General features: G+C 42.9%; 1 protein-coding gene across 6 annotated transcripts; it reads right to left on the minus strand.

Annotated features, from left to right (window-relative positions):
• Window positions 1-28796: 28796 nt before the first annotated feature.
• MARCO (macrophage receptor with collagenous structure) lies at window positions 28797-58641 on the minus strand. 6 transcript variants are annotated; one of them, XM_083490487.1, is made up of 18 exons: window positions 58501-58641; window positions 54754-55093; window positions 53617-53718; window positions 48113-48337; window positions 47192-47236; window positions 46088-46120; window positions 45381-45434; window positions 44578-44622; window positions 42573-42680; window positions 39662-39769; window positions 38842-38877; window positions 37435-37527; window positions 37296-37349; window positions 36028-36072; window positions 34604-34711; window positions 34083-34127; window positions 32574-32747; window positions 28797-31370 (listed from the first exon to the last, which is right to left on the minus strand). In XM_083490487.1, exons 2-18 carry the CDS (start codon window positions 54851-54853, stop codon window positions 31240-31242), a joined length of 1506 nt encoding a protein of 501 aa, XP_083346613.1. In that variant the 5' UTR covers window positions 54854-55093; window positions 58501-58641; the 3' UTR covers window positions 28797-31239. The 6 variants fall into 6 exon arrangements, with proteins under 6 accessions (XP_083346613.1, XP_083346612.1, XP_083346611.1 ...); XM_083490486.1 differs by having other exon boundaries at window positions 32574-32743; window positions 34079-34127; XM_083490485.1 differs by having other exon boundaries at window positions 28797-31373; window positions 58501-58636.
• Window positions 58642-72089: the final 13448 nt, after the last annotated feature.

The raw sequence follows: 72089 nt of genomic DNA on the forward strand, positions 1-72089 counted from the left end.
TCTTGACCTAAAGCAAACTGCAGCAGTGGGAGTGCACATCATTCTACTAAGTGTCTTGCTCCCTGGTCTTTTTTGTTGTTCCAGGTGGTGGGGGAAGGTTCTTGCCTGCAAAGTTTTGCTTAGCCAGTTGGTAATCCCATTCCATGAATACCTAATAGGGGAAAAACAAATGAGGCTCACTTTCTGCCAGCCGTGCTGGAGTTGCTCATTCTGTTGCCAACCCAGGGAACCCTGTCCAAAATACTTGGCAGATTATTATTTCTCCTGTAGATTAAGAATGGGCAGTAGTATTTCATAAATGAAGGGTATACCAGGTCAGGGAGGGAAAAAGAAGAAGAACCTATCCCTTCCCTTGCCCCAAACTTTTATTCATATGTATGACCAAGCCCATTAATTTTGAAGTTCAGTATGTGTTGTGACTCCACTTTCTCCTCCGCCCTGTTCCCCAATCTTCTCTCTGTGTGTCTCTCATTTTGCTTAGGTCTTCCTTTTCTTTAGAAAGGTGCAGCAGGTCAGAGCGTGCTCTGGAAATCCTCCTGTCACTATTTTCAGAGGGAGACTGTGGCCTCCAATAGTGCCATGGGTGTCAATGGGCAGATAGAACACTGATCAACAGCAGAAAGCATGACCCCCTGACATCGTGGAAGAAGCAGGAGGGAGTGAGTGGAGAGGTATTAGAAAGCATGAGCTGCTCATTTAGCCCTGGCAAAATTTGGGAATGGAAAGAATCCTCTGGTCTCACCTATCTCAGAAGTGCTGTTGTTGGACTTGGTTGCAAGTTGCTTTGGGCTGCCTTGGGCAAGATTAACTAATTTAATTAACAACAACAACAACAATAACCTTTGAGTATGTGTAAGCTATCCTCCCCCCTCAAAAAAATAAGAAACAAATGATGATAGTTTGGCACGATGGTACTTAATCAACAAACACCTTTGATCAGATCCCTAAACCCTTAAAAGGGGAAAGTGGGCAGAGCAATGGATGTGACTTTTTCCTTTGTACCATAAGCTCCATGTCAGCCACACAAAGGCAGAGGGTTCAATACACTACACAGACGCCTCTCTCCATCATCTGTCCAGGCAAGCAAGAGATATCACAGTTCAAGGATGCATTCCAGCCAGATAAAAGCACTTGAGGAGCTGGCAGAACAGGGATGGTGAGGCTGAGGCTTGAGGAGAGTACCAGGGGCCAGATAAGGTTCTCCACCTGAGGTTCTCCACCCCTAAAGGGTGTTAAAGCAACACATGGTCCGCCACCTTTCTGCAAACTGCAATGCTTGTGCAAGCAACTCTGAAGAGGCAACTACGCATTCACTAGGCTGTTAAATGGATTCTTCTGGGGGCGTTCAGAGCAAAATAAAGCCCTGGAGAAGTGAATATAAGGAGCTAAGCCACCCGCAGCAATGAGGAGCAAAGGGTCCTGTTGGTTATTAGGGTGGCTGAGCTTCACTCCTTCACCAGTGGAGAGAACACAAGGTGCCCTTCTCAGTGGCTGCTGCTCAGCTTGTGGATCTCACTTGCCTCAAACGAAACACCTCACACAACACATGGTCAAATGAGGGAATTTGCTCCCCCCCCCAAACATGGAGTGATAGCCACCAGTTTAGATGGCTTTAAAAGAGGATTAGACACATTCATGGAAGATAATGCTACCAGTGGCTGCTATGTTCTATCACCACTGTCAGAGGTGATATGTCTCTGAATACCAGTTGCTGGGATTCACCGGTCTGGAGAGTGCTGTTGTCCTCATGTCCTATTTGTGGGCTTCCCATGTGCATCTGGTTGGCTACCACGTTGACAGAGAGTGCTAGATTAGATGATCCAGCAGGGCTCTTCCTATGTTCTTGTGTTATGCCTGCCTTTCAAAACTGCTTTATTTAGCCTAGCTTTCGAAGGCCAAGGATCAGTCAAGGTGTATGAGTTAATATTCATTACTGTACTTTTAATTGGCCATTTAATATGTGTTCTTAAATTATATTTACCGGAACGCCTGGGACAAGGCATGCTTGAAGTATAAAGTAATTAAAACAATTATATAATTACTCTTACCATCAGTTGTCTGTGAAATAGGGAAAGTTGCTACATTTCTGCTGAGCGGTGCCAGGACAGCCAGCCACGCCCTCTGAAAAATGATGGTTATTATAATATATTAGCCATTACACACAGAGGCTGCAGAGGAGAGTTGCGTTTGTAGTCTCAAATACACTGAATACAGCTGCTTCACAACTTTGACAAAAATCCAGAGATTTTAAATGTTAAATGTTAAATGAGGAACAGGATTAGTGCAATAAATATAGGGTGGTTGTTGACTAAATTTTAGTCAGAGTAGATCCACTGAAACTAATGAATATGACTAAGTTACATTCATGAATTTCAACAGGTCTACTCTGAGTAAAATTTAGTTGAATACCACCTGTAGAGCTGGGCTCTGTTGGATTCACATGGCTTCTGATTTTTTAAGGCTTTTTGGGGACACATTGCTACCAATCGTACAAACTGACAAGGAGCCTACATCGTGTCATTCTAATAGCATGATGGGTGGCGTGATACCTTTGCTGCACAAACTTACATTAGAGCATGGATGCTTTTGAGCACTTAGGTGTAGAATGGAAAGGTTGGTTTCATTACAAATAAAGGCACTACAACTATTTTGGGCTTATTTTGGTTATTTTTTAAAAGGTAAAGAACCCCTGTCAGTTAAGTGCAGTCGCAAACGACTCTGGGGTTGCGGCGCTCATCTCGCTTTGCAGGCCAAGGGAGCCGGCGTTTGTCTGCAGACAGTTTTTCCAGGTCATGTGGCCAGCATGACTAAGCTTCTTCTGGTGCAACAGAACACCAAAACCAGAGCAGCACACGGAAACGCTGTTTACCTTCCCGCTGGAGCGGTACCTATTTATCTACTTGTACTTTGACGTGCTTTCAAACTGCTAGGTTGGCAGAGCTGGGACCAAGCAACGGGAGCTCACCCCATTGCGGGGATTCGAACTGCCAACCTTCTGATCAGCAAGCCCTAGGCTCAGTGGTTTAGACCTCAGCGCCACCTGTGCCCCTGGTTATTTTTAGAGGGGGGAAAAAAAGCTTCCTATCTATTTTAAAACAGTATGAACAATTTTCAGAATTTTGGCAAAAAGATTCAAGATCAGTTTGGTCAAGCAAATCTTATTTTTTTGCTTATTCTTAATTCTCTCTCTCTCCCCCCCCCCTTTTATTATTTTACTGGGTTTTATAAACAAGAATAATGTTATACAAATAAGTATACCAAGTTTCCTCATGTCACTCGTATATCACAAAAATAGCATAATAAATGTGGAAAAATATCTACAACATATGTATCATTATTAAGCTTGGGGCTCTTTGCGCAGCCTAAGGATGTGCAGCTCTGAAATCGGTTGCATACCCAACATAACCCCAAAAGGATGACCAAGGTCATGTGAGACATAAGTAGAAAATATAAAGGAGCTTGGGGCATTGTTAGTTTGCAGAGTGTCTTCCAAAATATCAGCACAGAACAGAATTTTAGTAAATCTAAGTGATCATGCCATAACTTCGTGTCAATTAGAAGCTGTTTCTCAGTTCATTAAGCCGCGGCTTCCACTGAAGGCCAGAGGGACCTTCACAGCAACAGCAGATCAGATCATCAAAGGGGTAAACAGATAATAAAAGCCTGTTGTACAGTAGTAACAACAGCCATGAGTCTTGTGTCATCTTAAAGACTGCGGACCAAACTACTGTTACATCAGCTCCATATCTGCATCTTTAAGTGCAAGGTGTCTTTTTTTCATCATCATCATCAACAACAAATTGCTAGGTGGCTGGATAACAACAACAACAACAACAACAATAATAATAATTTATAACCTGCTCATCTGGCTGGGTTTCCCCAGCCACTCTGGGTGGCTTACAGTACATATAAAATATAGGAAAATATCAAACATTAAATACTTCCTGATACAGGACTGCCTTCAGATGTCTTCCACAAGTTGTGTAGTTCTTTATCTCCTTGACATCTGATGGGAGGGCATTCCACAGGGAGAGAGAACGCCCTCTGGCCGGTTCCTTGTAACTTCACTTCTCACAGTGAGGAAACTGCCATAGGCAGACCTCAGTGGCTGGGCTGAATGATGGGGGTGGAGACTAGGGTTGCCATACTGTACTTCAAAAAGTAAAAATCCGGACACAAAACCCTACACTTCTGACATGGGTTGCCATATGCCTGGGTTTCCTCTGGACATTTCAGCCAATTTGCGCAAAATCCACCCAGACACTATTTTTGGCAGACGAATCCCAGCTATGTCTAGGAAATCCCAGACGTATGGCAGCCCTAGTGGAGATGCTCCTTCAGGTACACTGGGCCAAGACCATTTGGGGCTTCAAAGGATGAATTGGGGACCTAGCATGGAGACCAGTTAGGGAGGCCTTAACCCTTCGTTCCCTGCTAAGAGTCTGATTTAAATTGCATCCGCAGCTGGTAACTTGCATGTGTGTGTGGGGGGGACCCTCCCATTTGCTTCCTATGCAAATTGCTGGTTCAGGGGTCCAGCCTGAAGTCACATCCTTACCATACATTTAAAGCACCTGACTTCCCCCAAAGAACCCTGGGAGCTGTAGGAGCTGTAGTTCACAGAGCTATACTTCACCATCCCCATCGTTCAGCCCAGCCACTGAGGTCCTCTTCCTCGGGGCCTATGGCAGTTTCCTCACTGCGAGAAGTTACAGGGGACCGGGCAGAGGGCCTTCTCCCTCCCTGTGGAATGCCCTCCCATCAGATGTCAAGGAGATAAAATACTACAGAACTTTTGGAAGATACCTTAAGGCAGCCCTGTATCAGTAGGAGCTGTACTTCACAGAGCTACAATTCTCAGCACCTTTAACAAGCTATGGATCTGGGGATTCTTTGGGGGAAGTCAGGTGCTTTAAATAGCCTTTAAATACAGTGGTACCTCTGGTTACGTACTTAATTCGTTCCAGAGGTCTGTTCTTAACCTGAAACTGTTCTTAACCTGAAGCACCACTTTAGCTAATGGGGCCTCCTGCTGCTGCCGCGCCACTGCTGCGCGATTTCTGTTCTCATCCTGTAGCAAAGTTCTTAACCCGAAGTACTATTTCTGGGTTAGCGGAGTCTGTAACCTGAAGTGTATGTAACCTGAAGCGTATGTAACCCGAGGTACCACTGTATGTGGTAGATGTAATCATAAGGAAGATGAGAGAGAAAAGCAAAGGATAGTGTCATATAAACGTCATGCAAGTAACTCCTGCTTAAATACTCTTTTCTGCACTACTACTTGTAGGAGTCCGGTCCACTTTCACAACCTCTTTTATAGATGGCCCCCCTTTCGATGTTAATGTGATTGCATTTGGGTGTCCTCCTGCTCATTCTGCTAAGGACAAGAGCTCCAAACTCGAAGCAGAACGGGGAGGGGGCAGTAGAATGAATGATTAGGTTCTGTTCATGCTCTTTGTATCCGGTGCTAATTTCCCACAAGGACAGGAAAGCTCTGCATGGAACTATTTTACTTTTGCAGCAGCTGGTCTCTTATCTGCCTTGGAGCAATCAGTCAGCTACTTAACACTTACTGGCAAAACACTTTCCAAGGCAAATCCTGATTTTCTTTGTTAACATGGAGAGAGGTTTGCCTTCCAAAGTGGCTTTGCGGTGCCTTCGGAATGCATATACACACCTGATACCTGCTTTCAGTCGCTTGACAATGGGAAAAAACAATCCAGCCGATTAGAAACTGCTGTCGTCTGTCTGTCTCCTTCTCCCCTGCCCCAAACTTCCAACACAGTTAAACTGCACTGCTCTGGCAAAAGGGTTGGATCCAGACTAGGGGTGCCATATTTCAGAAAGTGAAAATCCGGGCACAAAAGTTGTTGAGCTTTTTTTAGGCAGAGTTGTTGAACTTGCTTTTGGGGAAGCGGGGAGAGGCAAAATCCACTTCCAATATGGGTTGCCCTATGTCCAGATTTTCCCTGACGTTTCAGCAATTTTCATCCATATGGCTACCCTAATCCAGACCACAGACCATGTCATGTTTACATAAGGCAGAGCCACTATGCTGCCTTCCCTGCAGATGGGTCACTATTGCCTACCAGGAGGAAGAGAAGGAGGTGCAATGCAGAGGGGAGGTGAAAATGGTGAAAATAGCTATTCTGTGTGATAGATAACTATGGCTAAGGGCTCAGTCTGTTCTGGTGCAGATTTATTGCAAATGGTCTGGAAACTCCCATGCAAAACTTCTATGCATAGGTGGTCACCAATTTCTGTGCTGTAATGCAGATGTTTGAATTATGGTGCTGGAGGAGACTCTTGAGAGTTCCATGGACTGCAAGAAGATCAAACCTCTCCATTTTTAAGGGAATCAGCCCTGAGTGCTCACTGGAAGGACAGGTCCTGAAGCTGAGGCTCCAGTACTTTGGCCACCTCATGAGAAGAGAAAACTCCCTGGAAAGGACCCTGATGTTGGGAAAGATGGAGGGCAGAAGGAGAAGGGGACGACAGAGAATGAGATGGTTGGACAGTGTTCTCGAAGCTACCAGCATGAGTTTGACCAAAATGCGGGAGGCAGTGGAAGACAGAAATGCCTGGCGTGCTCTGGTCCATGGGGTCACGAAGAGTCGGACACGACTAAACGACTAAACAACAACAAATGCAGATGTTTTATGATATTTTAAAGTACTGCTTTGTTTTACTGGTTTTACTGTAAACCACTTTTGAGATTCTGAATGAAAAGTGACATGGAAATGTTGAAACAAACTTCTGGCAAATGTACCCTTCCTGCCAGGCTCAGACACTCCACATCCAGAAGCAAATTTGATATGCCAATGAGAAATTGGCTGACAAATGTGTGCTTGCTTATTCTTTACTATATAGCAGCCACAATCCAGATCAGGACTATGGTGTGGGGGAAAAGAGGAGGCAACACTTTGCGTCTGCTTTGATTCAGATCTGGTTTGGCCTCTCCTCACCCAGTTGCTATGTGTTTGCACCATACATTTAAAGCACCCCCCGCAATCATGGGAACTGTAACCTGCTCCTCACAGCACTACAATTCCCAGCATCCTCAACAAAGTACAGTTTCCAGGATACTTGGGGGAGGGGATGTGCTTGAAATGTGCTTTAAACAAAACCAAGCCCTCATGAGTCCAAATTCGTGTTTCATTTCCATCCAGGGTGGTCTTTAGCTTCCTGATGTTTATGGTCTTGCTATCAGAAGCAGCAGAAAACTGCACAGATATTAAGTGACTGGATCTTTCAACCACTTGCCTGTTTTTTTCCTGGGAAACTTATATTTTTTTTACTACCCCCAGCTCTCTCTCTCTCTCCCCCCGTACTTTCTTGTTGAAACAACTACGAAGTCAGTGGCATCAATAATTAAATAACAGCTGAGCATCAGGGGAGGGAAAGTGACAAACCTGACAGACCCGTCACAAGTTATTTTGACAAGTCTGTAGACTGGAAAGATTGCAAATGAGGGGACGAGCCCCCTCATTACACCTCCCACATTTAACATGCTTATCTTTAAACATAACGCAGCGTGGAGATCATCCATTTTCACCCCCACACTTTTGATGCCACAGCAATAGTTCCAGCACCGATACTTAATGGCTGACGTCTTGGCATGGTTGATGAATAACCTTTTTGGCCACTGCAGCATCACATACTCTCATCAAAGTAAAATTTGTCCCTATTAATCAAATATAAGTGCTCTTTGCTGAAATCCTCATTTGTATTGCATAGATTTCCAACATTCATCTCAGATGCTGTGCACAACTGCTAACCTTTCAGGTGAGTCTGCTGGGAGTGCCCTGCTCATTTGTATACTGGGGCTGTCTCGCAAAAGGGCAACCAAACATCATTTACCCAGAGGCGAGCTAAAAGTGGCTTGCTAGCCTGACAGCGTTTAGCTTCAAAAAATGAGACATTAATTAACACTCGTTCATTGATTATTATCGATTAGCTTTTGTTTTTGCTTTTGTTTCTAAAAGTTTGGAGTAGGCATATTCTGTTCGTTGTTATTCTCTCTCTCCTTTCTCTCTCAGGAATGTCTTTATTAATTGGGAAGAAACCTTTGTGACTGCAAATACCTAACTAGATGCTGCATTCAAAATCACAGGGCGCAGCCTAGAACAAACATGGTGTACGTCCAGATAGATTTGTAAAATTAGGTAAACCGGAAGCTGCCTTAGACTACGTCAGACTGTTGGTCCACCTGACTCAGTATTCTCTGCACTGACCGGCAGAAGCTCTCCGGGGTTTCAGGCAGCATGACCTGGAAATAGCCAGCGATTGAACCCGGGACCTTCTGCATGCAAAGCAGATACTCCACCACTGAGCTAGAGCCCTTCATTCCATTTACTGACCGCTGGTATAGTGAAGTGGCTAAGGGACTGAGACTGCAGTTCTGAGACTGACCTCAGATATTATGATCTCTGAGATGAGGGACAAGATGGCATCTTTCCCCACTCTGAAGTCCACATATAAAAGCTGACCAGACCAGCAGGTGGATCTTACTTCAACACTGGCAACAAGACAATACCATACCCTCCAATACATCGTGACAAAAAGGCAGGACTCTGAAAAAGCCACTCTGAAAAATTGTGCAAGATCATGGTGCCCAAAATGGCCTCCATGCTCTCACGAGACAAAAAAAGGATGGCCTAGTTTTACCAGGACGGTTGAGGGGTGTACAATGTTTTCCACTGCACCTCAGGGTGGTAAAGGAGCTTAAGGAGTGTAGGCCAGGACACATGGTACATACTTTGTTCTCCAACACCACACTACCATTCCCTGGCCATCCTCATCTGCTCCCTGAGGCAGCTGCTACACTTTGCCTTATGGTTGAGCCAGGTCAGCTTACATATATGGGAATAAACCCCCTTGAAAAGAGTGGAACCTCTGAATTTATAGACTAATTAAACTCGGTAGTTCTGGAAAGGTGAGTATGCCTTATAGTTGGATTTTAGTGAAAACATAGCAGACACTAAATTTCGTACCCCTCCATTCAACAAACCAAAATATATCATGAAAACCTTCCAAAACATATGTGCTGGGTCAAACTTTAGTGTGTCTGCAGGGAAGATTCCTTCCTACTCAGCTATACAGCTGCAAATATAATTTTTAAGTGCTTTTAAGTGCATTGTACTAATGTGACACTAGACGGCAAAGGTGAGCTAATGGCAAATTCCATATATATATATAAATGTTTTTTTAAAAGCGTTTTCACAGAGTTTTTTTTATATGTGTGTAGATTCAGCCCTAGTAAAGCAGCCATTTAAATGGATCTCAGTGTGCTCTGTTGAACTGTCCTGATAAGGCATGCAGCTGATAAACTTCGCAAAGCCTTCTCAGTTCAAATGCAGTGAGAGATACAGGACAATGCAGTCTTTTATGCTTCAGCCCTCTACCCAGTCTCTGGAAGTAAAAGGTAAAGGGACCCCTGACGGTTAGGTCCAGTCGCGGACGACTCTGGGGTTGCGGCGCTCATCTCGCTTTATTGGCCAAGGGAGCCGGCGTACAGCTTCAAGGTCATGTGGCCAGCATGATTAAGTCACTTCTGGCAAACCAGAGCAGCACACGGAACCACCGTTTACCTTCCCGCCAGAGCAGTACCTATTTATCTACTTGCACTGGTGTGCTTTCGAACTGCTAGGTTGGCAGGAGCAGGGACTGAGCAACGGAAGCTCACCCCATCGTGGGGATTCGAATTGCTAACCTTCTGATCGGGAAGCCCTAGGCTCTGTGGTTTAACCCACAGCGCCACCCGCATCCCACAGCGCCAGCCGCATCTGGAAGTAAGCCTCATTTAATTCAGTGGGACTTACTTCTGAATAAGGCATGTATGGATTTGCATTGCAGATAGGTCAAATTCAAGCTGATCTGGCAGTGCCTGTGTGCCACCCTTCAGCAGAAAAGTTCTATAAAAAAAGACATCAGAACATAAAATTGGGGGGGGGGGATAACTAATTAAAATAGCAAAGCATAAGAGGCTGGCAGGAAAAAATAAACTCTACTCACAGCCTGTGAAAACTTGCACAGTTTTCTGATCCATTTGCTCACGACAGTCCACCTGTGGATTCTCATTTTCTCTCCTCAGCCTATCACCTATGCAGCTGGTTTCCAGAGGAGCCATCCTCTCCTTCAGAGACTCCAACATCTCTCCTCCTCCTTCCAGACAGCAGATGAGACAGGGGGTTGTAACTGCCAGAAAGGCTAGGCTCTCAACATTCTTCTGCATAACATCTCGGCAGCCAGAGACTTTGTTCATCTCTGAATACACAACCATTTCCATGAAGGTCAGTGTGAGAAGAAACCCCGAAATTCAGTCATAGTTGCCTGAAAGGTCCTGCTTCAGATAGATTTTCCTCCCCTCTCCATGTGGGAATTCTTATCACACACTTTGCAGCATCATCAGCCTTCAGTAGGAGCAGACAGTGGCTTGAATCCCACAAGGGAACCCTATTTGTGAAAACAATTGCCAATACATTCTTTCAACAATGACTAATGTAAGTATCATCCAATCTAAGAGGGGCTTTCGATCATCAGCCAGTGAGTCTTTTTGCACAAACTACCACTGAAACAAAGTAGACAAGTGTTAGACACATTTAGCTGCTGCCTTGGTGTGAACATTTCTCACACTTTGGGTGTTTCCAAGCTGTCACTAATTTTGGGTGGGATTCATAGAATTATAAAATTGTAGTGTTGGAAGGGACCACTAGGATCACCTAGTCCAACCAGAGCCACAGAGCTTTTAGGATTCATGTCTAACCAGTGGGTGTATTCTGCTGGATCTGAGATGTGGGGTGTTAAAGCAAAGCAGACTTCTCTGATCTGTGGAAGAGATAGAGAACTGGGGGCTGGCCTTCCTCCTCAAGTAAAGCTCACCAGTAAGTCAAGCAAAATGATCCAATAACTTTAAACACAATGTAGCCCCAATGCTGAAAATGATTGTCCTTAGCACTTCCCCTGTTTTCATGTCTCTGCTAAAAAGGCAAGGGAGCCCCCTCTGAATTCTTCTGTTGGTAGCTTCCTTATGAAGGCTCCTAGGACAAGTGGAAACAGCTACCGTATTTTGCGCCCCATAGGACGCTCCGGCCCATAGGACGCACCCAGTTTTTTTTTTTGGGGGGGGGGGAAATAAAGAATTTTTTTTTATTTCCCCGCCAGGTGCGGGGCTGGAAGAACCAGGTTGGGGAACAGTGGGAAGGCACGCTCTGCCTCCCCGCTGTCCCCCGAGCTTGTGGGGCTGGCGATGGGGAGAAGTGCGCTGATCCCGGGACTGCAGGCAGCTCTGCGCCGCCATCCGGAGTGGGGCGGGACTTAGCGCCCCACTCCCGATGGCTGCGCAGAGCTGCGCTGATCCCGGGATTGCAGGCAGCTCTGCGCAACCCTCGGAGCCGGTCTCCCGAGGGTTGCGCAGAGCTTCCTGAAGCCTGGAGAGCGAGAGGGGTCGGTGCGCACTGACCCCTCTCGCTCTCCAGGCTTCAGTGAAAGCCTGCATTCGCCCCATAGGACGCACACACATTTCCCCTTCATTTTTGGAGGGGAAAAAGTGCGTCCTATAGGGCGAAAAATACGGTATCTGGTGACGGCAAACCCAGAGCCCCTCATCCCTCACTGTTCTTCTTTTGTGAGGCAGAACTGAAGCCTTGCTTTCCACAGTGTGTGTGTATGGGGCGGGGCAGGGGGTACACATACAGAATGAAGAAAAATGAATGACGGCGAAAGGCTGTAGCTCAGTGATAGAGCATCTGCCTTGCATGCAGAACGTCACAGGTTCAATCCCTAGCTACTCAGGCAGGGCTGGGAGAGAACTCTTCTTGAAACCCTGGAGGCCCATTGACAGTACTAAGCAAGGCAGACCAGTGGCCTGACTCAGCATAAGGGAGCTTCCTATGTTCCTGTGCAGCAGTGGGCAGCATAGTTTCTATGCAGCAACCCTTCTGCCTTGACCCTTATGAATGGTTAAAGCAACAGCCGTACTCTGCCATTCTGAAACTGGCAGCTGCAGACTGTAAAAGAGGACTAACATATTCATGGATACTTCAGGTGTCAAGAAGTCTCCAACCAAGACATGGGATTCTGCTTGCAGTAGCTGAAGGAGAAAGGCTGGTGTTTGCTCAAAAGTGCTGGCTTTTACCCATAGCATCCCATGGTGGCCTTATTTGTGATTCACATACTAAAGGGTTTTAGTTGATTTTGCCACAGAAGAAGAAGAAGAGTTTGGATTTGATATCCCGCCTTTCACTCCCTTTTTTTTAAGGAGTCTCAAAGCGGCTAACATTCTCCTTTCCCTTCCTCCCCCACAACAAACACTCTGTGAGGTGAGTGGGGCTGAGAGACTTCACAGAAGTGTGACTGGCCGAAGGTCACCCAGCAGCTGCATGTGGAGGAGCGGAGACGCGAACCCGGTTCCCCAGATTATGAGACTACCGCTCTTAACCACTACACCACACTGGCTCTCTCACAGCACAAGCATCTGGGCTTACGTGCCATTTACTTGTTAGTCGGGTTGTTAAGATTGCATCATGTGCCTTTTTTCCCATGGTCATGTCAGATTCCTGTGAAATCTTCCACATGTACCAAGGTTATTTTCCAACATTGATATCTGAATTGTTAGTGTCTCTGGTTTATTCTTTTAAAGCAACGCAACGTGGCTTGAATGTGAATTCTGCAATGGTAACAAAATTACTTGCTGCAAATGCATCCAATCACAGTCTGTGCTGCATTAGGAATGCTGCTGAGTCTGCAGAAATGAGATCTCCCACAACTTATGGGCCAGTTCCTTCAGAACAAGAGGGTGCTTGGCTGTCCACGGCAAGAAGTACTGAAGTTAAACTCTGCTTGTCTGTCTTTCAACTCAGTCGGAAGCATGTTTACTCACAAGTAAGTCCCACCACTTCCAAGGATGGTGCTTTGGGCCCCTCTCCATTTGGGTTCTCCAGTGCCTGGCGGTGGATGGCAAATAGGAAAGACAGCACTCACTGAGCACTGTTCTGCCATTCCTGTATTTCTGCGAGTTTAATGATACATTTCCTATCCTGAGATTTCCAAAGGTCTCTGGACTGAAACCTGTGAGATACAGATATTATACGGATGATAATAATGCTACCATTGAAGCAAGATCTGAGTGCCAAGCCACAGGTATTTTGAAACCATCTAATCAAATGAAAACTAACGATCTCTTCTGAGCAAACAGAGAGAATGTTTTGGAATGCCAAATGACCTGTTTGTTTTCTTTAAAAAAAACAAACTCACGGAAAGAAGTTTGCTTTATCATCTGCTACATTTGAGTGGGAGATTTATAACAAACCTCTGCAGTATGATATGATATGGACTACAAATGGGATTATTCACAACCATTTTTTCCCATTTGTAACTGTTGTCTGAAGCTCCTGAAGGTCATACATTAAACGGGCCGCCTGTGTCTGTCCTCCTTGAAAAAGAGCAAAGGGGGGGGGATGCATTACCTTCTGGTGCAGCTGGTTATGCAGGGAAACAATAAATGGGAGAAGTGTTGGGTTGTCCTAAATGGTACAAATTGAATCGCGCTGACATTTTACAGAGCGGCAAATTGCTTATCTTATTCAAGTGCCTGATTTGTTTGCTTCTTGATGAGTTTTGCACCGTCCTTTGAAAGCAAAAGATAAATCTGGAGGAGGCCACTGAGGCTTGCATTTGAAAACAGAAAAGGGGCAGGGAAGGAATCAGTGGATGTATTTCAAAGCATCGGCATTCAAACGGGCTGGGGAGAAGTTTCCTATGAGACCCTAATTTTGTGTGATTTCGGCTTGCGTCATGCAATAGCAGTTCAGAGCAGGAAGACATGACTATAAACCAACAGCCGTGTTTCCTGTCTACACCCACAAATGACTATTTGCCTTCCAGGGATCTTTGTACGATCTGCCACCCCTCCAGTACCTTCCTGCAGGCAATGGCTTGAAACATCTTGAATGACAAACTGCAGGCATTCTTGTTTTCCAGTACTGAAAAATGGAGGTGACGTGCCTTCATGACTCTTTCCTTCAGTTTTGCAAACCTGAGGCTATGCTTGCTCTACTTTGGGGATGCTGCTGAGCTTCTGAAACTCTGGTGGGGAGAACAGGGTGGTGGAGCACGAAAGGAAGCCCCTTGCAAGTCGAGCCCCAGCTGGTCTCATCAAGGCTCAAAGGAGCAGTCCTTTAAGTGATGCTTGATAGGCAGAAGGAAGGCTGATGGAGAGATCTATCTGCTCCAGTGCTCCATTCAAAGTAGACCCATTGTGTGTAGTGGAGGACATGCACAGTAGATTTCACTCTAAGACTGCAGTTCTATGCATATTCCCTTGGGAGCAATGCACACTGAACCCCATAGCAGTTGCTTCTGAACTGCATTGAAATGGGCTGCATGAGGTTTTTTTTCTTGATATAGAGTATAGCCCTCAATCCCTGCACCCTATATTTAGACCTATGGACTTCAATTAGTTGTCAGGGACTGGCAGGCCTTCGAATAGTCTGTGGCAGAGGCAGGGGATCAGGGGAGTGACCCAAGAGAGGGGATCAGCAATTTATGGGGTTTGATGCCACCCGCGAGGCAGGAGCCATGGCAGGGGGAGGAAGGAGAGTCAAGGCAGTCTGAGATGAAGAAAGGTGCAGCAGGTGTGGTAGAAAAGGAGGCTGGTCAGCTGAGAGACAGGTCAGGATGGGTGCGCAACCTGTCAAGGGAGGGTATATAAGCCTGTTGCTCCCTGTTGCTGCAACTGCTCTGCAGAGCCTAGACCTGGGGACAGATGCCCAGAGGCTAGAGGCATGTGTGCATGTGTATCCAATGTGGATGCACTGGGTGGCCTTTGGCCAGTTTCTGCCTCTGTTCCCAGTATGTGAACTGGGAGTACGTACCACACTGCACTTTAATAGTTTTCAGGTCATCAGGGGTAGGCAGCATGATGTATTCCATGATGAACTGCAGCTCCCATCATCACTGACCACTGGCCATTCTAGCTATGGCTGGTGACAGATGGGATGCAGTAACATCTGGAGGGCACCAAGTTGCCCACTTCCAAGCATTTAGTAGTTCTCATGCATGGATATGTATATAGATTTAGCACACATTAATCTAGAATTAACGTGCAGCATGTGCCAAAAGCAATGTGGATTTAGGTAAGCTTGCCATTTTAGAACACTTTTCTGTTTTGATAGAGCTCTCAGTTTCATTCCAAATTCCATTGTGGGCAGAATTTAGTGTCAACTTCCTCATAAATTAACTTGTAATTCAGGAACTGTGTAGTTTTTCACCTGCAACCTGCGAGAACTACCAGATTTTATGAAAATGTGCAGCCCAATTCTATGTGTGTCTCCTTGGATGTAAGAAACCTGCTGAGTTCCGTGGGACTTACTCTCAGTTGCAGTTTTATTCCTAGGACTCAAGAGGCCATTGGGAAGACTGTTTCTTGACCCCACTGGACGCCAACCTACTGTACAAATCATCTAACAGCTATTAAAAAATGTAAATATTCTCCTTGTGCCACTGAGGTTTCATGAAGTCATGAATTATGAATTGTGAAGTCATGAATTATGAAGACAAGAACTGCCAATTAGCCAGTGCAAATTATGCATTGTGAATTAGCAAGATGCAGTAGTGAAGATCTCCAGTGTGAATCCTTTGAATGCAATCACATCTGACTCCCATGTAATGCATTCCTATATACATGTGCTCTGAACTTGAAGTATATTTTTATCGTAAACTGCTGAGAGATTTTCATTATGTGGTTGCCCCTGTACCACGGAGCAGCATTCATGTGGAGATACAGCAGGTCTTGCTATCTGTACTTTTCGGAAACAGTTGAAGGCATTTTCATTTTGAAAAGCTTTTTTCCAGCTGCATGAAAAGGTTTATCTCCCTTAGATGTTCATTTTGGATTGTTTTTAAACCCTGTGCCATTTCTAGAAAAAGAGATGCTGGAACTCACCATGAATGCTTCCCTTGTTCTCTTACAACGGCAATGGCGCCCACCTGAGAGGTGCCAGAACTGATTTAAGGTGATTTCCAGCTGAAAGAAAGAGAGAGCCCTGTTGAAACCTATCTTCCATTACTTTTTGTACATTATTTTTAGCTGTTTTGTCTGGTATGCTTGAAAATCCCATTGACACACATGTAAAAGGTGATTCAATATATAACACATTGGGTGGGATTCAACGTGACATTAATAAAATGGGTCTGTCACTGAAAGCATTTCTGACTGACAGACGACACAAACTCTCCTTCATGATACCTGCAAACGTTTCTGGAGGTTCCCCTGCCCCCACCCCAGAGCTGATGTTGGTGTGTGTTCCCGGGGCTTATGGGCGGAGGGTGGGCGAAAGTCTTGTTGCACTAGGTATAGCATTGAAGCCTAAGGCTATAATCTTATATCCAGTTTCTTGGGAGTAGGTCCCATCGACTTCTTCTGAAGAGAAACATTGTGACGTTAGAGGTGAGAACCTGACCTGGCTAACGTGTAGTGATTTCACTTCAGGCCATCACTGTTTCCTGTCCTTGCAATATACCTGCAGAACCCCCCCCCCCCCTGAAAAGATGGGTTGTCCTAAACATCTCAGTCAGTTTCTTTCCATTAAATAAACATGACTTTGGAGATTCTTCTGGTGGCTTCCCTACATGGATATTTGCAGAGCTCTGTGTGTTGACCCAATAAAAATGAAGTTTTATTGATTTTTCCTTCTTCCGCGCATTGTATCTATTTCTGTCGGGTCATGCGTGCCACACAATGGTAGACCATCAATGACAGCCAGGGATGTGATGCCATGTGGCACCAAATGTCTGGAAGCAACTTAGTGAAAATGTAGGAAGTGTTATTTTTACATATTCTAATGCAAACGGTGGAAAGTCATTGAGCCTTGCAGGCCCATCAGAAGAATAGTTGTGAGCCTAAAAGGAAGGGGGGGGGGAACTGAGTTCTAATACATGGGTACAGATCCTCTCAGCTGCATCCCAAATAATGGACAACAATAACAATTTTCCTTGTTATGTAACAAAATGCAGAGTTGTTCTGCCACATCTCTCTCCTGATCCCCTTCTCTCCCTCCTCCCTCCCTCCAAGACCTCATGTAAGTTGATATTTCATATTTATAGTTCCACTGAAATAAACAACATCCTCCAGCCTTTGACTGGGTCCTCCCTCAGCCTCGCTGCAGGAGCCTATCTTTGTGTATTACAGAGGAAGTTTCAGAGTACTTTGTGGAAGATGAACCGTTTATAGCTATGCCCAGAAAACCTGCCGTTCCTGTGATCCTGACCAACTTAAATGATTGATCCTTACCACACGATAGTATAATTGGGGCTGAGCAGCGAAGGTTCTTGTCTTTAGAGAGAATGTGTGTAATATGAACTGGAATGTGGTCCACAATGGGTGGGCACAGAAACTTGACTCTTCCCAGGGAACAAAACATGCTGCTTGTTGTTCTGAATAGGCTAGCCCAGGGCTTGTTTTAGTTACACGTAGCTTGACTTGTTTGCATGAATCATGCGGAAGTATTGCGCTGCAGACATCTATTGATCTTTCAGGGCAAGCAATTATGACTGAGGACCAGTTCTGAAAAAAAAAAATTGTGGGCCATGACTTGTTTTAGTTACAGCCTTATTTACCCATCATTAGGGATGGAAGGATCTGTCATTTTTGGTTCTCTCAGTTTATCATTTTCTGAAAGTTAAATTCAGTTCTCCAGATTTCTGCAGTGATTTACATTAAAAATAAAAATAAAAGCCTCGTGAAAATTTATTAGCATTTCTGCCAATAAACACATTTTTCTGTGCAGTTCTGACCAACATACTTTTTTTTTGTAAGCAATTTTTCCTAAAGCTAAGAATGTTCATATGTCATTTTCATAGATAATGCTTATGCACACTTTTGCCGAATATTGACATTTTTGTAAACACTCTTTGGTTGGAGAATTGCATTGTGAAATTTGAATTAGTGCATATTTTCAGGGATGACTGTGATTCTGTTGTCATATTATTTTGGAAAGTGCAAATTTGATAGATTTCCTTTTAAATGTGAACTGAATTAAATTACTCCCCCACCTCTACCCATTTTACATATCCATCCATAACAAAAAATCCATCTCTGGTCATGCACAGCAACTAAATGGCCCTGGGTCAAAATCATTATCTGCATTAAAAGGCTAGTCTGGCCAGTTCTCTGGGACCCATTTGAACATTCCATTGCAGATGTTGATATGCATTCATACAGAGAGCTGTTTTATTTACTTATTTACTTATTTACTCTGTCCTTTCCTCCCAAAAGAGTCCATGGAAGGAAGCACAACAAAAGTGATAAAACAATGCAATAAAAATGCAATATAATTTTTTTAAAAAAAACATTCAAGACAATGAATTGTAGCTGAGGGATCTCCTACAAAGTCTCAGCACCCTTAACGAACTACAGTTCCCAGGATTCTTAGGGGGAAGCCCTGATTGGCACCATAAGAGGACTTTAAATGTATAATGTGAATGTGACTTTAATGCCCCCAGTCTCAAACTTCTTGTTCAGAGGCAACTGTACCACATCCAGATTGCACATTTCCCACAATCCACCACAGAGATGTTGTTGTTGTTGTTTAGTTGTTTAGTCGTGTCCGACTCTTCATGACCCCATGGACCAGAGCACGCCAGGCACTTCTGTCTTCCACTGCCTCCTGCAGTTTGGTTAGACTCATGCTGGTAGCTTCGAGAACACTATCCAACCATCTCGTCCTCTGTCGTCCCCTTCTCCTTGTGCCCTCCATCTTTCCCAACATCAGGGTCTTCTCTTCTCCAGGGACGCGGACTTAGAAAAAATAGTGGGGGGGCCCGGGAAAGCTCATGAATAATAAATAAGCTCATGAATATGCAAATAAAGTGGCTCCGGCCCTAAATCGGGCAAGCCACGCCCCCCAGCCAGCTGATTGGCTGGCTGGGAGGTGTGGCCAGTCGGGATTCCCCTGTTCTCGCGGGATTTCCGGCAGTGCCTTGGCTGGGATTCCCTTGGCCGGGGCTCTCCGATTAGGGCGCGCGGCTGGCTGGCTGGCGAAGGAGCAGGTGGGGAGGAGGCGGGGGACGGCGGCGGCGCTCTGGTGGAAGGGCGCCCGCCCGAGATTATTGGGGGGGCTGAGCCCCCCAAAAATTTTTTTTGAGGGGGCTCGAGCCCCCTCAAGCCCCATGGAGTCGGCGCCTATGCTCTTCTCATGAGGTGGCCAAAGTATTGGAGCCTCAGCTTGAGGATCTGTCCTTCCAGTGAGCACTCAGGGCTGATTTCCTTAAGAATGGATAGGTTTGATCTTCTTGCAGTCCATGGGACTCTCAAGAGTCTCCTCCAGCACCATAATTCAAAAGCATCAATTCCTTAGGTTTTTTTTATGTTGAGCTTCAGACCATAACCACAGAGATAGGGATGTTTAAAAACCTTATAAGCATTATAAAATACTCCCAGAAATGTTGCTGGGGACAATTCCCTACCCCAAGCTAAATTCTAATGCATGTGAGGGTAGTGCATGTTTTGGTGTCAGAGGAAGGGCACTTAAGTCTGCTTCCACAGAACAGATTTTATGTGGAATACTCTATTCCCATATTTATCCTAATACTTTCCATTGGCCCAAACAAAGCACAGCAAACTCAGGAGTCAGCAGGGGGATTTCTTGGGACTTTTTCTTTCCCATGTTCTTTTGGGTGTCCCATATTCTGCAGGTCAGATTTTTTTTGGGGGGGGGGGAGAGCAAGTTTACACCATTGTAGTAGCTGGGACAACCCCCCTTCCCAACCCATGCCTCCCTCCAAGATTCAGCTGTCATTTAGGGTGTGGGTTTTTTTTAAAGGCTGGAGTATTTATATGTATAAAAAAAAGAAAATATGCTAATCGTCTTCCAACAGCTCATTAGCATATTGACTAAGAGGAGCTTTTTACAAGAAGGCGGCAGTAAGCCAAGCAAGGTTACAACTTAAAAGTAAGGAAGTTTTTTTTTAAAAAAAAATAACATGCGAAAAAATAATCGTAAGACTGTCAGAGCAATTGCTGCCCCGATGCATTTGATCAGCACTTCTGGTTTTGTATTGCATGTGACCAAATGGTTGATGACGAATGCCAGGTAAATGGGATCTGCAGGTGTTGGGCAGAGCTTTTGTGTCTCGAGGTCCTGGCACCCAAACGGTGTCCTTCAAACTGGGACAGAAAGTTGATGCTCTTTGCTACTCTTGTCCTTTCTCAGTTTTGCGTGAAAGTTCTGCTGCCCTGCTTTTTCCCTCCCTTCCCTTTCTCTAGTGACAACACCTCAAAAAGTCAAATACACTTTATAGTTCTGGCCTTTAGTTAATCGCATTTGATGCCTGGTAATTAACGGGAGCATTTTCTTCTTACGTTGGGACATGTACTGCTAAAATTCATTTACCAGCTACAAAGGAGAGGGAGAGCTGTTTGTGTTTTTTTCATCTGAACTAGCATTAACCCAAGGCTCAGAAAAGAGAGAGGCAGTCATTGAATCACAATGATTATTGGGGGCTCAGATCTAAATAATCTCCGTGCACTTGGATGCATATTTCCTTTTGAGCCATAGCCAAAAGTTATTCGAGTTGCTTACAAAAACTCTTTCTTCATCTTACACCGAATCCCTTAGCAAATCCTCAAATATCTTTGCAAATCTCAAAGATATTAAGGCATTTAACTCCCTCCCCCTACCTCCTCCCATTCAGACCTTTGATGCCTGGTGTGACTAGAATGATTTTAGAGTTGTAACTCATAGCCTGAATAAGAAATTAAGGGAAGCACTTTGCAAAAAGATAAAAAAGGGAGGGGGGAAGAAGCTAGTACAATATCTAATTACTTATAGATTTTAAGTCAAATTTGAACAAGATAAATATTTAAATAAAAGGTACAATCATTTAGAGTTTCTGCTAGCCACCCCCACCCCCCAGCCAGGGTACATTTCTGAATTCAGTAGATAGCCAAGTAAATGAATTTATTAGGATTACACATGATTTACATCAGTCTATCTAAAAGAAGTCTGGTGTGCCGGTTCTATAGGAAGTTCCAGTTGTGTAATATGGTTGTGTTATGTAGCTCTCCAAGCTATACTTATTGTTGATAGAAATCCCTGGATTGTGAGCTACTGTGATATGATGTGTAGCTGCTTGAGTGATTTACATAAATCTTCTAGTATGTGCGGCTGTTTGTCACATGCATTTCAACATGACGACTGCGGCATTCAGTGGTGGTTTGCATATGTGAATGAACTATCTCAAATCAATACCAGCCAGATCTTTTATACCAATTCACCTCCCCTCACACACATTAGACTCATGTTACCTATACCATATTTTGATTTTCAGTAGGCTCATTTTACATACACCACAGTCTGAAGCTATCTCATTTCAGTAAACCTAAGTTAAGACTAACCACAGTTTGTCCAAGTTCAGACATAACACCAAACCACTGTTAGCTAAAAATGAAAGCATGTTATATCCTTATGACTGCACTTGAGAAGAAGGGAGGAGACAGTTGACAAACCCAGGGCTCATTCATGTAATGCTAAGCTATAGTTTAGCATTATATCCTAATAAAGTAAAGGTAAAGGTAAAGGTACCCCTGCCCATACGGGCCAGTCGTGTCCAACTCTAGGGTTGCGTGCTCATCTTGCTCAAGAGGCTGTGAGCCGGCGCCGTCCGAAGACAATTCCGGGTCACATGGCCAGCGTGACGAAGCTGCTCTGGCGAGCCAGCACCAGCGCAGCACACGGAAACGCCGTTTACCTTCCCGCTATAAAGCGGTTCCTATTTATCACTTAGGGGTGCTTTTGAACTGCTAGGTGGGCAGGAGCTGGGACCGAACGACGGGAGCTCACCCCGCCGTGGGGATTCGAACCGCCGACCATGCGATCAGCAAGTCCTAGGCACTGAGGTTTTACCCACAGCGCCACCCGCGTCCCGATATATCCTAATAAAACCTCTCACTATTTTTACATGGGTGCTCTTTTAAAAGGTCTTATATTTAAGATGTGATCTTGGTTGATTTACTTCATGTAAAATTCATCTTCTTTAATTTGCTAATAAGTTCTTGGAAGAACATCAGCTTAATAAATTAATAAGACGGTCTTTTGAAAGGAGTAACGACTGAGCTTTATATCTTTTCTAATATGAGTTACCAGCAACATTGGTAACTAACCTAAGCATGGGGGATGAAACTAACCAGTTTCTTTCATTTGATGGAGAGATTCTGGTCCAGGTGGGTAGGGGCAGGATTGGGGAAGAAATTGTAGCAACAGTAACACAGATCCATTGTAATGAAGACAGAGAAAAGTGCTGTTATGGCATGTCACTTGAGTAAGCTGAAATATTTTCCTGGAGACAGATAACAATGGGACAAGTGGTGTCAACAGAAAAGTGCACTATGTCCATCAGCTACAACCTGATGTGTACCTTCACCATTGAAATAATTTGTATCTAAATCTAATCCTGATGCTGAATCTCCAGGGCATTTCCCAGAATGCCTTTGGTGGCACTGAAAAACCACCAGTCCCTTATCCATGGGGCTGACAGATGCCCTTGTTTCTAAACGGACTGCTTATAAGCAAAAACAGAAATGCAGTTCCAGGTGTTGGCATGAAATCCAACCCTGTGAAGAAATGGGTTTACCCCATTTACTTTTTTAAAAGTAGGACCTTGGTATTTGAATTTCAATACTATAATGATCAGCCTTTAAGCTGGAAGCAACACCACAGATCATGCAGCTTGACCATTTTCCACGTGGGAGAAAACTTACGCTCTTGTTTCTCTAGTCCAATAGCAGCAATGAGACAATCATAAAACTATTGTTTACTCACTTGGGAAGCTGTTTTGCACCGAGTCAGACCCTCAGTCCACCTAGCTCAAGATTGTCAGTATTGAATGACAGTGGCTGTTGCAGGATCCTAAGGCAGGAGGCCTAGACTGGAGATGGTGGTGTGTGTATGTGTGTGTGTGTAAACCTGGGACCTTTTTCATGCAAAGTGTGTGCTCTGCCTTTGAGCTAAGATCCCTGGCCTTCAACATATCCTGTCAGTGATCCCCTTCACATACTAGAATAATGCAGTGCTGTGAATGCACTATAAAAAGACCCGTGTGAAGGTATGCATTTTTCTTTTGCTTTTTACAGAAAATTAATTGAACCAGGCCACCTCACACATCAACTAATAATAAGTCTGCATTGGAAGGAACAAACTGTGAATCCACTGAACCTGATGATGATGATGGTGATGATTTTATGTTATTTGTACCCTGCCCATCTGACTGGGTTGCCCCAGCCACTCTGCATGGCGTCCCACAAATATAAAAGCATAATAAACCATCAAACATCAAAAGCTTTCCTATACAGCGCTGCCTTCCGATGTCTTCTAAAAGTTGTATATTGTAGTTACTTATGTCCTTCACATCTGATGGAAATAGAGTGGACAGCTAGCTAAGCGCAAAATGGAACTGTCCCAACAAGATGGGAAAGTCTTAAAAAGGTCAACTGCTCTATGTTGTCCAGAAACCCCTACTACCCCCTTTTGCCTTCACCCCAACAGGTGCCTGCCCAGCCTTTCCTTAGTGCAGATGTGAAGAACATTTGGTCCGTAATTCCTGGTCATTGGCCATGCATGCTGGACCTGATTAGAGCTGTAGTGCAGCAACATCTGGAGGGCCCAAATTTCCTACACCTGCTGTAACACCTCTTATTTGTAGCTTTCTTTAGGTGATTGCTAAGATTGCTGAACTTCGTGGTCTACAAAACCAGGCATCTGGGAGATAAAGGGTAGCTTGTCCAACACTTTCTCATATAATATTGAGGGGAGAGACAGAGGACAAAGTCGACATTATGGGAAATCATTTTCTCTCCCTAAAACGCCAACAACTTAGTCCTTCTTTGTAATCAATCGGCCCATGTTCTCAAAAAGCTTAGCCTCACATCATTAAAAAAAAGGATCAAGGATGGAGAAGGGAAAACAGCTGGAAATAATAACCATTCCTAAGGGCAAATATTCATTTTTAATTACTGGTATCCCTTTTATCCATGACAATGTAATTGCATTCTGTTTAACTAAATCTTAATTGGGGCTGCGAAGTAATGATAAGCATAGCTGTACAATTCTTTACTAGCTATCTTATACATACAATCATTCATCCTATCTACTATGTAGAGAGAGGACACAATGGTGCACATCAGAGTAACAGCCGCAGCAATATGGTGTGATTTTAAGGGAATCCAGTCCATGTTTTATGTGTTCCTGTACACCAGAGTCTGGAGCAGTTCCAGTCCAGGTTTTACACACAGCTCAGGGGCCCAGTGTAGAGACTAGGCTTTGATACAGCCAATGAGATAGAACATAAGACGATCCTGCTGGATCAGGCCAAAGGCCCATCTAGTCCAGCATCCAGTAGCCAACAAGGTGCCCCAATGGGAAGCCTGCAAACAGAATCTAAGCACAACAGCAATCTCTCCACTTGGATTTTATTACCATTTTTCCTGTGGTGGTCCTGCACCTGGAAATTGATGCTGCCACTGAGGCCAGGACCTCAGTAAGCCACATAGGTGGTGGTGGGGCGTGGCCAGGGGAGGAGGGATATTCCTGTTTTGCCTCAGGCAGTGAAAACCTGGTCCAACCCGGTTCCCAGTCCTGCCTGGAAGTGCTAGGAATTGGACCTGGGACCTTTTGCCAAGCAGATGCCCTCCTGCCAAATGGTCCTCACGTCTGTTCTACACTGACAGCAACGGAACGCAAATTTTCCACTATCTCTACCATGCAATTTGTAGCAACGTCCTAAAAACTTTTTGAAGCCCTGATTGGATTGTGGAGATGAGGAGCCTGATGATCAGTCACAAAGATGTACAGTACAATAAACATGAAATGCCTTCGGTTACAAGAGGACAATGTTTCCTGCTTTTGCCAAAGTCTTCTCTTAGTCCCTGGGCAACTTCAGATATTTCTGTGCCACAATGGATGATGGGAATGTCAGGATTTTCAGGAGAGTGGGCCATGCAAAGAAGACATCAGGGCCCCCTACCCTCCTTCAGGATCATCTACCTCCACTTGTCCTATGAGGAAGATCCAGGTGAATAGTTACAGTTTACTATTATCGTTATTTTCGTCAGTGTATCCTTATGTTACTTGTAAGCTGCCTTGGACAGAGGCAGTGGAAAGAAGGAATTTCACGTTGCACTCTGGCAGACCTAGAAAAATCGGAGTACTACATCCCCCCCTTTTCTCAGATTCAGGTAGGAATTGGGGAGAAATTCGATTCAGTTTGCATTTAGAGACGAACCTCTGAAATTCAGGCAAATTATGTTCCTTTTTAACCAGGCCTTTGGTTGCTTTGCTTTGACTGACACCCTATGCCTTTTTAAAATAGGTATGTGTGGGGTTTTTTTTTGGGGGGGGGTTATTGGGTTGTTGTTTTTATTTTGATTATAAATTTTGTGGTTTTATATTCTGACATTGTTCTGTGCACGCCCTGAGACCTTCGGGCATAGGGTGGTATATAAATAAATAAATAAAATAAATATATAAAAAGCAAATTAAAACACAGTCATCCTTTGAAAGTTGCACCTCTCTGAATTCTGCCATGCAGTACTCCAGACAAGGAATGTGTAAAAAATTATAATGTACGTACTAGGGTAAGGTATGCACAGAAATGCACTTACTGGTGAAAATAACATATGAAATACATTATATCGGGGTGATCATTTTGCAAGAATGTGCATAATATGCAGAAGTGCATACCAAAATGTGCACATTAAGAAAAAGTTGCACGAAATTGCAAAGTGGTGTGGAAATGTGGTGAACAGCACCTATGACTGGATAAAGGAGAAACTGGGAGAAATTTGAATTGATGGATTCACCCATTGCTAGATACAGAGTTAAAGAGGGAGGGAGCAGCAATCAGATCCTTCTCAGATGCATAGCCAATTTGCTTCTAATGGATAGTTGTCAGGCACAGCCATGCAAATTCTGAAGGTGAAAAGAGGCAAGATTTTTCTCTTTTTTTAAAAAAAAAATGAGCGATCTTTTTTCTTTTGAAGATTTGAAGCAATGAAATCTAAACATTGCTAAAATGACTGGAAATTATCAAGTAGCTTATCTGCCTAGGCACACACCTGGACTAAGACGGTTTATATCTCAACGCAATGTCCTAGACTCACTGATTACTTTTGTCAGTCACTCCTTGCTATATTTCTCTCGTGACACTGGACTACATCTTTATTCTAAATGGGGATGAGGACCTTGAGCTCCACCTAGCGCTGGGAAGGAGCAATTTGTCAAAAGATCCGAAAGGAGACGAAACACCTAGAAGCAACAAGGTTGTCTGTTTCTATTGTGGATTGTGTTGTCTTTCGTCACACAATAAGAAAAAAGTTGATTCACTGTAAGGGTTTCAGCTGATAAATCAATTAAGTCTATATGCATTTGCATGTGGCTAAAACAGACCTGTGGAAGGAAAAAACTAAGGACATTGATCTTGTTTTTGGATGATGTGTATGTCACAACAGCCAATGTGTCTCCAATGTGGCAAAGGAGGAGAAATGGTGCTTCTAAGGAAGTGCATGTTTTAAAAACAATTAAGATTCTTGGCTGCTGGTAGGTTGGGTGGCTCAGAAGGTGGGACAAGTTTGGAAAAGATATGGACTTATTGGCTTAAGTCAATTTTGTTCATCTGACTTCAGCCGCGTTGGCACTCCAAACCTGGGACCACGGCCATACATTGCCTTTTAAGTGTACACTTAAGATAACCATTAAAGCAGCACATATCACTAGAGGTGAAAATATATTTTTTAATTGACCCTCCATATCTTCTCTTCCAGATCTGATTGTATCCATAAAGGAAGCTTCATCTGATGCTTAATGACAGACTCCAGGATTCTGAGTTGAAGCTTGAAGGCATTCCCAGGACTCGTGTCTTAAAGCAGAGAGTGGTGAGGGATGAGTAGTATAGGGCTGCCATACATTATGGGGGTTGGGGAAATTGACATCCGGAGGGGGAGGATTTCCAAAAGGTGGTGGTTCCTAGACAAGTCAATCAAAAATTTGTGGGGTTTTTTGGTGTGTGTGTGTGTTTTTAAAAAAGCTCGACAACTTTGGGGGTTTCCTGTTTTTTACTTTTTGAAATATGGCAACCCTAGAGTAGTAAGGAAGGTTATTCAGCACGGTTTGCTTTTCTGATTGCATGATTTAAAAGATCTCGTATATATGTGCACTCTGTGTTAAAGCTGGTCTCTTTCTCTCTCCGGTTATGTCAAACATGTTGATATTATGGTGTGCACATGTGTGTTTTAAGCCCACTCTTCTATATTTCTTGTGCAAAGGACAAAGTATTACAAGACTCTGTGCCACTGTATTTCTTCAGACAGAAATGCCTTCAGGTCAGCATTTGCTAGGCTTGCAGTTCAACTAAAATGACATGCGCTTTAGAAGAAATAATAAATTCTGCATAAAAATGGTCTAAAAATATAGTACTTAGCATTCAATTATATTCAACACTGAAATAGCAATTTCAATGATATTTTTTTTCCTTGAGTGTTTGGCCGAATACCAGATATTGGCATGCCTGGGCATAAGTAGGGGAAATATAGGAGAGACATCAGCTGGCAGTGCTGATTTTGGAAATTCCTGAATTGCTCAGCTAGGTACATCGTGATTTTCTCCTGCCCGATAGGGACACCTCATTCATTCAGTCCTTAAGAGAAACTCAAAAATGGCAGCACAGTGCATTCATATTCTGCTCTTTTATTCTGCTCTGTAATCTAGATATAGGTCCCGACCTGCTACTAGAAATCAGCTCTCGTCATTCATCAAGTCATTTAGGAGCTTCCAGAATCCTTTCTTTCCCTCTACATGTGTGGCCTGGCCCATTTTCAGCATGACTTTTCTAGGTGTCTGTTTAAATCCCCCAACCTTTGCCTAAGGCTAGCTGTGGGGTGTAAAATGGGTTTCCCCAGTCCCTTTCCATGTCTGACATGCTTGTGTACTGTTGCAATGCTAGCTATTTCTATGGGGGAAATGGTGAGCACAAAGTTTTGACTATTGAATGTAAAGGTAACTGAAATTTCTCATAACCAGGATTCATTTTCTTTTCTTACGAATGAATAGATTTCTACCATTTGCAGAGGTACCCTATTCATTTTGGTGCCTCATGAGAATAAGGCCCAAGAATCTTTATACAGCCACTAAAACTTAGGGCAAATCCATACCCTACAAATAAAGGCCAGCCAATCCACATTTAAAGTGCATGACTTTCCCAAGATTCCTGGGAATTGTAGTTTTCCCACTACAGGACTACATTTCCCACTATCCTTAAGAAACTACATCTCCCAGGATTCTTTGGGGAAATCGTGCTTTAAATGTAGGGTCTGAATCTTTCCTTAGTGTCACACATTCATGGATGTACACCAATTAACTGGAATAACAGGGCACATCTGCACTATACATTTAAACTAGATGACATCTGAGTTAACTGCTATGATTTCCCCCAAAGAATCCTGGGAATTTTAATTTTGTGAGATGGTTGAGAAGTTTTTGTCAGAGATCCTTTATAACTACAGTCCCCAAGATTCCTTGCTTGGGGCCTCAGACTGCTTAAAATATTTGAAATGCGTTTAAAGGTGTGGCGCAGACATGACCTTAGTTCTGAATTGATCAGTCATGTATTTTGGCTCTCCCAGGAAGTGACTATGATAGGTTTTTGCTTATATCATCCACCTTTTCTATTGGGCACTATGAGCTTGCCTTTAGACATTTGGTATAGGAGAGGTATTATTTAGTAAAGTATATGTAAGGTTTATTCGTCAGTGAATGGAAGCCTAAGTATTTAATTAAAACCTGCACAGTCTGAAATTTACACAATATCATTATTAAACCAGCAGAAAGTTAATCATGTAAACCTTGTTGGCTCCAAATGCAAGTACTCAGCACTTAAAATAAAATAAAATAATGCATGGCTATGTTGTTTGCAGGAATGTTTTCACCAGTATACAGACTGACAAAATTCATGGAAAATAAGGCTATCAATTGCTATTAGCCATGATGGTTATGTTCTACCTCCAGTGCTGGGGCAAATATGCTTCTGTATACCAACTGCTGGGAATGGCCAGTGGGGAGACGGGCACGGGCATCTAGTTGACCTCTGTGAGAACACGGTGCTGGACTAGATGGGCCTTTAGCCTGATGCAGCAGGGTTCTCATTATACAGACTGGAAATCTGGAGAAATCACTCAACAGTTCATTTGCCCTTTCCCCACCTCTCTCTCTCCATTGGCCATCTTTTCAATATTGCCGCCATCCAATCAGGCAGCAAAACCAATGCCCACAGTCCAAAGGAATGCCATGACCATAAAAACATTGGTACAGTGGATCAGGGACATAGGGGAGTGTAGCACCAGAGTTTGTACTTACAGGAGGAGGGATGATGTGAACTGCTGGATTGGTTATTTGCCTGTGTTGCAAGCTTGGGAGTTTGGAGGATAGTTCTAGTCTGGCACATGATCCCCTTGTTATGGAGGCTAGGCTCAGACAATGACTGGTCCAAGGTCAACCAGTGAAGTTCATGGCAGATCAGGAATATGAACCCAGTTCTCACAAGTCAAAGTTTAACATGGTACTCACTACACTTACTATTACAGGACTGTCAGCTGATCCTAATATAATGCCTATTGTGCCGTATGGCAGGGGAGACCAGTGTGGTGTCCTTCCATTTGTTGTTGGACTACCAACTCCTTTTAGCTTCAACCAGCAGGGTCAATGGTCAGGGGTGATGGGAGCTGAAGTCCAGCACATTTGGAAGGCACCATCTGCTATGTGCTTTTTGGTATGTATCTATAAGGAATCAACGTGGATGGCTGCATTGAGTCTAGGGACTCCCCTTGGAAATCATGGCTATGCAAGCCATTGTGAGCTTTGACATTTCAACATTTATCACGGCATCGAGAAATAAATCAACACATTGATTTGGAGAGCTTTGCTTCTTTTTTCACTACAGCAGCCCCCACCAGCAGTAGGAGCAGGTCACCCCCCCCCTCTCTCAGAGAAGCTTGCCTCTTTGGCAATAGAAACAGTTTCATTTCTCTCCTCCACACCCAGATCCTTCCTTGGGATCATGGACAGTGTCATGTGACTTCAGCCAAACACTGCTAGAGCTCTAAGAGGAAAATAGTGAAATGAAGAAGTTATGAACAAGGCACAGAAAGGTAGACTAAATAAACATGGGCATTATCTTTCATAAGGTTCTGGGAGACAAAGGCTATATGTGTTGCCTCAAGTCTCATCTGCTTTCGGAAGTGTTTCCGTGATGTACGTTTCAATGGGTTTATGGACAATATCCAGCTGAAGACACCTGGAAAATGATTTGGCATGTTTGAATTACAAAAGCCAGCAGCACATATTTTTCAAGTCACCCTCCTCTATCTGGATCCTCTGCATCCTTACTCAGAAGTCAGCATCCCTGAGTTCAATGGGTCCTTCATTTCTTGATTATATGGGGGCCCTTTACAAGGAAAAACTATCTCAAGGCAGCTTCCACAAAAACGGAACAACATACAAGCATCAAACTTCCCCAATGCAAACCATGAACAAACCTATCAGTTATAAAAACACACCCAGCTCTCCCAGCCCAAATAAAATGGGACTACAGCCAAAACCATCAACAGCAAAAGAGCATGATAAATCATTACACAAGAGAAGGCTACTGAAAACAGTCAAGATTGTAGGCCTTTCTAAAGACCCTACTCCCAAGTTAATGTGATTAGGATGTAGTTCCTGTGCATTGATTAGGAACACAGGGAGTGCCCTTATACTAAGTTAAACCTTAAGTCAATCTAGCTCAGCATTGCCCACGCTTGGCTGGCAGTGACTTTCCAGGGTTTCAGACAGGGATATTTCCCAGCCATACCTGGAGATGCCAGGGATTGAACCGGGAACCTTCCTCATGCAAGGCAAATGTTCTAACCACTGAGCTACGTCCCTTCCCCTGCAATAATAGTTCAGTTACTGGTCTTCTAATAAAGTGAGCACAGTTACTGATGTTGATTCCTCACATACCCAATTAGAATAGCCTTGATCAGCAAAGGAGAATGTAGAGATGTGTTGGTACAGTGGAATTAAAGGAGTCAAACAAAATTAATCCATTCTCTGATTAGCCAAGAGATACACTCTGAAGGACAGTGCCATGCACACTTCTTCGTGGAATCATCAGTATTAAGGTATTGTTTCTCAGACATTGGAGCAGAACTGTTTTCCATTAGGCACACTCTACCCCAGCATCTTCATTATGACTGCAGTTGTTTTGACCCCAGTCACGTTTTTTACATGAATAAATGGAGAATTCTGTTCCGGTACATCCCACGTCATCCAACCAGATTTGTCCAGAGCCTGCTGTCAAGCAGACATGTAACGAGTTAGCACAGGGAGGAAAGGGTGAAAAATAACAAAGCAACAATCCATCATATGACTCACATGCTAATATCTCATTATGCCTAAGTACCAGGAAAGTGGAGGGTAGGGGTGGGGGAGGCTGCTTTAGGAAATGCTTCTGGAGCTGCATAACAACTGCTTAATTACTCCAGAATGAAAATTGCTTGGGAAGAGAATCTCACTCTTCTTTTCTTTTCTACCATCCTATTGTCCAGCAAACAATTTCAGACAACAGCAACTTCTAAAGCAACTTCCTTAGCCATAAAGGAAGCATGCAGACTTTAGTCGTTTAGTCGTGTCCGACTCTTTGTGACCAGAGCATGCCAGGCACTCCTGTCTCCCACTGCCTCCCGCAGACTTTAGTACACTTTAATACACTTTGGACACTGGGCTGCAGTGGTGAAACACCTTCCTGGTTGGACCTGGGACTTTTGGCATGCAAAGCAAATACTCTACGACTAAGCTATGGCCCTTCCCTTATTAGGTGAACACTCCACATTCTTCTGAGAAGAAGCCAAGGCTGCCAGAGCCTTCTGTGAGTAGGCAGTGCCTGTTGAGATTCTGATCACACCTCCACTGCTTGCTACCCCATCTCCCAAGGAGCAAAGAACTTGCTTTGTGAGTCTGGGATGAGGTACCAGGTACTAGATGGCTCCTCAAAGTGAAGGGATCCCTACTCAGCCTCTCATCATTTCCCCAACTATTTGGAAAGTGAAGATCCTGCCAGTCTCTTTTTCAACCAGGGGTCATGGGAACTGTACTTCAACTATAACTCCCATGACCCCCCAGCAATAAAAGATCCTGACAACAGAGTCTTCTCTTTACAAACAATCCAGGAAGGATGAGAGTCCCAGCAGGCATTTACCATCTGCAAGGGAGTTTCTACCCCATCACATTGGCCAACCCTTTCCCCCCCCTCTTGGAGTGGCAGAGTCTTTCAAGCACTTGAAAACTCCCTTTAAGGGGTCTCAAGGATTCAAACTGAATATTCAGAGGGGAGCAGCATAAGGCTGCTTGCCTAGCTCTACTCTAGTAACATGTTTTGGATGACAAAGAGAAATACCTTCCCCTTCCCTGCTATTTTTGAACACAGTCATATTACACACAATTGAATCTTTTGCGACTTGATTAAATCAGTCAGGGAATGAACTGATAAATTACCTGCAACTGCAGTGAAGGTTTCAACTACTCGACTAAATCCCAGCATCCGACAAATCACAGCTCCATCATTATTGTCCCAGCTGTCGTCACATATGGTACCCCATACTCCTGAATACAGAACCTCAACTCGACCACGTTGATGTCCTCCAACAAGTCTTACAACAGAACTGCTCCCTGTTGGATGTTTTTGAAAGGCAACATTTATGCACATCAGGAGACAGAGGCAACACATCGAGATTTGGGGCAGGGTGTGAGTAAATGATGGGAGAGGTGGTCTCTACACATCCCCTCCTTTTTGGTTGCTGAAATATGTGTTGTACGTTCCAAGAATGAGGCCCAGACTATTTCTTTGTAAGCTTCCAAATCAACTCTGATGGTGGTTTGAAGGGAAGCTGTTCCTGAGTAGCTGCCAACTCGCAGTGTAACACAAGGACACATGACATCACTTGGGACTTGAAGCCTAATCCTATGATAAACATATAAAAATGATAATGTGCACATATGTGTTTACTAGTAGCATTGCTGCACTTTAGAGTACTGTTTCCTTGACCCTACTGACTGGTGTGCATGGAAATGAATCACGGATGGTGGAGGCTTCCAATGGAAACAGAAACATAAATGGCCAAAGTTGATTTGTTGGGTGTTCACTGTTGTTTTCAGTCCACAAATAATGTGTAATTGATGGCTCCCCCCCCCATACCTTGCATTGTGTTTCTTTTGCATTGAAATGAATGGTGCAGAATAATGTAATGATAATGGAATTAACAATGTAAAATTGCACCATGGCAGACAGCGAGATAAGTAATGTAGTTTTTGTCAGAATCTGAAGTGCAGTGGGACAGAAACAGCAATGAATGTGGGTCGGAACAGAAGTCGATGCCTTCTTACAAGCCTAATAGGACTCCCTACACAAGGAGAAGCTGTCCCACATTTGCTTCACTAACAGAGAAAGCTTGATAAGCAAGTTATTGTGCCTCTAGTGTTCTTCTTCTCAGACACCAAATGAAACAGAGAAGCCTCACTTCATGTGGGGCTCCATATGTACAATAAAAAAGGTAAAAAGGCAAAGGACCCCTGGATGATTAAGTCCAGTCAAAGGCGACTATGGGGTGCAGCGCTCATCTTGCTTCAGGCCAAGGGAGCCAGCGTTTGTCCACAGACAGCTTTCCGGGTCACGTGGCCAGCATGACTAAACCGCTTCTGGTGCAACGAGACACTGTGACGGAAACCAGAGCGCTCGGAAATGCCATTTACCTTCCCGCCACAGTGGTACCTATTTATCTACTTGCACTGGTATGCTATCGAACTGCTAGGTTGGTAGAAACTGGGATAGAGCAATGGGAGCTCACTTTGTCGCAGAAATTCAAACCGCTGACCTTCTGATCGGCAAGCCCAAGAGGCTTAGTGGTTTAGATCACAGCGCCACCCATGTCTAATGTACAATGAAGCTCCACAAAACATTGGATTGGGAAAAGTTTATATACTTATAGAGAAAAAGACCATACTTGCCTGAATCCCCCTTTTGACCTTTAATCCCTTGTGCTCCTGTTGCTCCTGATTTAACACAGAAGGAACAAATGAATGATGGCACATCTAGATAATTTTTTGCATTAATAAGGTTCAAATGAATTTTTTTTGAGTTTCCCTTAACTGCATAAGATATCAGTATTTCTGGTTTTTGCCTCGTGCAAAAGCTGCCAAGTTTCCTAATCATATTCAGGAGATGGGGAACGCCCCCCCCCCCGACCCAGACATGCCCTCTTCCTCTTCCTTCTCCTGCCTTCTCATGTTCGATTTCACTCCTCTAAGCACAGTGCAACATTGCTAACCATGCTTAGGTCAAACCAAGTGTAATGATCATTGCAAACTGTGGCTTGGAGCTAACTGCTGGAATACAGTGGCTAAGAAACTGGACTATGAATAAGAAAATTCCCAGTTCAGAAGTAATCTCTGCCATGAACTTGGTGCCAATATAAAGCACTTCAGATAGTAATCAGTCGTCTCTTTCTGTCTTGCCTTCTTTCTTTTACCTGTATATCCCTGAATGCCTCTGTCTCCTTTTCTTCCTGGTTCGCCTTTCTCCCCATTAGATCCGGCACTTCCTTTACTTCCTTTTTCACCAGGCATGCCTTTGCTCCCTAAGTAAGAAAGGTGGGTGTCTCAATTTCACAGGGACAAGACAACAGCAAATGGCACAAGAGGCATTACCTGCAGAAGCCACGAAACCATTATTGCGCAATAACCAAATGGATCCTGCCATTCCTCTGCCTTTTCCACAGAAATGAAAGTTAAGGGTTGTGGTCCTAAACACAGAGTAAGCCCTGGGGAACACAGTGGGCTTTGTTTATTTATTATTTAAATCTGTATGCCGCTTTCCCCATTAAAACATGCTCAGAGTGGCTCACAACAGAACAGCAAAACTGCAAGTGACTACATCATTACAATAGAAGTCAAAGGTCGAATAATTTTAGAACGTAACACAGCAATCCATCAAATTTCTGGCATGTGGCCCCTGGAAAGTTGCAGGGAAAGGAATGTGGCCCTCAGATAAAACTCAGCGGAGCAATGAATGTGAATTTCACCTTTGTACTGTGGGGTAATTTCTGCACACAGTCACATATTCCTCTCTATCCTCCATTCAGTCAAAAAAGAGGCATTATCAGAGTTGATGTTCACCAGGTAGCAACCGGGACAGATCCTTTTCAGTAGTGCTTCCCCAATCTCATGATTGCTCTCTCTAGGGAGGCTCAAGCTATTTTTATTTCCCCAAGCTTTTAAAGCAACTTTTTAAGTAGTTGGGGTACTGGTTTTTGCTTCGTCCTCTTGAGAGTTTATATGCCCATGTCACTATTATAGCTTTGCTGCATTTTAATACTGCATTGCATTGTATTTTTGCATTATGTTTTAACTGTAAGTCACTCTGGGGAGCATAATAATAATAACAATAAAGAAGAAGAAGAAGAAGAAGAAGAAGAAGAAGAAGAAGAAGAAGAAGAAGAAGAAGAAGAAGAAGAAGAAGAAGAATAAGAATTATTATTTATTATTTCTACCCTGCCCATCTGACTGGGTTTCCCCAGCCACTCTGGGTGGTTTCCAACAGAACATTAAAAACAGAATAAACCTTCAAACATTAAAAACTTCCCTAAACAGGGCAACCTTCAGATGTCTTCTAAAAGTCGGATAGTTGTTTATTTCCCTGACATCTGATGGGAGGGCGTTCCACAGGGCGGGCTCCACCACCGAGAAGGTCCTCTGTTTGGTTCTCTGTAACCTCACTTCTCGCAGTGAGGGAACCGCCAGAAGGCCCTCAGCGCGGGACCTCAGTGTCCGGGCTGAACAATGGGGCTGGAGGTGCTCCTTCAAATATACCGGTACTGGGCCGAAGGTATGGAGTACACAGCTTTGATTCTACTGAGTCGTCACTTTCATTTAGGAACTCCAGCAAATGCCTTACCTGTCATTCCCTGATCTCCCTTCGACCCTTTACTTCCTGGTATGCCTAAAATAATGGGGGGGGGGGGAGAATATAAAGCGGCAAATCCAAAGACAATGGGAATTTCAAACTTTTGCTTAATATTCAAAATTCTACTACATGTATGTATTGAGATAAAGTTTTAACTATGCGGATGCAAAAGAGCCCTGCCACCTCCATCTAGACAGCTGTGATGCATGGGGAGTTGGGAGGTGGATTGGGAGCTGCTAACCAGAATGGGGCAGGGTGAGAGACAGCAGAGAGGTCAGGGGAACGCTGGGTTACGTAGGTGCCAACTCCCTGGGGCCCTGGGTGCTTGAGCAGCCACAAAATTTCCCCTTGAAAGGACTGAGCACCCACAAATTTTGGTACCAGGGCCAGGCACGCTGCATGGCACCCACAGCCCCAGGCACCCAAGGTCGCAGGGCCAAGTTGGGTTAGCAGTGCACACCTGTGGCATACCAACACCACCAATCACACTGCAGCCTTGCCTTATCCCGCCCTCTTCCTGCCCCAGTGAGTGGCAGCAGGGGGATGGGGGGGGGTAAGAGGAGTGCCCCTCCTCATGCACTGCTGCTGCAGGTAGAAGTGGGAGAAATCCCATCTAAATCTAGAGAGCAGCTGCCAGTCATCATAGGCCAATGTAGCCAACATAGTGCACTCCAAACACTGCTCGATTCAAACTCACAACAGCCCCAGCCAACATGGATCATGGTCAGAGATTACTGGAGCTGTAGTCCACACTGGGTACTGGGTTAGATGGACCAGTGGTCTGATTTATTTCTCCCCCCCCCCAAAAAAAGGACAGGAGATCCATGCTATGAATGTGTATTGCACCACTCCATGGCTATTTTCCTCAGGGAATTTTCACAGGAGAGACTATGTCCCATTGATTTCTGTAAGGCAGTTTAGAGTCCTGAATTAGCTAGAACTGGGGTGAGGAGAAAGTGGAGCAGAACCTACCAGCAGATCTCTGGGTAATTTTTCCGGAACTGGAAATGCCAACTATACCTTGATCAGCTTTTGACCAGGCTGTCAGAGGTCAGATAGCTCTGAAGCTAGATTCAGCCTGGGGAATGTTGGAGAACTAAAAGACCGACTTTGAATAAAAACTCTTTTCCATTGGTGATACACCTCTGTAAAACACTTAGATACCACAGCAAATGATTTGTCCTGGCATCTCACATCTCTCTGAATAAGATGTGTTTTGCTCACACACTGGGTTCTTCCACTTCCATTTATATTTTTACCTGGATCACCTTTGTAACCCCTTTCCCCCCGATCGCCTTTCACTCCTGGTACTCCTGAAAGAATAAAGGGGAAGGTCAGGTCAGAAACTTCGTGGGAATCAGTATTTCAACAGATTGAGCAACATTCTCATTTGTATACCTCTCAGGGTGCTTGCTTCTCCTTTCTGTCCTTTCTCCCCTTGCGCTCCCTTTGGGCCAGGACTTCCTGGTGGCGCCATGCTGCCTGCAGGACCTTGTAAGTGAACCAAAGAAGCTTGGTCAAAGCCAGAATGACACTGAGAGAGCAATCAAGCACTGAAGTATCTGTCATATTTGGTGAACGAGGGAAGGTTTAGAAGGACTGCAGCTTAGTGCTGGCACAGCTCCTGCCTGGCATGCAGAAATAAAGTCCCAGCTTTGATCCCTGGCAACTGGGATTGCCCCTTGCCTGAAACCCAAGAAACCTGCTGCCAATCTGTGTTGACAACACTGAGCTAAATAGTCCAATTGGTCTGACTCAGAATCAGGAAGCTTCCTTTGTTCCACATCCTTTCAAAGGCTCAGGACAAGACATCCCTTGACAACAACACAGTATCAGAACAACACAGCACTTGCATTCCACAGATGCCTCTCTCTTAAATACTGCCTTCCAACAAAGGGAAATTGTCTTCTTCAGTCATTTCACACCAGCTTCCTGTTGATTTATCATTTTGCGTTTGTGTGTATAACCACAGACTTTGGCTGCAAATCTATAAAGTAGCGTGATAGTTAGAATGGACAAGGCCAGAGAGTCAGAATTCATTTCGATTATTAAGTCACCACCAAACTTATTGACAAACCTGAGGAAAACAAAAGCCTTTTCATGATCATAGAGGCATCTGTTGATCAACCAATGGCAGCTGATCAGCATTTACTTTTTTGCTGTTGTAGCAAGTGATGCACAAGTTAGTCCTGAACCTCTGGCCCAAAAATCCACTGAAGAAACCAAAACAGCAACTTCCCAGCAGTATTTCACTAGATAGGTCAGTCGTAGTTTGCCTTAGGACCCCAGAATGGAACTGTTTCTTTTTAAAATAAATCTTAGGAGTTAGTTCCAGGTTGGTGAAATCATAGCTGTCAACATTTTCCTTTTTTTAAGGGAAATGCCCTTATTCCAAATACGATTCCTCGCAAGAAAAGGGAAAAGTTGACAGCTATGGGTGAAATCAGAAGCAGTTTACTAGTAAAATCCTAGGCATGTTTACTCAGAGGTAGGTACCACTAGGTAAGTATTATTAGTGTGCAATCCATATCACATTTACTTCAGAGTAAACCCCACTGAACAGAGTTACACTTCTGGGTAAACATGTATAGGATTACACAGTTAGAGAAATTTATGTCAATTAACTATTCAATCCTAGGCATATCTGCTGAGAAACAAGCTCTGCTGGATTCAGTTGACTTACTCTCATGTAAGTGTGTACAACATTGCAGTCTAAATAGAACCTTAAATGAAGCACAAATGGTAGGAAGTATTTGTGTTAAATTGCATTTAACCTGGTTGTCCAGGAGGTTAATTGCAATATACCTGGTTGTCCAGGAGGTCCTTGGGGACCACGTGTACCTGAAATAGAACATAAATGAATATAAGAGAACATAAATGAACACAAAAGAACAAGTGCTAGTATATGGGATGCTTCTATCTGTATTTTGCAGCTAAGTTACAAATAGCTAAGAGAATATAAGGAGGCATGAGAATAGGAATGGGAACAGAGTCTTGGACTGGAGCATAGGGTGTGTTGCTGCTGCTGCTATTGATATTAATTTTTGATCTTATAATTTATGTGGAAATTGTTCAGTTTGGTTGTGTACTTTTCAATCTGTTTTATTTCTTGTTTATTACTTCTTTTGCTATGTTTGTAATCATGTAAATCTTTTCCTGTTGTAAGCCTCCTTGAAGATAGTTTTAACTATAGAAAGGCGGCATAGAAATAAAATGATGACGATGATGAACAGACACCTGAACTTTCAATATAATATGAAAACAGAAAAGCAGCAGCTGATTTGTGCATGCCTACATATAACTGTGGCAAACAGTATCACTGGGTTCCAAGAAGATTAACAGAAATACACAGAAGGAAGAACTATTCAGTTTGTGTGGTCCTGATAAACCATGGTTTAGCTTCCCCTGTTGTGCAAACCAGGCCTTAGAATGCCTGTCATTACCCTTAAGAGTGACAAGATCCGGGCATGGTTTTCTCTGGTTATATGCTTCCCTTACGGTTTCTGAAACCAGCACTGACAAGATGAAGATTCAGGGAGTCTTGGGCTAAGTCAGTAAGGCTAGTCTCAAGCCTAAAAGCATGGCAGGTGTTGTTTAGGTTTGGCACTTTGCTGTGTCCGCTCACCTGGCAGGCCTCGTTCTCCCTGCACACCCTTCTCTCCTGTGAGACCAACTGGTCCTCGTGGGCCCAGATCCCCCTTTCCACCAGCTGGTCCTTGGAGTCCTGGAAGACCTACAGAACAAGCTTGTTTCAGGCGTTAGCACATACAATATATTATTTATTAGATTCCTTATCTGCCCTTCACCATAAACTCCCAAGTTAGAACAATGTGTAAGTGTTGCCAAAGGAAACAATAAAACTCTTAATAACCTCTCCCTTAACCTCTCCAAATACTGAACAAGCTTTCAACGCATGTTGATTTTATGCGGCTTTTGTTTTAAAGCTCCTGGAAGAGACGGGGTCAATATTTTGTTGCTTGGTGACCAACACAAAGCCTGAGGGCTAAACTGTATAGAGCTGCACTTGGCTGCCCAGCCTAACTGATATTCAGCCTGAGAGTACAAGGTGGGCAGTGTCCTTTCCAGGTCCCAGTCAAACAACCCATGGGCTTCCCCTTTACAAGTATGGCGATAAAGGTTTTCAGGCTGAGCTTAGGCTTTGGAGAGACAATGCTGAGTCTTGAGTCTGTCTGCCAGTATCGTCTCTACTGCTGTTCACTATTTAACTGTTTCAGCTACTTTAAACATTCATGTAACATTGCTGAACAAACTGACAGCACAGTAATTTTTCCTGGCTTGCAAGTGCCTCTCTCTTCTGGTCCTCATTTCCTGTGTGCGATAGTTGCCTTCTCTTATGGACACACTTTCAGAACAATGAACTTCCACTTTTTAAGACAGGTTCCTCACCCTTATTCATAAGATGGAGCATAAAGCCCTCCTTTAACTGTGTGTGTTTTGCTATTTCTCAGACCTTCCAAGTGTCCCTGTTTTCTAGCAATGTCCCTGAGTTAGAGAAGCCATCCTTGATTTGATCCCAGAATGTCCCACTTTTCCTTTGGATGTCCCTATTTTCATTGGAGGAATGTTGGAGGGTATGGAGTTATCTGCCTCCTGAGCTGTCTGAAAGCGATCCTGTATAGGGAAGGTTTTTAAAAATGTTTAATGTTTTGTTATGTTTTTTTATGTTGGAAGCTGCCTAATAAAATGTGTGGGGTATAAACAGTAAAATTATCATTATGGAATGGGATGCCCCTATTTTCATTGGAGAAATGTTGGAGGGTATGAACTCTGCCTTTCTTCTCTCTCTTGGGTTTCAGGAAGCAAGGAAGCCAGGGCTCCAATGGAAGAAGGAACTTGGTCTGCTATAACTTCTTAGACAGGACAAGAAAAGCTATGCCTGCTGGATTTTCCATTCTACACAACTGCTGAAGATAAAGAGGGTCTTCTAGTGCTAGGGATGCAGAGGGAGGGGGAATGCCTTGAATAATAAATCAATAATAATACTAAATTCCTTTGTATACCTGTAAAGTACATTACATAAAATGGAAACATTAATTAACAATCATAAATGCCAATTCACTAGAGAGGCTAATGGTTTCATACCTAGCTTTTAGCTGGCGTGCACTTTTAAGAAATGTTACTGTCAAGAAAAGTATACTGAAAATTTGACCCATTTCTCAATCTTCTATGCATTATCTTGGCTCTTTTCTGCATTGGTGATGCTCTGGTTTTTTGGGGGAGGGTTTTGCCTTCTCTTTTTAGCATGCATGCCCCTGTTAAGGCTTGCAAATGCCAATTTAATGGAAGTTACACGTTGCATAATTCTTCTGTTTAACTAAGACAAAACTCTGGCTTATACATGATACAAACAACTCAGAAATCGACTTCACAATATCTCCAACTAGCCAAACACACACATGCTTATGCATATAAATTACACCGTATTAGTTTGTACCAGATAAATCCTACTACAAACACCTTTGCATTAATCAGAGACAGAAAGATAATTAAATACTCATTGCCTGTATTGCATACACATATGCCCAAAATGAAATATTAGAATGTACAAAGTTAAATTTGCTTTCTCCCTTTTCCAGTGCCTGCCTGATTCTGCGACACAGTGTATAAAGAAAATAGGACATTATACCTATTGTTGGCCTCCAAAGATATGCATAGAGTTGACATGTTGGCATGGGGCTGTTTGAGGCCAATTTAATGATGTTTGCAAGAACATCATTATCAGTTCTGGAAAATGAATCTAGAAGTATATACTACCACAAGCAACACAATACCTCGTTATGTCTATAAAAACAGCTAGTCTAGCCCAATGGCTGGTTGCCTCCCCAGATCAACTCCATCATCCAAACTGGCATGATGGGAAATTGTGGGTGTATGTCTGACCTACCATGCTAACCACCCCCTACTGTTCATTGTTCAGCAGGTACCACATGCCAGGCCCCAAGAGCACCAAACCAAGGAGCCTACACAAGCTGGCCAACAATAGGAGGTTAGTGAAGTGCCCTGCTCACAACATGCATGAAGGTGCTGACCTTCCTCTAAGTCACTTACCTGGTCAGCAGCTGGTCCACATTGCTAGCTATCATTTCAAGGGGGGAAAGGTAACTCCACCGCCTGTTTAGTTTCTGAGAGATGCAGGACAGTCTACAGGCAATAGTTCAGAAAAACACAATTCTGCTCCTGCCTCCCAGTATCTTAGGGAAGTCAGTATAATGAATACTAATATGGGCAACAGTGATAATCTTCATACTATTCCACACCATTGCATGTGGTGACCAACTGATACAAGCTGGATCAACTCAAGCAAGCAGGAGAACAGTCCTATCTAGAAATGGGTGAATCTGTCCATTTGTTTCCTCAGTTTCTTCTCCAGTCTGAAGTTCAAGTCTCCACATTTCCATATCAGTTTGCAATTATTCTTATTTTTAAGTCCTCATGAAAATCACCAGCATTTTAGTGCAATTTTCTCCAAATATTAAATATCATAATGCTTATGAACACTCTTGGCAAAGTCTTACCTTGAGGTCCCCTGTCTCCCATTCCCCCTTTTGTTCCTGGTTCACCTTTTGGACCAGCCGGCCCAAGATTTCCTTCAGATCCCTTTTCACCATCAAGTCCATTTAAACCTGTATTTTTTTAAAACACACACGAACAAAATTGTGATTTATTTATTTGTTTGTTTTAAAGCAACACAGTTGCTACACTAGTGAGTCCACTGCCTTCTTTTGGAAGTACGGTGGTTCTTTGGTTCTTGAATGGTTTAGTTGATGAACAAATCAGCTCCCGAATATTGCAAACCATGAAGTAAGTGTTCCGGTTTGTGAACTTTTTTGGGAAGTCCGACTTGGCTTCCGCTTGAGTGCAGGAAGCGCCTGCATCCAATCGGTAGCTGCGCCTTGGTTTTTGAATGGTTTTGGGAGTCAAACGGACTCCTGGAACAAATTAAGTTTGAGAACCAAAGTTCCACTGTAATTTGATGTAAGTGGTTTCAGGTCTTAAAACAATTCTGCCTGTGCATATTGCAGAATGTTTACAATGGTCACAGGATGCCTTGCCATCAGAAATGTACATGTTAATTGTTCCCAGGACACATGAAAGCTGCAATTTGAGGAAACTGGCTTACTTGTGATGGCATCTTATGACATACTGATTGTCAGAAGCCAGACCTTTTATTGGGTCCTCACACAGCCATTGAGTCTTCTAAGTCATCTGAAATTTGTCCTGTTAGTTTCCAGTCATTGCTTTCTCCTAGTTTAAGCAGCTGTGCGTTTTGTTCTATCACCTTGGTTGAGTTGTCTGAATCCTCGCTCAAAGCAGGACTGCCAGCTGGGTGGTTGTAAATATGCCTTACTGGTTTGTAGCTTGGCCTTAATTCTTGAAAAATTGACACTCTCAACTTGACATGCATTTGGATAAACGTGCACATGGAAGGTAGATCTAGGAATGGCTGTTAGCTCTGGAAGCTAGAGGGGACTTATATGTTCAGAGACAATCGTAGCTACCTCTGATTACCAAAGGTGAGGGCAAACCACAGGGGATAGCTATCATTTCCATGCCAAATCTGTGAATTTCATAGGGACATCTGGCTTGTTACAGCTGAAAACAGAATGCTGGACTAGGTGGACATCTGGGCTGATCCAGCAAAGTTCTTATGTGCATATACAAAATTGGGGGGAGGGGTCTATTTTAAGAGAAAACAATAAGAATGGCACATTCTACCAGCGGTGGAGCAAGCCGATTGGGCTCCTGAGGTGGTGTGCAGGGTGGGGCCCAGGGGTGGGGCCGACTGTCCGTGGGGGCGGGGCAAGCTGAGGCAGGATGCTCCACAGGGCCTCTGAGGAGTCTGCCTGCCTCTTCCCCCTCAGCCGCCCTACAGCTGAGGGGGAGGCGGTGGGTAGACCATTTGAGCAGTGGGGAGCTTGCAGTCACACAAGCCACCGTGTCACTCCCAGGAGAGACACATGGCTCGGGCACACTACAGGTCCCGTGGTGAGTGCCGCCTGGCATTTTGTCACCCCCCTCAGCGGTGACACTCAGGGTAGCCCGCCCCCACTGCCCCCCTTTCTCCGCCCCTGCATTTTACAACTGGGTAGATTGCTGTAAATCAGCCTCCCCCCAGTCTGGTGCCCTTCAGAAGATTTTGGACTACAAATCCCACCAGCCTAGTCAGCATAGCCAAATGGTCAGGAATGCAGGGAATGATAGTGAAAAACATCTGGAGATCACCAAGTTTGGGAAGGCTGGTGTAAATCAATATCAGGGATAGATGCTGTTGACCTACAACTTCCATCATCCCAGATCATTGGTGATACTGGCTGCGACTGATGAAAGTTGTAGTCTGGCAAAACCTGGAGGGCATCACAGTGGCTACTCTAATCTGGATTATTGCCATAATACTGGTTCAGTTACTCTGGTAGTGCCAATGGTGTAATGCAAAGAAGATTTCTCAATGTGCATCAGAATGCTGCTGACATTACACCTAATATGCCTTCACCCATTGCAAGCCAGTGGAAGGGGCCTTACCTTGCAGTCCTTGCTCTCCTTTTGAACCCTTTGGCCCCATGGTTCCTGAAATAAAAATACAGAGAAATAATAATAAAGTGGAGAAGAAGGGAAATTATCAAATGCCTTTTTTGATATGGTGTCCAGTTTTGACTTAACTGACATATGGCGACTTAAGCATCCATTAGATTGCCAATTTACTTTTTTCAAATGCAAACAATTCTTCAAGCACTTGTTTCTGTGTTGGTGGATGGCGAATTTAGTTACTCTCATATCAGTTGCTTTTGTGGTTTTTAAATTTTATTATTGTAATTGTACATTCTTTTTTTGGCTTTGGAAAAATTAACAAGTATGGTAAAAGGGGTAGACATTCAACCCAAGACATTATCTGATCACAATGCCATCTTGATAACAGTATTAACAGGTGAGAAATGTTCTTCGTTTAGGTGGAGGTTAAATTATATGGTATTGCAAAATGAAAAAAACCGATGAGTTGACTATATGGAAAATAACTATACAGCTGAAAATGCTGGCAACACTAAGATCAATTCAGCAGAGTAAATAATTTTTGAGGGATGTAAAAGTGGGAAACTGATTTGAATGATTATAGTAAAATAAGCAGGAATGTATGATACGTAAAATGAAACATGAAAAAAGAAGAATGGATGTCATTGGATATTTTAAAGTTTGTAAAATGTTTATTTTGAAATGTAAAATTGAAAACTTAATAAAAATTATTATAAATAATAGTAAGCTTGAAAAGCAAATGAGGTGGAATTTCACCTGCTTTTCAACATTTGTTTCTACAGCTCTTCTTTCATTACCTGTATCGCCCTTCTCTCCCTGGGTACCTGGAGGTCCTCTCATCCCTGGAGATCCTAAAATATAAATATATTGAGGTTGCAGTCCTCTTTACAACTACCTTGAAGTGGGTCCCTTTGACTACAGTAGCATTTACTTACCAAAAAACTTATATAGAAAATGGGATATGAAGACCCTTTCCAAATATCACTAAGGGCATGTCACTATATAAACACACACCTAGAACTCTGGAGAGAGAAACATGGATGGGAGAAACGAGGATTGCAGTAGAACAGTGGAGGAGTTAGCAAAGTATCAATATTCCCTGACTCTTTTCTCCAATTCAATCCAATTTTCTCCTCCCCTTCTTTAAAAGAAGGGCTCCTATCTTGAGTTTAACATCTCTATCCAGAATGAGGTGTGGCCATGCACTTCCCATCGCTTTTCCTCCTAAACTCAAAGGAACTTCCCTTCTACTCTCCTTGGATTCTGCTGGAGCATTTAGGAAGTACGGTTGATTCATTTAAAAATGTATGTCTTCCTTACAGGCTTGCAAAGGCGCTACATCTCCATTATAGGGCCACAGAAGAGCTGCTCATCCCTTTCGACAATTCCTGCCATAGACTCAGTGTAAAAACTATCTGAAGTGCCTCCGTTCAATTGTGGGTTCAAGGGAATTGCCCAAATGTTTACAGGTATTATAGTGCCAGAGGTGGGCAAGCAACATTACCAATTTCTCCTTTTGGTCCAGGCAATCCTGCACCTGAAAACAACAACAGCATGTCAAAAATGTGAAATATTGATCCCCATCCCCCTCCACTCCTTGAAGATTTGAGATTTCATGTTCTTTGCTTGTCCTTTGGTCCTGGCTCTCCTTGGCTTCCTCTTAAGCTGATGCCTCCTTTCTCACCTTTACTTCCTAAAAGATGTCCAGAACATGTGTGTGTTGCAACTCGAATACACTGTACTTATTGCAAATGGCTGAAGCTCCTATCTTACCTTTCCTCACATATTAGCCACATAATTTTTATGGGTTTCACACTAAACCCTGTTTGCCTGCCTGCCTGCCTGTTATTTCATTTTATTGAAGATGTAAATTTTCACTCATTAAGATGTGACATCAAATATATTTCTGCATCTTTCAGTGGTCCTATTCAGGCACCACAATCTCAACACAAGATTGTACAGTACAAAAAATGAGCCATGTGCTCATTCCTAGCCTGGTTTGTATTTCATAATCTGGTTTGGAAGTTGTCCCTAATCCACAGATTCCTGGTTTGGATGTCATGTGAAACTGTGTTGTGCATATGAACTTGCAATCCTATCGGGCCCTTGTTTCTGTGTTGGTGAATGCTGAATTTAGTTACAGTGGTACCTCGGGATAAGTACTTAATTCATTCCAGAGGACCGTTCTGAACCTGAAACTGTTCTTAACCTGAAGCACCACTTTAGCTAATGGGGCCTCCAGCTGCCGCTGTGCCGCCGGAGCACGATTTTTGTTCTCATCCTGAAGCAAAGTTCTTAACCCGAGGTACTATTTCTGGGTTAGCGGAGTCTGTAACCTGAAGCGTATGTAACCTGAAGCATATGTAACCCGAGGTACCACTGTACTCTCATATCAGTTGCTTTTGTGGTTTGTAAATTTTATGATTGTAATTGTACGTTCTGTTTATGCTATTTGTCATATATTTGTCTGAGAGTAAATAATAAAATATGAATAAAATAAAATAAATGACAGCAATCAAATAGGGCTGTTGGGTCATCTGCAGCTGCTTCATAGGACTTGGGCAAGATCTGTAGATGGAGAGATTCAAAATGATGCGTTTCCACCCACCTGGAGGTCCCGGAGGCCCTTGAAGTGCGTGGCTTTCCAGTTGTTCTGAAACAGATATTGATAGCTACTAGAAATCTCCTACCAATGGCAGAAGACGTCTACAGTTAAAATGAAACCTTTAAAAGAACAAACTCTAGGCAGAATTCCACCAGCTCATTACTTTCAGTGAAAACTGTAGCAGAAGAGGACAATTGTTTTAATGGGGAGTCCAAAAAACGTTTCCCCCTCCCCCAAATTTACTCTGATCATGCTTGCCCTCAGGATGCTATACAGGCTTAGAGTAAGTGAGCTGGACTTTCACATGAAACTGCTTAATGCTGCAGTTCACACCCTGAACAGTACCAGGCTATTGTTATTGACAAGCTCAGCTTTAGAAACAGGACTGGGCTCCTGACAATGGGCTGGGCTGCATCAGAGCACTACACTTTCTTTGTTTCAGCATACATACCTTCACTGTGAAGCCAGAGAGCCGTGTAGTGCAAAGGTACCATTTGGAGCAAGCCTCAGCCTTATTGAATGAGCCGTTCATGCATTTCTCTTCACTACAAATTGTCTTAGAGAGACTGGCTCCTTTCTCCGAGAGGCTCAAACACCGATTATAGATTGCATTAATGACTTATTCAATAAGACGGAAGGCCTAATTGCCAGCCAGGGCAGTAGCTCCTGTAATGGACTCAATAACCACTGGTGATTAGTTTTATTGGCTTTACCTTCCCGTTGTGTGTATATATACTGTTTCCTCACATCTTGATTCCTCCCCTCTTTCCCTTCCCTTGCTTTTTTGTTAAAAAAAACACCCTATCTTTTGTGTAGTTCATGTGAAACAGGTAAGATTGGATGGGAAGGTTACTGAAATGCCTATTCACACATTAACTGCCCCCCCCCCAAATGATGTCCAGCCAAGGAGAAGAAAGAAAATACCTGTAAAATTGGTCATTCTCCATTGTAAATGTTGGTTGCTCAGTTTGATTATGTGAATTTCTTCCTTTAGATTTCTGATCCAATTGTCTCCTTGTCTTTGTGAGATTGCCTCCATTTGCTCAATATCATTGGCAAGGATGGTGTCATTGACAAAATAGCTCGCCAGTTTTTCTGCTAAAGGTAAGTTGACTTTGTTCTTTTCCAAGTCTTTGCTCATCTCATAGACTGAAAGTAGAGGAGAAGAAATCATGACATAGGTAAAGTACAATGATGTCTGTTATGTACTGAGCTTGGATCCTAGAACAATAGGCAAGTAGGATCCTAGAAGGCAGCATCCTGATTAGTCTGCAGGAGCCGCCCAGGAGGAAGTGAATCATGTGCATTGCCTCTTTCTTAATAGCTGCTATTCAATCGTTAACCTTCTACACTCATTTTGTTATTTTCCTAATATGGTAATGCAATACTAAGACTGCAACCCAATCGCCAAGGAACATACTGCTAAGCAGACATGTATAGGATTGCATTTTAAAGTGAAGAACTTCCCCCTTTATCCAAATCTAAGAGTCACAAGGTCTTTTCAAGAGCCAGGTTTTAGTGCAGCAAATGTGCAACGGAAAAGGGCCATAACTCAGAGGCAGAACCCCTGTCCTGTATGCAGAATGTCCCAGGCTCAATCCCCACCATCTCCTGGTAGGGTTGGGAATGTTCCTTGTCCTAAACCTTGGAGACCAGTTGCGCGTCAGGGTAGACAATACTGAGCAAGAATGTTCTGACTCATTATAAGTCAGGCTCCTATGTGCCGAGATGTATTTTCTAGAGACTGCAAGGATATCACATTTTGTGAGCCTCGGTGTCATAGTGTTTTGTACCTGGGAGAATGTGGTTCCACCCCACTCTCCAGCAGCACATCTATTATTGTTACCACTGCCATGTAAAATATGGTTGTGCAACTGTTTGCCTATTGCTTATAGTGTGAACGATGACGGACGGCACAAATTCCCCCACTTCTTGTGTCCACACAGTAGTAAGGCTAGCACACCACAACAAGGCCACTTCCCCCTTCTTAATCCATTTGCTATTGACTGCCTATGACTTCATTAACTTAGGAGGGGGCGATCATGCAAAAGCTATAACGTAGTTGGGGCAGATAGTGGCAGCCCAAAGCCACTTGTTCCACAGCTGGGGCCAAGTGAACACATGCCTTGAGGAACAGAGCATCCAGTGATGGATTCCATCTGTGCTCCATGGACAGAACTTCCATAGCACCCCATGCGCAATGCTTTCGGACCGTGAATCACCTCACACACTCTGGCCCACTGCAGTGGCAAAGGAAGGGGATAACGTTTAAAGGTCAACAATCTTGTGGTCAGATTTGGCAATTTGGTTGTCTCTCTCTCACACACACCAGCATTTTCTTTTTTCTTTTTTTAAAAAAATAATATTTATTAGTAGTTTTCAGAATTATAAAAAGAGGGGGGGGGAAACATTAAAAAGCAACACTGTAATAGACAAAAAAAGGAAAAAAACACAAAAACCAATACAACAATACAGCAAAAACCAATACAACAATACAGCAAAAAGATAAAAAGAAAAAAGAAAACAACACAAATCCCAGATTACATATCTAAAACTTCCATTTGCTTGTTTCATTGACTTCCTCACACCTCCCTTTTTGTATTCTAGTTTAATTAGTTATTTCAGCAAATTATTTCCATCTTTCTCAATTTTTGTTAAAAAAATTATCCTAACCTAATTTAATCTAATAATTAACTAATAATCTAATAATCTAATAATCTAATCTAATTAACTAATAATCTAATAATTAACTCAACCAATCCTTTCCATCTTTCCCCATATTCTATTATTCACATTACCTTAATTAATTTAACCTTATCTTACCCTAAAACACCTTAAAGCTTGAATCTTAGTTATCAAATATACATTACTCCTGGTATCATTTCTGCTAAAGTCATATAATTTCATTCCAACATTTCCCCTAGTATTCATTAATTTTTAGCCCATTCCCCAAATAGAAAATTTTCTTTATAAATTTTCTTCCAATCTTCATCCAACATTCTTCCTGGTCTCGGATCGTGTCAGTCCTTACTGTCCATTCCATCTAGTCCATCAACCTGGAAGCCTTATGTCCGAGGCCCTTAAGTCTCTTCCATGTCCCTTCTGCAATTCTTCTTCTTGTTTATACTTGTCCTTTTCCTTGTCTTTTGTTGGTCTCTTTCTTAGTTTCTTTCCTTTCTCATTGAGGGGTAGGCCTCTGGGGGATTCCAAGCCAAAATTGTCTCCATCTCCCTTCATCAAACCCGCCCATTCCCCACAGTCCCACTCCCCACAATCCTCAATATAGTCCAAAAAGTATTTAAAAGCATATTCCAAGGTCTCTCCAATGTTGGGAACCTCCTCAACTCCAGATGCCCTCTGGCCCACTCCAACTTCAATCTTCAATGACAACGGCTCATACTCCTGTAGGGCCTCGGGACTCTCCATTTGTATTATTTGGGGTGCAACCGCATCCTCCTCCATTATCTTCTGCACTTGCCCAGTCAGTACAGATTCATGAGTTGGTCCCTGGATAATTTCTGTATCAATATTCCCTATTTGCCCACAGTTATTAACTGCAACAGTCAAATCCATTTTCTCATTCATCAAGTCCATCTTCTCATGCATCTGTTCCAGCAGAGCACTTGTCTTGCATAAGGCAAGCACCCATTCTTCTTTCCAACTCATCTTTAGTCAAGGTCAGAAAAGCCTGTTCCCACGGTCTTAATCTCACATCTGTTGAGCCCTCAAATGTACTGCAGCAACAATTTGACAAGCTCCCTCTAGAGGAGGCAATTTCTATTTGTATCCATTTTTTTAGGCAAGTCCAACAAAGGAAAATTACTTTCATTTTTCAGATATTTTTCAGATATTTTGTTTCTTTAAAATGCAAAAGGCAACATTGGAATCAGATTGTTTCTCTTCTTTAGCTATCTGTCAAAATATTCTATTGACAGTCAATGAACCTCTCCAACAATTTCTGTCTCTGACACACCGTTCCCAGGTTAGAGACGGTGGAAGCTTATCATTCTTCACTCCCTCTCCTGCTAGGGTTGAACAAAGTTCCCCCCCTTTTCTCCTGCTTCCAAGGGGGTTTCAGTAATTCTAAATGAAGGAAATTTAGACTTTTTTGACAGCTTTCCAGGCTTTAGCTTACAAAGTTTTTGCTTTAGCCTATATATAAAAAGTGGAAGGCAGACTTCCTGTTTTGAACCTTCCCGCTTCGTTACCAAATTAAGAAATTTCTTGATCCAATTTTCCGTTTCTACTCACGGGTACTTGTTTTAAATCCAATTGTCCACAGGAAAAAGTCAGCGCTCTCCAGCAATGGCTGTGCGGCTTCACTCCGTGAAAGTAGCAGTCAGTTCGCAGCACCGCGCTTCTCACCCCACTTCGCTCCAGAGCCCCTAAATGGGATTCCCTGCGAGTAGGGGGGCGCTCCTGGTGCCCTGCCAAACCCCACATTCCCATGCTTCCTCCGCCTGGGATTTCTAGCGGGTCCCCACCTTCGCCGCGGCGGGACGACCCAGTTTCCACGGAGCCCGTTCCTCCGAACGGAGGAACTCCGCCATTCACCGATGGCGCTGACCCGGAAGTCTCCACACACCAGCATTTTTGGCCCCCTCAAGTACCAGATGCTGGCATGGTAGAAAACCACATGGTCATCCCCATCACACACGATAGATTTGCTCCACACATTTACCCATATCAATATTGGAGCAGCCACATTGCTGTTGCAAGCGACGGATACTCCAGGCCTCAGCCGTGAGGCATTAAGTGGTAAGGAATCAAATGAAGCACATGCAGCTGGGGCTGGCTCTTATTTGTGTGGCTTTATGGACATTTACAATGTCCCCGAGGTAAGCAGCCTTCAACCTTTTGAGTCCCATGACCCAACTTTAACCTCAACCCTCAGTATGGGGTCCTCTTTGACTATTTTACCATATATGGCAAGACAGGCATGTTCTGTTTGTCATCATTTTTACTCCTTGCTCCTTTCTCCCTCTTCCCTGTGTTCTTTTTTCTCTCCCCCTCTTTCTATTTCAAAAAAGTCAACCAAAAAGCAAGAAAAATTGGTGATATCACTACCATGACACACTTTGTATCCAGCTATGATATAGGATCTGGTCACAGGAGCCACCAGTTCAAGACCAGTGCCTGATGCCATTTGGATGAATAGGCTTGTACAATACTGTAATTCCTAATTACCCCAGCAGTATATTCTGAACAGTTCTGCATTAGAACGAAGAAGTCACTAGCAACCTGTAGGATAAGAAGCACTTGAAACCATTCCTACCCAAGCTGTCACCAGGGTCCTTAAGATGACAAATTTGTCTAACATGTGGCTGGATGGGAGAACATCTGAGGAAATAGCTTGGGAGGCAAAAGGTCTGAGGGTTATTTCCTCGCATGTACGGAATTTGGCCTCTGTGAATTGAGCAGCCTTTGTGTTTGTTTTTCACAAACACGTTACACGCTTGGGACTTTTAGAGTTGTAATATATTGTTACAAATCTGGGGTAACAAGAGTTTGAGGGTGGAAGGGAACCGTTCCATAACTGCTAGAGTTAGTGAATGTTAGAAATTAATTAAGGGGTAAGAATTAGCTGGTTTATGAAGTACTGAAGGGAAGATGCAGTCCAGTGGAAAAATACAGGGTAAGCTCCCTTTCCAGGCCAGGGCCTCATCTGGGATGGAAGCCGTTAAGCATGACAAAAAGTGTTGATGGGTCTTTGCCAACCGATCACATAGGATACAGGGAAATCATCACCTTTTAAAACTAGGCTTCGAACAGCAGGAAAAGGGGGATGAGTTGCTTGGCAAGGGGTTTTCTGGGAAGGAGAAGCAGGAGGTGGGGAGAACTCTGTGTTGGGGAGGGAGCTGAAAGGCAGATGCCACGGGGGCTGGCTGGAGACAAGCTGGGACAGAGGCACAGAGGTGGTGCTTAGAAAGCCTCTGGATGCAATGCCCAGCTGCTATAAAGGACAAGCCCTTCTTGGGATGGGAATGCTGTTAACTCTGCACTCCCTCCACCTGTACCCAGGTTGTAAATACGTGTTAAATAAACCGTATCTCTTAAAGACTGTGTTTTGATTCCCAGTGGAAACATGACCCTGGGTGAGTGCCTGGAACCCCCTGGAATCTTGCTGCCATGGCAGAGATTGGGGGTGGTGTGCAACCCTTGTAACAACTCTTTTGTGTGTGTGTTTGTGTTTTATACTGCCATTCTTTCTGAGTTTTTAAAGGTTTGACTAAAACTCTTTTTAAAAATGACAACACACATTTTAGGTCTTCAGCAAATGATGCAACCTTCATCCCCATCTAACCTCTTGTCCTGGTGGTTGTTTCCTTTCTGGAAACAAATTTACTGATTGGATATTTAAAATATAACCAATGCACAATCTTTTATCTTTAGATTCAGGACAGGAAATAGCATTTAAAATCAATTACCTTTATAGGCCAACAGTCCAAAGCCTGCAGTGAGCAGAATCAGGTATATTGTAACCAGAGCCGAAATGCACCTTTTGCAAGTCTTTTTCTGGCCTTTGGGTTCTAAAGTTTTGGAGAGGAAAGAACACACTAAGAATTGATATTCCATCCTTTTGGCTTATAAACGAGTGACCAATGTGTTGTGTTACTGTTTAAGGCTGCAGCCCTACGCACAAGTACTGAGAGTTAAAATCAATTACTTGCTTCTGAATAAATAGGGATCCTATCAAGCCGCATGGCTGAAGCTGACAGTGAATTCATGCAGAAGCAGGCTGTGATATAGTACTTTTTAATAACTTTGTTCAACTTGGTTGTATTTCCAGACAAACTTTCCATTTGCTGGGTTCTCAGAACGGCAAATAGGGCTGTGGAGAGTGAAAAGCATGTTTCACTGAATGTTTAGCTAATGTTTACACCCAAACAAAAAAACCATTGTGTGAACTCAAGTCCTTCGCCTCTTTCCCTTTGCTGGCCACAGAAATACAACAAAGGCAACTAAAAGCTTGTTTTATGGAAGCATCCATCTTCATATATCCTTCATTCTGAAATGCAAGACAAATTAATTCTTCCTTTAAAGCACAGTGAAACATCTGCTTGTAGGAAGGCATACCCCAGTATAAAATATATACACAGCTTGTGTCAGTTGGCATGCTGTGTAATCACATTTAACTTGACACTGTTTTTAGTGAAATATTCAGAAATAGCATAAGTGTGATTTTTGTGTGTTATGCTGTGGGGAAGGGCTGATTAAAATACGGTACGTGCATGCTATTCTTAACTAATGTGAAGCACATAGACATTAATAAAGTGAGTAATGGTCCCTAGGAATCCTCTAACCTCACTTACCTGGAAGTAAGGGCTACTGAATTCAATAGGGCTTATTGAGTATACATGGTTAGGGTTGTGCTGTTAAACCATTCAGTGCCATATTCTGCTAAATTTGTCAATGGCACAAATTTAAATAAGACAATGTTTTTAATGCAATTGAATCCCAATTAAACCTTTAAAAAGAAAAACACCTTTGAACACTAGTAAAATGCCTTGAGATATTGTGCTTTTAAAAGTCTCTATCATTATGAAACAGTGAAAATACTTTACCATCTATTTCAAAGGGTGTAAATCCAGATGCTGAAAACTTCATCCTGTCCGAAAATGTAAAGGATCCGGTATCTTTAACACTTCCAGCAAGGCTGTCCATGATCAAATTTTGACAGCCACACTACAATCTTGCCAGGATAACCTTAGGCACTGAAGAAGAAGGGGTTTCTGAGCTTTATCTGCTGGGAATGTGTGCTATTAAGCAAACCTTTTCTGTTGGCTTCAGGTTATTTTGTACTAGACTTGCAAAAAAACCAACAAAAAAAACCCCCAACAACTTTCTGATGTGGCGTCTTCAGCACTTCCTCCAAAACTTCTAAGGAGGTTGGTCAATGCATGTCTTAATACAGAAAGCAAAAAAGATGTGTGTTAAAAATGACGATGATGTGAATTTGATTTGTCAGTGTGAATCGCATTTTATAAAACTTTCAGGTAACAAATGCATTATTCCAGATCCAAGGAGGTAGCCGCGTTGGTTTGATGCACTCAATATAATATAATATAATATAATCATAAACAAATGTAAAAATTGTCCAGTAGCACCTTAGAGACCAACCAAGTTTGTTCTGGGTATAAGCTTCCATGTGCATGCACACTTCTTCAGATACACAGTGTGCCTGCACATGAAAGCTTATACCCAGAACAAACTTGGTTGGTCTCTAAGGTGCTACTGGACAATTTTTTAGATTTTTTAAAATATATTTCAAAAGGCATTATTGTTGGATTGGCCTAACTTGCAGGCTTCAGATAATTAATGTGGCATAGCAGAGACTTTGCAGACAGGCTGGTATTTATGCTCCCGCTGGATCAGCCCACCTACCCTTTGAACTAATACTAAAATACTATTAGTTGAAATTAGCATGCATAAATAAATAAATAAATAAATAAATAAATGGGCTTTGTTTGGGGCAGGCAAAAACTTTTAGGGTGCAAAACTGGGCCATACCTCCCCCCCAACTTGAGGCTCCCCACTTATGTGAAGGGCTCCACATGTAGAAGAGCGTGCTGAGGGGGTAGCTGCACTGTTGTGCCTGCTTCACCCCCCCCCTGCCGTGTCCATGCATTTTGTGTGGCTGCCTGCTTGCCCAGGGCTAAGCTACTGAAGGTAATGGGGCCCTTCATATGTCCAGCTGTCCTTTGTCAACAACAAATTGTCGCTGTTTTTTGTGTGTTGAGTATATGGTGATTTATGGACCTAATAGGTATCTAAAGCCATTTGCACATAACAAAATATTTATTTTATCAAAGTTAATTGTTGAACTGAAATACAATTGGAAATGTACATCCAGTCCCCCCCTTTAATTTTTTTGGGGGGCCCCCAGGAGAGTGGGGTCCTAAGCTATAGCTATAACGGCCTTGGTCCAGTATATCTGAAGGAGCGTCTCCACCCCCATCGTTCTACCCGGACACTGAGGTCCAGCACCGAGGGCCTTCTGGCAGTTCCCTCACTGCGAGAAGCCAAGTTACAGGGAACCAGGCAGAGGGCCTTCTCGGTAGTGGCGCCTTCCCTGTGGAACACCCTCCCACCAGATGTCAAAGAGAACAACAACTACCAGGCTTTTAGAAGACATCTGAAGGCAGCCCTGTTTCGGGAAGCTTTTAATGTTTGATGTATTATAGTATTTTAATATTCTTTTGGAAGCCACCCAGAGTGGCTGGGGAAGCCCAGCCAGATGGGTGGGGTATAAATAATAAATTATTGTTGTTGTTGTTGTTGTTGTTGTTGTTGTTGTTGTTGTTGTTGTTGTTTAGCTTCTACGTAAATCCGGCACTGTGCCTGCCCCTTTCTATACTTGGAACCGCATTCATGTGACTAATGTGTGAAAGATTTTAGTATTCAATGGCTAGAGCAAAAGGTTACTCTCAGACAATGATCCATTTCTTGTAAAATGACTGAGCTGATAATAGAATCGGTGAGGATTTGAAAGAACAGACTCATGGGACTGGGCTTCTCACATGTCCCTTAATTGAAAGCATATCCTTTACTCCTGAATTTGCGACATTACCTCCAAATTTCAGGGTGTGCCAAACTAGCCCCACAGCACTTAATGGAATACTGTGAACCAACAACAGCTTACACAGCTGATTTAGCATTTTAGTGCTAAAGCAGAAGGGGAGAAAGAGGTACCAGCTAGCATCATCCGTTTGTGCTATGGACATTCTTTGGGGGATTTCTGTACGACTGTGGGGGATTCTGTAAAATTTCTGCCTCCTTGTCTCATCCAATAAATGGCACAAGAAGACTAAACCTCTGCAAAATAGTAAAAATTTGCAGAATCAGTTATTCAAAATAAGAATTCACACCAAAAATGTATAGGTCATATGGGCCAACGTTTCCTGCCACTGAAACTGGACTAGCTTCCTATAGAATTTTTATATTTTTCCTCCATTATTATTTTTTAAATGCAGCCCACATTCAACTCTTCCTGAAGGCCAAAGCTCTACAAGGCAGAAGGCTCCCTGCTCTGATTTCTCTTTTTCCATGGGTGCGTTTGGCAGGGCTCCCCAAGTCAAACCAGATTGCTTTCAACCTCTGCTGTCTGCTACCCCTGCCTATTATTTCTGATGGAGTTCAGGTAATTGTGTCCATGTTGCCTTTTGTAATTTGGTGTCCTGGCAGCAACAGATGTTGCTCCTCTAATAAGTACCACCTTGCCTGATTTCTCTTCCTCTCTGTGGCTCTAACAGATTAGTTTCTGAACATTTCGACCAATACTGCTCTAAATTAATTGCTTAACTAACTAATGACAATTAGAAGAGGGCCTTTGGAGAATAAACCAAATCAATCGGTTCCACAGAGGAGAAGGCTGATCAAACCTGGCTGTTATGTGGACAGAGATGGAGAAATGTAATAAGAAAGTGATTTGTGGAAGCCCCTTTCCTCATCCCCCGCCACAACCCTTCCTGCCACTTTCCCATTTTTCAAGTGAGCTTTGCAGAATTTAACAAAGTGGATTTTGAACGAAACCCAGTGAAAAGCAGCACAACAGGAGGTATCACTGCCATAGAAAACAATGAAAGCAGTGCAGAAACCCAGCTGGTACCCTGAGCGCTGGAGTTAACTCTGGAATCTGTAAAAAAAAAAAAAAGCAGCAACATGTATTTTAATTAATTGACTGTTGTTTTATGTAAATTGTGCTATTTTTACTGTTGTTAGCCGCTCTGAGCTCAACTTTGGCTGGGGAGGGCGGGATATAAATAAAATTTATTATTATTATTATTATTATAACATTCACAAAGCTCAATGCATAAACGGTGTTCATTGGCAACAGTTGTGGTTTTGTTTATCAGATCCCCACCTTATCTGAAAGGATAAATGTTGATTAAATAAGGGGAAATATGGGTTGGCATTTGACAGCAATGGTGTCATGTGGGCACTGAAAAGAAGAAGAAGAAGAAAAACCATGCATGAGGATCACTTATCTCGCAAGGAACACCATCTGGAAGCACCCAGTTGTTGTTTACATTGCGTCTGACGAAGGGGTTTGGTGGAAGAAATGAGACTTGTATGTATTTATGTGGCGTTTGTGTGGCTTGATGCAGATCAGACACTTCTGTTGCCGGAACTGAAGAAATCTCTCTCTATGTGTGCTTGGACAACTAAGAAATGCATACTGAAATTGTAATACAATGGCAAGCTGCTTGAATAACACGCCAACCTTTATGTTCAAATACTAAGAAGATGTAACCAAAGAAACAACTTTGCTCAGCTAAGAGAGAAGGGAGAGATCAGCAGATTAATCTCACATTCAAGCTGCATGTGTAGTCTTTCCTCTGCAGCATGGTTTGACAATCTGTTTTCTCGTAAGCATTTGCAGCAACTCATTGACTGCTGTTGTGAAATGGGTTGCTAAATAAAGGAAGAAAATGTGCTGACTCAGGTTGAGATTTTAGGCGTAGGGTTTTGTGGAAGCAGAAAGCTTATTAATAGCATCGTAGCTTCCTGCATGTCCTGTGAGTACCAAAAACCAGCTCCTGGGAGGAAGTATCCATGGCAGGGAGTAGTCCATGGGAAATCCAGAAATGTGTAAACCAAGAATGTGGCGTACACACAATATGAACAGTATGAACATATTATATAGGTATATTATACACTTGCAAAGTGTGAATGTTTCTGCATGCAATATCTCTCTTTTCATCTCTGGTGTGTGTGTGTTTGTTGATCTGGCAAAGTGGGAGGAAAGTGACCAAGGTGTTACTTACTCAGAAATCCAACAAACCCAACAAGATGAATCTGCCAACATTACAGGGGTCAGCAAACTTTTTCAGCTGTCCCTCAGACCTTGTGGGGGGCCGGATTATTTTGGGGAGGGGGGAATGAACGAATTCCTATGCCTCACAAATAACCCAGAGATGCATTTTAAATAAAAGGACACATTCTACACATGTAAAAACACACTGATTCCCGTCCGCGGGCCAGATTTAGAAGGCGATTGGGCCTGATGCGGCCCCTGGGCTTTAGGTTGCCTACCCATGGCCATCAACGAATCAATATGGCTAACCTGATCCAAAAACACACACATACCCCACTCACACACAAAAACAAATTTCACTACAGCCAATCAAAGACAACCAACCACACCTTAGGCCACCCCCAACCTCTCTCACCACCAAAGAAATACATGTGAATAGTAAGAAAACCCACACAAGTGACACTGACAGAAAACCCCACACATACACTAATTAGAAGAACAGAAACATTGCCACCCGACCCCATCCCACTCACCATTCCCTCCTCCCCTCTTCTTCCTAACCTAACACTGTATGTGACACTAATGTCTCACAACAAATGTAACATCTGTAGAAAACACAACTTGAAAAAAGAGACAATGCACGTATTTTTGTAAACTAATGAATCTTTAATAATTTTTTTTTTAAAAAAGAAAAGAAATCCAAATGGTCCTTAAAAAAGTTGGCGACCCCAGACTTAGCGGGTCACACATTGTTTAGGCTTGTATGAGAAATTCACCAACCTTCTTACAGAATGTTAATTACCAGGGTCATTAGGTTTTTACTTGCTTTTGAAGCTCACATTGATTTTTCGGGAGATGTGTGCATTCCCATTTCCTTAGCTTGTTTGTTTGTGCACACAGTATAGTCAGCTCGACATTTCCAAGATTAGAGAGAGGGGCTGCGTGATGCTGTGATGGAGGAACGCTATGAGTCACTTTCCATATTCCCTGCAGATGGATCTGAGTACAGTAATTGTATAGCCCACTTTGTACTGGGTTGAAACATGCATTCCTCCCTTTTGGAGGAAAAGCTCAACTCAATTGTGGGGAGGCTTGGCAAGTATCTTTTCCAATGAATCAGGTAGTCCCAAACATCTGGAGGGCCGGAGTTTGCCTATGCCTGGATTAGGGTGTCCACTTAGGCATTATCAATTAATGAGGAAATGCATCACCACAAAAAGAAGACACCAGCTTGCATGTGCTAATTCATATTCACAGGTGCTAATTCAAAAATGCTTACTGTAACTCAACCATTATGATCAGATCTATTGTTTTTGACCAGCTGGCCTGTGTGCCTGCTCAGGTCCAGATGCTTCCTTCCGATGTTTCTTTAAACCAGACTTGGATAGGACTGCCCTTCGAAAGCAGGACTTCTTGATGGAAAGACACAGCCCTATCTACAACAGAAAAATGGCTGATAAAACTATTGGACCTGGTGTTGAGATAGCTAAGTTAACATGTTTAATTAGAGGAAAAATTATTGCTGATGCTGGTTAAGGATTGGAAATTCCTTATAGACTTTTTGTGTGAAAGAGAATTTGATCTTGTAATACTTGGATTTGAAGGTAGAACAAATTCTGGTTTACAGATGGCAGAATGGTTGTATTTTAAGGAATTAATATCATATGTAGCTGCAGCCCAGAGGCGGGAAAGCAGTACAGTGGTACCTCGGGTTAAGTACTTAATTCGTTCCAGAGGTACGTACTTAACCTGAAACTGTTCTTAACCTGAAGCACCACTTTAGCTAATGGGGCCTCCTGCTGCTGCCGCACCACCGGAGCACAATTTCTGTTCTCATCCTGAAGCAAAGTTCTTAACCTGGGTTAGTGGAGTCTGTAACCTGAAGCGTATGTAACCCGAGGTACCACTGTACTTCTTCAGACAGGTGACTGTTCTCGGCAAAGCAGCACACATAGCCACACTATGTTTGGTAGTCCTAAGAAAGGGGGAGGACTTGCCACAAGGATAATAGTACTTGGTCAGAAACTGTGCTCTCTTCCCTGTGCAACCCTTTCTGTTTTCCTCTGTTGCAGTGGTGGCCAGAGGCTTAATTCAGCCTGCCAGGACTCTCACTTTGGTGTTTTGGGCAAGCAACACCCACGGATAAAGCCGTGGTTGCAAAGGAACAACCAAGAACCTTTGAATGCACTCTTGATTGAGTACATATACTTATTCAAGCTCACTGATCTTTAGTATTTTGATTCCCACGGCTCCTGGGACTGGACATGATTTGTAATCCAGGAACATGCATGAAAATATCATGTGAAACTTATCTGTGACACTGTCAGGGATCAGGCCTGGGGCGCAAGGATCCCTGTCTCAGTTGATTCCCCATAATATATTCATAGCATTGTAGAGTTGGAAGGGACACAAAGGGTTGTCTGGTCCAACTCCCTGCAATGCAAAATAGATACATACATTTACTTGGCCTCAGTGAATACATCCTTGCTGAAAAGCAGTAAAAACACAGATGCTGAATAGTTGACATATCTCCATCCAGTCCTGACAAGTTGCTTAGCTTTATCACACAAAATGAAGCCAAGCTCTGAGTTATGATCATTCCTGTATCATTTGGACTTTTTGGTGCTTCATATCCCAATCCCAGCTGTGCTCCCGATACAAAAAACCACCTGGAAAGTGTTTTGAAGACTCCAGCCCAGAAACTGAACTAAAATTGGGGTGGCCTGGTAAAATAATCAGTGGGGTGGGAAGGGGCACCACCAGGGAGAGGAAGGGAGAGGAAGAGAAGAAATTATCTGCATCAAAGCAGGCACGCCTGACAGGAATGATTCTCTGAGTCATCTTCCCCATATCATATGGGCTTAAGTGAGATAATATTATTTCCCTCAGCCAATCTAGAATATGATGCATAGAGAGAATAGATGTGTATAGACAGACACCTTCCAAATCCACCATTCTCTGTTCACAATAATGCTACAGGAAGACATAGGAGAGATATGGTGCTGTTCATATCAAGTTTATGTTCTGATGGATTGTCAGGACTAGAAGGTGTTTTTAGTCCTGGGATTCAAATGTGGTGTTAAGACCCCATGCTTCCTCCCCCCCCCACACTTTTGTTGCCCTAGAGCACAAGTGTGTTTCTCAAGACAGCAATAACTTGATGACATTGGGGGTGCAGAAGAATGAATGAAGTGGAATGACATGTGGGCAGTCTAGAATCAATTCACCATTAATGCACTATTTATTCACCAACGACATGTTGCAGAATGCATCAGCAAAACAACAACAATAGCAGCAGCAGCAGCAACAACAACAACAACAATCACCACCACCGCCAATCTGGAGGGTCCCCTATTCTTCCAGACTCGCACAAGAATTGACAAGAATTGCCAATTCAGAGGTTGCGCTACTGAGGAAAATGGGGAAATCCTTGCAAACCTACCACCCCTTTATATGACTCTTGCAGTTTCAAGTTATCAGGAATTGTACATGATGGTGCAACTGCCTCTTGACTTCCAGTTTTTGCTTATTAGGCCCCTTGTCCTCCCTTCCTTTCTCCTAATTCAGGCAAGGATCACGAGATTGTGATGACCTCCAGGGCATGGATAACCTCCATTGCAGATTTTAGACTTTCATTTCACAAAATGTTCTCAGGCTGGAAGAGAGTTTTAGAACTTTGTTGCTCAATCTGATGGCCAGGATGGGTGGGATCTTGCTAGCATCAACACCAAGAAATACTTCCCTTCAGCAGCTTTATTCTGTTGCCACTCTATAGCGGCATGCAGAAACTACAAGAATTACCCGGGTATTTTTATGTTCTGTCCCTCAATTCTTTGCCACATCCTATTTGTGGTTAGGACCAGTGTTTCAGCTGAGTGTGGTGGTGGTGATCACAATATAACATAGATCCATCCATTCTGGATAACTGTGCTTGACTAGTTAAAGAATCGCATGCTGATTTTCTAGCACACATTGTGGAGTCACCTGAAGATCTCAGGGCAGTTCACAAAATAAAAGCACAAAATACAGTGGTGCCTCAGGTTAAGTACTTACTGTAATTCGTTCTGGAGGTCTGTTCTTAACCTGAAACTGTTCTTAACCTGAAGCACCACTTTAGCTAATGGGGCCTCCTGCTGCCGACACACCGCCAGAGCACGATTACTGTTCTCATCCTGAAGCAAAGTTCTTAACCTGAAGCACTATTTCTGGGTTAGTGGAGTCTGTAACCTGAAGCGTATGTAACCCAAGCTACCACTGTATATAGCAAAAGTGGGAACAAAAACAAAACAAAACAAAACAATAAACCCCCTCTTCAAATGTCCTAAAGTCGGAGAATAATTCTAAACACATGCACATTCTAATCACTTCACCTTTCTGTATGTGGGCACCATCTACACATGCAGCTGAATCAGCTGAAAATGAAGTTCTGAGGTGGACAAATGGAGTGTAACCTTTTAGGCTGCAGTATTAGGATTGGGGTGGGTATTACTTTTGCAGGCATTAAGAAAACTAGCCCAGCAGGGAAAAGGCTGGTTTTCATCCAGGAATTCCCCTAATAAAATGCATTTTTGAATGTTATTTTCACTAGCATGGGCACTTTAGGCTACCAGGTGATTTTTTTTTGTACAAATTACTCGACTAGAGAACTGCATTGCAAAAATTGGAGAAGTACAGATTTCAAAGGATGGCTACAATTTGGTTCACATATTGTTTTAGAAAGAGGTTCGCCTTTGAATGCGAGAATGCGAGTTCAAATTTCTCCCTGCTGTCTGTGCAGAAAAAACATGGAGCTCCCAACTCCATGTTGTGTCTCCTGATAACACTAATGTGGAAGAAGTGATGCACTTGTGAGAGGGATTTTTATTACTGCTGTGGGATATATATATATATATATATATATATATATATATATAGTATATGGACTCAAAGACACATCTGATATGGTAGATGTGCATACAAGAATTCCACTGATCATGGAGATAGGTTTCTAGTCAGCTCACTGAATCAGCAATATCCTTATCCTTTATCCAATCATTGCTTTGTTAGCAAATGTATTTTGCTCGTCTATTAAAAATAAAATAAAATCATACTGATACTACATCTTTACCATGGCTTTTTTTTTTTTACAAATTAAAGCTTTTTATTTTCTGTGACCCACCTCTTTTGCTGAATTTATACCCCTCCTCCTGCTAGGAATTGTGGGTAATGAAATCCCGAAAAAGTTCAGGAGAGTCTATATGTATGTTGCAGTTGCTGCCAGAATTCTAATCGCAGAAGGCTGGAAGGGAGAGGATATTCCATCTAAATTAGAATGGCAAAGCAAAATAAGAGAGTACGCTGAGCTGGTGAGATTATCAGCAAGGTTAAGAGACATTACAGATGAAAAATTTATCAGAGAGTGGGATATATACAGAGTATATGTAAAAGAACACTGTCAAAAGATCAATCTGTTGGCAGGTCTTGATTGAGCTTCAGTGTGTAAGTAGGATAATTTTATAAAACAAAATTTATAGTAAGTCAAATAACATAGAGAAAGTAAAGCAGAATTGGACAAAATGACAGGAAGGATTCGAAACCTGCGGGACCAGAGATTTACAGAAGATTGGAAGAAGTATATGAATTATTTGAAGAGCAACTGTAATCAACAAATTACGCTAGTATGACTACAAGAAGTTTTGTAAGGAGAAATATACGAAGTGTTACAAAGTAGAAAAAGATAGAGATATTGGTTACGAGTTTGAAATGTAATAGGGAAGATAAGAAATGCATACTGAGAGATTAGATTGGAAAATTTTCAGACAGGATTGAGGGAAGTCAAAAAAATTGAATAAGATGTAAAAGTATGTTTAATTACTGTTGAAAATGATATGTTAAAAAACTAATAAAAATTTATATATATAGATTGCTGAATATCCAAGAGGTAAAAGAGAGAGAGAGAAAGTAAAGCTTAAGCGTGTATTTAAGGAACTTAATTCAGGAACGCAAGGGGAAGCTTGGAGGTTTTGTCAAATCTAAGCACAAATGGATGTACAAAGCAAGTATTAGTTAAAGAATGAATAATTGTTTATTTTGTATTTCCTATTTTGCCTGTAACATCTATTGCATATTTCTGTTATAAAGTTTTCAACCATTAAAACATTTTTAAAAAAATTATACCCCCCTATTCCATTTGGAACAGCTTTGCTTGTTTTATAATTATAATGGTTTCATCTGTTTTTATAATTCTGTATTCTCTTGTTGTAATCCACCCCTGGACTTTACGGTGAAAAGTAGGTAAGAAATCTTACAAATAAATTGCCTCTTAAGGGTAATACAGATGGATTGTTATGAATGAGAACAAATGATGGGATATTGAGAAGCCTTTATATCATACCTGTATGTGTCTTACTGCTGGAATAAAAACCAAAGTTGAACAAAGCATACATATGCGGATGAGATGGGGGGACGGGGACAGGGACAATATGGTCTCTTTCTTTAAACAGCCAATAAACTTTGATAGGAATGAATTTAAAAGGCATGAAAATGAAATAGTGGAAAAGGGAAACACATTTTGGAAAGCAAATGTGCAGCTTATTAGTAAAATGTTTGAACTCTAGGCAATCATTCTAGACTGTCATTGTTTACCTTTATTAATCAGCATCTAATATTTGCAAATCACTGCAATAATCTTAATGGAATGAAGAGGCCTTGCATGAAGGAAGGCGACTTATAGCCATGCCTTTGTTTAAATTAGCTTAGCAGATGTTCGCAGACACTCCCGTGTGGAATGCTGCCTTTCCGAGACAAATTTGGGGCTTGATGCAGAGTCTTTGAAGTCAGTATGATCTTTTCTGTCAGATTCCCAATAATAACAGTCCTCAAATCACTTACGCCACAGACATTCTGGGAAATTTTGGACTTTCAGAGCGCTCACAATGGAGTAATGCATGGAAATTTCACGTTGAAACAAAACAAATTCTAATTCAGTTTTGTCTTGTCCAAAAGGGAACAGGTTCCAGTGCACATGTGTCCTTTTACAAAAATAAAATAAAATAAATAAATAAAAAGCTATAAAGCTGAAAGCTTATCCTCGGCAAAATAAATTCAGAATTCAGAATGCTGTGAACTGCTGTGCCGAAGTATAGGGTCCAAAAATAAGCCAGGGGCCACACAGAAGTAATACGATGTCTTATTTGGATTCAGATCCAAGTTGGGTCAAATGAGGTCTGGATCAGTCCAGGCTGGATCAGGTCTGATCTGCATTTACAAATGCGGGCCACAGATCGGATCAGGGGAATTGGTTGGCCTTTCTGGAAATATTTGCATATTACCGTTTCATTTAGTTAGTGCCTCGTCCTCCTGTCCCTGACTATTATTCTCTTTCAGTGACTTTTAGCTACCTCAAGGGGTCCCTCAGGGTAGAAAGTCTGAGAACCACCGCTCTATGAGGAAGGCATTGGCAAGAGCCTTCCTCTTAAGTAAGGGGGAAATGAAGTAAACGAAGCACTTCTCTATGCAGCTAGTCAAAGGGTCATTCGTGTTCACAGTCAGCCTCAAGGGAAAGAAGATCTGGAAAGTTACATTCATTTGTGGCCTAGAACGTATAATTTGCCTAACCGACAACAATGAAGAACAGACTTAGGAAAGTAGGCCTGATGTGCTTTACTTTGCTATTGTGTCCACTATCGAGGGAGGATCTCATTTCCCCCCGAAATTGGTTTTGGAGTCTGGAGAAATCTTTCGGAACTCTTCATAGACTCCTTTGGGCTTACTCCAAATCTATTAGTGTCATCTATGTTTAAGCGTGGCCACCCCACCTGTATGGAGTTCCATTTCATATCCTGCCTCAGCCATGAAATTCACTGGTTGACATGCAGCCAACCAGTCTCAGTCTCTCTCTCTCTCTCTCTCTCTCTCTCTCTCTCTCTCTCTGCCTAACCCATCTCACTGGGTTCTTGTAAATTCACAAATCCCTGAAGTACATTTAAGATTGGGGAGGTGTATTAGTGTCATAGATGGAGATTAATGTTGCCTGCTTTTCAGGAACATATTCACACCTGCTTATTTGATAAGCAAATAATGGAGCTCTGGAGCCAACTGAAGATTCCCAGGTAAGATCCTCCCTCGATTGTGTGGGCAGGTGGTCCCTCCCCCTACCTGGCCTGATCACCTTGGCAACGCTTCCCCAGGCAGGATTGGACAACTGACTGAGGTAGGCAGAGACCTGCAAGTATCCCATCTGGGGGAAGGCGAAGCCAAGCCTATGCTAAATGTTGCTGCATAGGGTCCAGGGGCTGAGCATGACCACGCAAAGGGCACCCCCCCCATTCAATGTGGGGAGCAGTCATTATAAGCTCCCTCCCTTTTTTCTTTACATTGACCTAAAAGGAATCAAAGCATTGGCTTGTTCTTATAAATTACACAGACATTAATATTAAAATATTTTTTCTTCTAAATAAAGACGCTTAGGATCAGGCAATTAGATAATAAGTTTGTTCTGTTTCAAAAGGTGAAGGCAAGCTGTAAACTGGGGCAATATTAATTTAAAAACAAAACAAAAATAAGAGTGATCCCAACGGTACTGAAGAGATAGAAGTGAGTTCATGAGTAGTATAGATTGGTAAAATAAATTTGACGCTCCCTTTTCAGAACTCACTATCAGTATCAGCTGTGTGTAACTGGAGCCTGAAAGAAGTCTAATATCTCTCGCTCAGCTTTGCTCAAAATACCAGACTGTGTTCTATACCAACCCAAAGTGTGGTCATACAGGGAACTTTTATTTTGAAGAAAAAGTATCCATGGGTCTCCGATCCAAAACATGGTCCTGCTCCCAATCAGGGCCCCACACCAGTTACCTGCAAAAAACCCCTCCCCCATGGGTGCTTTATGTCCCTGAAGGTGCTGTTTGCAGTAAACAAAGAGCTTCCAAGGCAAAGTGAATAAGGCTCAGCAGTGTGCTGCTGGGTCCTAGAGAAGGAGATGCCTGCCTCCCAACCTTTTATCATTTTGGCCTGATCACCAGGTGAGGGGCGGATTCTCTGCCTCTAGGTATGGGGATAAAGTACAAGGTGGGGGGTTGTGTATATAACCCTGAATTCATTGGCGGAAGGGTGGGGAAGATCAAGAGAAAGGGATGCTAGCCAGTTCTCATGAGGTTCTCCACAGGAGTTAGGTTTGTCACAACTGGGATGGATACATCTGTCAATTATTGCTTCTCTCTGTTTCTCATTTTACCTGTCTTAAATTCAGCTCTCCACATTTCTGCAGCAATTTGTGATTTTTTTTAATTTAAAAAACCCCCAGCCTTTTAGTGTGGATTTCTCCTTGTATACACTTTTTTTTTTTTGCATGCAATCTTCCCCAATATAATGAATTTATGTATGCTGTTTTCACTGACGTATGCATTTATATGCATGTATATGTATATTTGTGTATAATGGTTTGCTGGAGAACTGCGCTGCAAAATTCAGAAAGGCACAAATTTTGAAAGGTGGCTGGCTTTTGATTTGCATATTGCTTTGGAAAGTGCAACTTTGCCAAGCTGGCCTTTAAATGTGAATTGAATCAAATCTCTCCTCCATCCATAGCCACGACTCATTGGTTCAGTGGGACATGCAGAGCAGCTTGATGCATGTTTTCCCAGACAGAAGTCCTGCTGAGTCTAATGCAGAAATGGGCAACCCCCCCCGCCCTTCTGTTGGAGCCTGATTTCCCACAGGGGCAATCTGTCAGGATCCACACACTGTGGGTAGGCAGGGCCAGAGACAAAAGTGGGTGTAATCAGATCCTTCCTCTCTCCCTCTCTCTTCCTGCCACCCATATTAACTTAGACTAAAGTCTGCATGAAATTAATGTGAGAACCACAGGCAGTCCAGCCCTTGGTTCAATTGAACTTCCTACCAAGTGCACAGTATTTTCAGCCTAAGGCAGCGAATCTAAATAGCCTTACTAGGGAGTAAGCCTCACTGAACTTAACATGCTCAGGATTGCACTGTGAGTGACTACTGACTTTAACCAGACTGACCCCCTGGCCTTCACTTCTTTGGGTCGTTTTCTGCACCACGATGGAGAAGATCTAGGATGCCTAGCAAAAGGCATTCTATCTCCATCTTGTGGTTTAACTGTGGATTGCTTTCCATCAGTTGCAAACCCTGTATTTCAGATCAAACCAGTTTCTGGAAACTTGAGAGGAGAGGAAGCGTCCTTCTTCAGATTGCAGCTTAATTTCATTGGCTCTGTAGGAGAAAATTACTGGGGCCTTGTCCCTTGCTGATTCGCATTAGCAGATGCTGAGAGCCTCCACTCTGAGTATCATGTTGATTATTACCAAATTCACATGGTCCTGCTGCTGCTGCAACACTATATTTCGATAAGCTAATATTGACATGTGCCGTTTCAAATAATGACTCCCTTGTTCCTCAAACAAAATCACCAATGAAAAGAATCTCTGAAGCTTTTTCTTAACACCTCATAACCTGTAAAGCTGACAAATAAATGTTGAGCCTTTTGAAGGTATATTGCTGCTATATGAATCAATACGATATCTGAAGCGTGTGGTTGGTCAAATACTGAGATAAACAATTGAGCTTTCTACATACCTGAAAACTATCACATTCCTCATCTGAAAATATACAGCAGAAGTTGATACTTGGAACTGATGAGCTCAATTAAAATAATAGGGATCATGAGTTACTGACATTTAAAGAGCATCTAGTTGCTTGTGTAAAAGCTCCGCTGAAGTCAGAAGGACTGTGAACGACTGTACACTTGATGGACTTCGAAGAAATCAAACCATTTTAATCATCTGAGTTTGGACAATTCAAGTAATACAAAGAATTCACAGTTTGCTATCCTCACCCCAATTTCAAATTAGTTCATGAATCAAGTTACACCTAGCTTTTTCCTCTAGCAAAAAGACTTTCAGATGAATTAGATTACTCTAAATTTCCAGTGCATTAGAGGCAGTATTCTCTGAAGAGACCCCAGTCATCATGTCATGGAGAGTAGTGGCTGTTGTTGTTGTTGTTGTTATCTCCCAGCAAAGACTAAAATCAATATTCTCAACAGCACAACAGAAGCCTAAACATCTTGAAACATTCAGAAATTTTTATTTTTTAAAAAAACCCATGCCCTTAAAACATTAAAGGGGGTTGTTTCCAGCCTTAAGAAGCTAAACGTTCTTCTCTTCGTGCCAAAGATACCATAGCATAGGCAAGGCTTTCAGGGGTGGACATTCCACAACTGGGGTGTCACCACTGAAAAGGCCCTCATCCCAGTAGCTGCCCTTTATACCTCACTTGGCACACCTAAGAGCAGTGCCTTAGAAGATAATCTAAAGCAGCTGGGAGGATATGATATTTGAGTTTGGGATGTTATAAGATTAAAATCAGCACTTTTGAACTCAGCCCAGGAGCATCCTGGAAGCCATTGTAGACAAAGCACTGGTGCAATTTGATCAAATCATCAAGTCCCAGTAAACTGTTTTTCACCACTGTTCTGGACAAACTGAAGATTGCAGGTTGTTTTTCAAAGGTGGCCCCACTTATAGTGCACTAGTTAGATTGCATCCATTTTGACTATGCTTGATGCACCACTGCAGAAAAGATGCCATGGATAAGGAACTGCTGACCTTTGGAAATGGATTTATTACAGACACAAGTCAACATAAATCAATACAACAACACTTGTATTATGGGGCTTAGCTGATGGACACCACCTGAAGATCAAGCTGGCTTCTTCCTAGTGTTGTTTTGTTTGGATAACAGAGCCCACTGCCACCTGACCAACAGGAATTATTCACCGTTAATATCGAAACAAGCTGCCCATGATTTTTAACTAGCCAGCACCCGATTTACACAGCTGTGTCCCTTCTGTTCTTTAAGCTTCTATAAAAGCTGTGAATGTGTTGCTGCAATGAAAACAACCCATAACCATTTCCATCAGGAGCCCAAGAGAAGGAGGAGGAGGAACATAGAGCCCTCTTCTTCTAAAGTCAAGATGGGAGGTGTGTTAATGAGGGGGCAGCTTGCAGGTGTGCTCTTCAGAAATATTTCTTCTCCTGGGAAAACACATCTAATCTCAACCTGCTGGTTATTTAATATGAACCAGAAGTCTCACAGCAGCGAGAAGCCAGAATACTGGCTGGTGAAGCCTGGGCAAGCTATTCATTCAAAAGGCAAAACAAAGCAGGTCCTTAGAAACTATGTGCTCTTCTACATGAACCTCTAGCAGTAGTGGCATGTGGATTGTTGTTTCATATTTACTTATTCTAATCATTACACTTATACCCCACCTTTTGTTCAGGGAGCTCAAGGTTGGTCCCCATTTTCATTTTACCCTCAGAGCAACCCTGTGGGGTAGGTAAGTCTGAGAGACAACGACTGACCTAAGCTCACCCAGTCAGCTTTGTGGACAAACAGTGATTGGAAGCTCGGTCTTCCAGGTCCTAGTGCAGGGTTTCCCAAACTTGGATCTCTAGCTGTTTCTGGACTACAGTTCCCATCACCCCTGATGATGGGAGTTGTAGTCCAAAAACAGCTGGAGACCCACGTTTGGGAAACCCTGTCCTAGTCCAACAGTCTAGTCACAACACTACACTGACATAGTAACTAGTCACAAAAGAGGCACTTCACGGTATCCAGGCTGTGACGCTAACTTCCAGTTTATTCCACGTTTCAACAGAATATTTGGAGGCACCACCTTAGCTATCCAAAGAGTCTATCAGTGCACAAAAAACCATGTGCAAACGATCAATTAGCTCAGTGAAATATGTGTTTTGGAGTCGGGAACAGATGCTTTTTGCGCCGTGTTTCCATACTGCCCTTTGTCAAGGGTAAATTTATTTCAAAGGCAGCTGTTTAAGATAAACATGCCTATCTTGGACCCATAAGCTATTTTTGATTTTGACTAAGATAGTTTATCATTTTGAAACTCGCCAAGGATGTGACATTCTCTGGGCCTCAGATATGGACAAGGAATTGACAGCAACTCTACCAGTGATCTTGGCTAGGCATCTCTCGTGATCCCTGGACTGTTTGGCCATACAAGGCGATCTGTCTGCTTACAGCTGCCAGTCATGGCTTGGATGCAAGGAGGTTTTTCTAAGCATTAAGTCGAACATTTGCCAGAAGGCATTATATGGCTTTAGATAAGAACTCGAAAAAA

This window comes from Podarcis liolepis (genome assembly GCF_965112155.1).
Source record: "Podarcis liolepis genome assembly, chromosome: 1".
In the NCBI taxonomy this organism is placed as follows: Eukaryota; Metazoa; Chordata; class Lepidosauria; order Squamata; family Lacertidae; genus Podarcis; species Podarcis liolepis.

What these genes read in the sequence shown, in the direction of transcription:
- MARCO (XM_083490485.1), bottom strand. Translation starts at nt 54,853, where the DNA reads ATGGACAGCCTTGCTGGAAGTGTTAAAGATACCGGATCCTTTACATTT. An exon ending in GAGAATGACCAATTTTACAG is followed by an intron (nt 47,237 to 48,112) that starts GTATTTTCTTTC and finishes TATCTGTTTCAG; the next exon opens with AACAACTGGAAAGCCACGCA. An exon ending in GGGAGATCAGGGAATGACAG is followed by an intron (nt 34,712 to 36,027) that starts GTAAGGCATTTG and finishes TTTCTTACTTAG; the next exon opens with GGAGCAAAGGCATGCCTGGT.